General features: G+C 43.9%; 1 protein-coding gene across 1 annotated transcript; it reads right to left on the reverse strand.

Moving 5' to 3' along the window:
• Window positions 1-11,524: 11,524 nt before the first annotated feature.
• On the reverse strand, window positions 11,525-59,747 carry BACE2 (beta-secretase 2). The gene is made up of 9 exons (XM_064405941.1): window positions 59,324-59,747; window positions 36,071-36,159; window positions 28,987-29,203; window positions 27,155-27,283; window positions 25,791-25,925; window positions 22,940-23,041; window positions 19,421-19,570; window positions 17,982-18,150; window positions 11,525-12,263 (listed from the first exon to the last, which is right to left on the reverse strand). The coding sequence occupies exons 1-9, from the start codon at window positions 59,633-59,635 to the stop codon at window positions 12,010-12,012; spliced, it is 1,557 nt and encodes a 518-aa protein (XP_064262011.1). The 5' UTR covers window positions 59,636-59,747; the 3' UTR covers window positions 11,525-12,009.
• Window positions 59,748-71,800: the final 12,053 nt, after the last annotated feature.

Here is a 71,800-nt window from a genome sequence, read left to right on the forward strand (position 1 = left end):
TCTTTTCTTTTCTTTTCTTTTTCTTTTTCTTTTTCTTTTTCTTTTTTTTTCCTCCTCTCCTCTCCTCTCCTCTCCTCTCCTCTCCTCTCCTCTCCTCTCCTCTCCTCTCCTCTCCTCTCCTCTCCTCTCCTCTCCTCTCCTCTCCTCTCCTCTCCTCTCCTCTCCTCTCCTCTCCTCTCCTCTCCTCTCCTCTCCTCTCCTCTCCTCTCCTCTCCTCTCCTCTCCTCTCCTCTCCTCTCCTCTCCTCTCCTCCTCTCCTCTCCTCTCCTCTCCTCTCCTCTCCTCTCCTCTCCTCTCCTCTCCTCTCCTCTCCTCTCCTCTCCTCTCCTCTCCTCTCCTCTCCTCTCCTCTCCTCTCCTCTCCTCTCCTCTCCTCTCCTCTCCTCTCCTCTCCTCTCCTCTCCTCTCCTCTCCTCTCCTCTCCTCTCCTCTCCTCTCCTCTCCTCTCCTCTCCTCTCCTCTCCTCTCCTCTCCTCTCCTCTCCTCTCCTCTCCTCTCCTCTCCTCTCCTCCCTTTCTTTCTCTCTTTCCTTTCTTCCTTTTCCTTCTGTGGTGTGGGTCCTTACAGATGATCAGCTCCCAACTCCACTGCCATGGGCAGGGAATGTCCCCCTACATCAGGTTACTCAGGCTTTGGACACTTCCAGGGATGGGGCAGAGCCCCACCACCCTCGCAGGGAAGAATTTATTCCTAATATCCAATCTAAACCTGCTCTCCTTGAGTTTGGATCCATTCTCCAGGTGAACCAGTTATTTTTGAGTCTGTTGAACCCATTCCAGTGCTTTTTCCATTGGAGACCCCTCCTCCTTTTTCCACCCCTCGTCACAGCTCTGGGATGACACAATTTCCACCAAGAGCTCCAGCCCACCCTTGGCTCATCTTTTCTTGTGTACCAGGAGTCGTGCACCATCACCTGGGGGCTTCCTTCCTTCCTTCCTTCCTTCCTTCCTTCCTTCCTTCCTTCCTTCCTTCCTTCCTTCCTTCCTTCCTTCCTTCCTTCCTTCCTTCCTTCCTTCCTTCCTTCCTTCCTTCCTTCCTTCCTTCCTTCCTTCCTTCCTTCCTTCCTTCCTTCCTTCCTTCCTTCCTTCCTTCCTTCCTTCCTTCCTTCCTTCCTTCCTTCCTTCCTTCCTTCCTTCCTTCCTTCCTTCCTTCCTTCCTTCCTTCCTTCCTTCCTTCCTTCCTTCCTTCCTTCCTTCCTTCCTTCCTTCCTTCCTTCCTTCCTTCCTTCCTTCTCACTAATTATTTAGAAAACCACTCCAACTGCTCTGTGATTCTGCAGTTGCCCTCAAAACCTCTCAGATTTAGTTTCCACTAAGCTCTTTCATTCCCTCTGCCTCTAATGATGCCCAGGAATTATGTTTAGCTCAGCAAACAGATGAATAAATCCTGCAGGAGGGCTCATACAGAAACTGCAGTAGGAGTGGGCCTTTGCATTCCTCCCAGGACACTGCTGAAAGCTGGAAATGTTTCCAGTCCCTGGAGGAGAGGTGTTTCTTGTCCTTGTCTGTGAGTGGTACATTATAATACCCTGTAAATTGCAGGTAAAACCTAAGGGAGTAATTGCTGCAGGTTATTTTCAAATGTCCTGGAGCTTGCAAATGAAAAAGCATCCCACAAAACCTGGGCGTGTGAATAATTAAAGAGGTACCGTGGGACAAATAAACCTAAGCAATGAGAAGCATTGGACAGAAAATAAAAAGAGTTATGAGATGGCAAGAGGAAGTTAAGGACAACATTAATCTGACATACTTTTTAAAATATGCAATTATTTCTGCAGGAAGTGTTAACCTGCAAGCTGGCACATCAGAAAATGATGCCTCTGTTAATAAATGATTGAAACTGTTGAAGACTGCACTTCCAGCCCTTAAAGTAACAATAATCCACCTCTAAACCCAAAACACTGTGTGGTAACCAAATGAAAAAATTATCTATTTTTATTAAAGCAAGGAATATTAACTAGCAGCTGGGATAATTTAATTTTGAAATAAATTTTTTATGTGAGTAGTTTTGGGTCACAGATTTCATAGGGAATATTTTAAGCCCTTAGGAACTTTGTCAACACCTCAATACAGTGAAAAACCCACTTCACTGACCATCAGTGTCCATAGGAAAAAATGAAATTTTACCTGCTTTTACTCACAAGAAAAATATAGCAGGTTGCTTTTCTGCCTGAACTACATGGAACAACAGCCAGGCATTTGCTCCAAATCCTGGTTTTCTGGCCTGCCAAATCCCAGGGATCCAGTGGCTGAGGAGATTTTAAGTGCCTAAGGAAGGGGAAACTCTAAAATGTTTTACTTCAGGTATATCTTTTGTATCTGCAAAAAAACCCAAGTGACGCTTCTTTCTTTAGTGATTAATCAAAGATGTGGGATGCAGAACCCCTCTGAAGGATCACTTCTGATTTCATCCTGCAGACATTCATTCTGTAATTTGAAATCTTAGAGGAAAAGCTTACAAAATAATAATCTGCACTCTCAATTCCGGTGAGGCTGTAAGACCCTTTGGTGATACACAGGACAAGAGATCTACTCAGGACACAAATGACACTGAATGGAGCAGGTGAATGCATCTACAGGGCCTTACTCTTGTCTTATCATCACAAAACCCAGTCAGCAGAGGAAGTTTATGGTCTAACCCAGTTGAAACTACACCAGCAAGTTCCTGCTTGCCCCTTGAACCATGACACCAACAGAGATATTTTCTGCATCCACCTCACTTGACTAACAAATGAGCAGAAGTGTCATTACAGGCCTTGTAAGAATTTAATTTGTGTTTTCTGCTTGCCCACAAATGGCCAGCAGTGGATTTTCCTGCCAGGACAAGTTCAAAGAATTTAATGATTTAAAATGAAGGCAGAGTTAGCAAGGCAGGGAGAGAACGTTGGACTAAATCTTTGATTGTAGAGCTCACAAGAACTTAAGAAAATAGACCTCCTACATAAAGTGTGCAACTGGAGTCTAATTTTACCTGAGACTCGGGGCAGACAAGAACATGCACATGGACAACAGGGGCAGCAGTGTGGAAGAGCAGAGAATAATTTATCATGTGCCTGTGCCTTAATTTAACTCACCCATAATTCACCAGGTGCCTGTGCCGTAACTCAGCATCCTGTGTGGTGGTGACATGAAGGGGAACATAGAGAAAGAGAGATGGAAATGTCAATCGTAATAAAATCACTGTTGATTTTTTGTTAGTTGTTTTTTTTTCTGATTTTTGTTTGTTTGGGTTCCCACCCCCCCTTTTTTTTTTAGTGTATACTTTTGCTGTCTTTTTGAAACCCAGGAGAATATACTTAAGAACTTTTAGATACTTCTTTTGTGGATATAAAGGATTAAAGTCACCTTTCCCAAGATATGCCAAAATGGATCATTTAACAAAGGGCAAAAAGCAAGCATTGATTACTTTCAGCTGATAAGCTGGAAAGTTTGTAAAGTTTGTGAGTCTGGGGCATTTCTGGCCTGCTGAACAATACAAAGGTGGGGCTAATTTGTGTGTTTTTCTTCTGCTTTGTTAAGCCAGAGAAACATGTGGAGAATATATTTAACTGCACTTGATCCAGATAGAGGATGGATACATCAGCAGTCAAAAATAAATCAGCAGTTAAAAATCAGTATAAACCACCAACCTAGAGAATGTTCAAGTTGTCCAACAGTAAAAAGAATCTCATTCAATAAGAATACAGAAAGCTGAAAGTAATGTTAAATTTGCAATTAAAAAGCACTCAAGGGAAAAGTAAATAGTATTCCTACTCATAGTACTTCAGAACAATTCTGGGTGCATGAAAAGAAAGAATCTGAAGAAACATAATACCTTGTTTATTCATAGAAAGCAGTCTCATCTAGCTAACAGCTGTAAAAATCCAATACTCTAACATTTGTGTAGGCACTGGCAGCACAGATCCCTGTATTCTTCACAATAACCTGTATTTCTTGGGGAAAGTTATTGAATTCCCTAGCCAAACAGATGATGAGTCAAGGTGTAGGCAAGTGGTACTTGTCAGCCTCTACAAGGAAAAAAAAAAAGAAACCACAAGCCATTATTTTTAAAGAGTTTGTTTTGGTGGAGAAAGGGGAGAATAGTAAATGTTTACTGTTTAAGCGGCCATCAGAATTACACATTGTACTGGAAAATTACACAGAGCACTTGCATTGCCAACCTTCACGTATTTGTATACACTCCACTGTCATTATCAAAAAAAAAAAGATGCATTCTTGCAACAAATTCTTGCTTTTGTGTTTCACACACAAACGTAAAAGCTGTTTTGTCTAAACAGGCTGGTTTTCATGGGCAAGGATGAGAAGGAAGTGTGAATAAACAGTTTTACAGTTTTGGATTCAATGAGCCTGAAGTCTGGAAGGTGCTCTGAAGATGATGGTAATTTCAAGAGCATAAGAGAAGTTTAAGCACAAGAAAAAGAATGAAAAGTTGTGAGCAGAGCTGTGTAACAATGGGGTCATGGAATGGTTTGGAAGCGGATTTTAAAAATCATCCAGTTCTGACGTGGACAGGGACAATTTTCTCTAGAATGGGTTGCTCAGAGCCCCCTCCAACACCTGAACATTTACAGGGATGCAGCATCCACAATTTCTAGGGGACACTTGTGACAGGACAAAAATAAGCAAAACCTGCCAGCTTTGAAGGAAAAATAGTAAACAGTTGGTTTAATATTTTAACATTAGTCAAGTAACTCCATGTTACTTGACTAATGCCCTAAATTTACAACATACACAATAAATACACGGTGCTGCCTCTAAAAAGCTCGGGACTTAAAATAATGGACTTTGTAAAGAAGTGTTCACGTGGAGGGAAGAGGGAGGTGATAAACAATCAGAAGACCCTAAGCTAAGGACCTTTGAGGTCGGATATTCAAAAAAGAAAATGAAAGGAACTTTGAAGGGAATTCAGGCAAAAAACCAGAAGTGCTGAAAGGGCGTGATGCCTTGGGAAGGCTGCCCTAGAGCAGAGGCTGGACAGAGTTAAAGAATAAAGCAGGGATTTATTCAAAGGATCTCCTCCATGGATCCACCTTGGGCAGCACCAGAGCCCAGCCAGGGCTGCACCCAGGGTGAACCCAAATGGTCCCAAAATGCACCCAAGATGAACCCAAATGGTCCCAAAATGCACCCAAGATGAACCCAAATGGCCCCAAAATGCACCCAGGATGAACCCAAATGGTCCCAAAATGCACGAGTGCTGCCGGGGTCTCTCCCTGGGCTCAGCTCTGCTCCATGTGCACATTGCAGTTCAGTGTCCAATCCCAGCTGCAGCCCCTGCAGTCCCATCCTGCTTGTTTTTCTCTTTGCAGCCCACGGGGTTTGTGCTCCTGGGCTGAGATTTGGATCATTTGTCCTTGGTGCCCAGCTGGGGCAGGAATTGTTTTGTCTCCCTGCTCTGTGCAGAGCTCACCATCCCATAATGTGAAGCTCAGACCCCACACTAAAGCAGCACAGGATCTGAAACACATAAAAGCTCAAACCTGAGGCATCAGGTTTCCAAGAGTAGGAAAACGCCGCTTGGGCTCCATCTGGCGAGGAAAGAGCGCGGAGCAGGGACTGGGGACAGGGACAGGGATTTGTGTCCCTTCCCCATCCTCATCCCAGGGCAGGAACAGCGCTGAGTATGACCCGGAACCATCAGCAGCTCCACCTTGTCAGCTTCATGCTTTATCTGCTCGGTTCTGCCCCGTACTGAAATGAAAAGTTGAAGCAGGAACATCTGTAATTCGGGAATAAACAGGAAAAAATCACTTCGGAGCTAAACTTGGCTGCCTCCCCCTCCTGCCAGGGTCAGATGGGATCTACACAGCCAGAAGTTGGAACTGAGAGTCACAGGAGGAATTTGGACGGATATAATTGATCAGCTTGGAAGTTCTTCTTAACAGTATTTTAAAAGACACACAGAATAGGTTGAAAGAATTAATCATTTATTTTGCGCAGCATAAAATCTGATTTTTTTACATAGTGTTTATCTGAAAATGGCAAGACCTGAAAGTACAAAGTATCAGTTTTTGGAAAATTGAGTAATGAGGCTTGACAGTAAGTGGGACAGAGATCATAACATAACCTGAAGATTGAATTAGAAAGACTAATACCCCTTTGTTCCAAAGTTTGATCCCATTTTCTTTTCGGTCAATGTTAAAAACATTGTCTAATAAAAACAAAACAAAACAACAGGTGAAGAAATGCCTCTGGAAGTTGACCTTAAAGGTGAAACCCTTTCCACACTTCCTGAATAACATAACAGTTATTGTAGTGTTAAAAGCCTTAAAAGATCTCTGCATCTCCATATAAAATTTGCAATAAAAAAATGTGAACTACCTGTTTTCAGGTGTAATTCTTAAACACTGAACTTTGTATAGTTTATGCACACACAGAGTATTGGCTACCAAAGGAATTTTTTCCAGCACATATTGCAGTAATCCACACCTTTGTGCTATCTAGAAATGATTATTTGTCTTTTTATTACCTCTAAACATTCTCAGCTCTGTTTTTTTTTTTTTTTTTTACCACAGAATTTTCCAAAGGACAACCATGCTGCAAATACAGCCATTTAAACATTCAGCTCCATAATCCCTCTCTGAAAACACAGGAATAAACAAGCCCTTTGCAGGTTTGACTTGGCCCTGTGAAAATCCCCCTCATCAGAGGGGGACAGGATGAGAGGATTGTTACAATGTCCTTTATTCAAGTGTTTTGCCTAAATACACATTGCTGTAAAATCAGAGCAAACTCAGTTGCTCAGCTGGAGTTTTTAGGACAAAAAATGTCATGGATGGAGCTCTCACAGCTCCTCGTGGTTCCCCTCTCCACCTCTGTACTTCCTGAGGATGGAGAAAAAGGAGAACATACAGGAGCAGGGCATATTTCCAAGTGGGATGTGAAAGAAGTCCAGGGATCATAATCAAATGCACAAAGGAGCTCTTGGCACACAGCAAAATTCAGGGACCATTGGCACAGGTAAAGTTCTGGCTCCAGTTCTTCTCCTAATGGCACTGCGGATATTTTCAGCCTACAGTTAATTTTTAAAACATTAAGGAACTGCTTTAAAACAGGTCTGTGAATGGTAAACAAGAAAAACATATATTTTGTTAGAAAGCTAAAATTGGAAAACAGAGATTTTGATCTTTTAGCAATGTTTTTTGGGGGGGAATGAGAAGGGGTGAATGGCCTAGAAGACAAATCAGAAAAATCAGATTTACAACCAGCGAATTAGTAGGACAGCAACTATGCTAAAATATGTTTACTTTAAGTGATTGTTATCAATTAAAAAAAAAAAAAAGAAGGGGAAGAAAACACTTATTGAGGGTTACGTCTTTTTAAATTCCAAAAATTACCTTTTGTGTTTTACTTTTTGTCTAAAGTAAAATTCCAAATTCTGCTTGTGCCTTCATGGTCTAATCTAAAATTCCCAGCATTTCAAAGACTACCTGACCACAAAGATCCAGCCAGATACAAACCATTCTTATATTACTACTGCACAGTCACTGATATCAGCATGTTTTATAATTTCCTGTCCTTTCCATTTCAAATGCCACTGGGGGTGAGAAACAGCACTGAGTGACATGGAGAGGGGAATATTCAGCAGCTGGGCAAGGATCCTCCCTAAAGAGGATTGTGTCCTGTGTTTACCTGGGAGGGGATAATTCCCAGTAGCACCAAAAGGCACCTTGGAGTGCTGGTTTCCAAAATATCCAGGCAGGTGGAGCCTTGCCAAAGGAAATGGGGACTGTTGGATGTTGCACCTGCAGCAGCTGCTGACTCCCTGTGGCTTTTGTGTTTTGGATCCACCTCACCCAGGGGTTTGGCTGAAGGCAAGTATTTCTGCTAGCATTCCCAAAGAGCCATAACCAGCATGCTGGATTACTCCCAAGCCTGGATTAGCACCTAATTAAGCCTGAAAAGCCAGCAAATTTAACTGGCTCAGAAGATTGCTCCTATCCCATTACCAATCTGTCTTCACTTCCCTCAACAGCAGCAAGGACTTCAGCAGCCAGAAATGAACAATTTATCAATCACAGAGTCAAGTTTGACAGGAGCTAATGTCTTGGTAAAAAGTACTGCTTTTTCTGAAAAGGCTCAATCTCTTATGCTCTTGCAATTCTTAATAAAGCTGAAGGCATCCTATTTATTTTTCTTTCTGTAATTTCTTTTAATTGCACCTCCATAGGTCACTGTACCAACACCTTTCATTACATCACTGATATTGCTATTTCCATTTGTGTCTGAGATGAGGATATGACAACCAACACCAGCCCAGTTGCTGGAAACCCCTATGGAAATCAAAGAAACTTCCAGCAGCACGATCATTTTTTAATAGTGGAAAATTTAAGGATCTCTCTTTCTCTCTTTGGAAATGTGCAGTGCTATGCATCTCTCACAAGCCTTTTAATATTTAAAAGGAAAAGTCTGGTAGACAAATGGCTCATCCTTCAGTAAGACAAAGCCAGCCAATACACAGCAAGCAACAGGATCAACTCATTGGTTGATTTTTGCTGATGAATTTTACAGCTGTTGACAACAGGAGATACCAAACCCCCTTGATACATTGCATTTAGGTCGATTCAACACAAACACAAACCTTCACCTTAAAAACGGAACAATCCCCTCCACCTAACTTCATTTACAGCACCTGAACAAAAGCCTTATTAAAATGCTCCGTTTCCCTTAGCATTTAAATTGCTCCAAAAAAATAATATTTCTAAAACTTGTGAAGGCAGCGGGATAGAATTAACCTATTCCCAGGGCTGGGCTCAAATTTAACCACTGGAACTCCAACCACACCCCCTCCAATCCCTGGCGATGGCACCGATGGTTTCGAATTACCTGCGAGGCTGCAGCCAGGGGAACGCAGCTTTCTAACACTTTCCAGGGATGTGGTGTTACATTCCCATCAGGGGAGAGCTGGGTCAGCAAGAAATATTGATATTTCTTACAAGGGATGGTTTGGAGGGCTGTGATTTGAAGCATCCTGTCTTTCATAACAAATAAAGGATATTTTTCTGTATCATCTTTATTCAATGCTCTGTTTTTTTTCACTCCCCTTCCCTCCCTTTATTTATTTTTTTCCTTAAGGTGTGGTTTATTCTCATTCTAACCTGAAGCTGGTTAACAGGAACATAATACATCTCACAACATATGTATATTTTTGAAATATATCAGGGAAAGAGATCATTATGAGTTACCAAGTGACTACACTTGGTTATAGTGTAGTCTATCACTGTGTTTCATCTTCCATACGAAACTGCTCGAAAGCATTATTTTTCTTAATGTATTGTAGGCTAAAAATGAACCCTCAAGGGTTTCCATTGCTCTCCTTGTTGCCAGAGCAACAAAGCAATGCTCACCTGAATTTCTGCCACTGTAAGTATCAATTTACAAGCCCAGATGAAGTTTGTGCTGCTCACAGGTGCCACTCACAGCAATTTTACTACAAGACACATTTTTAGTGTGAAGGAATGCCAGGAAAACTCCAGAATATATCAGCATTTCTACTTGGTTATTGCTCCTCTTAATTCAAGTGTTTCCCTTAAAATATCTTGACCAAGGATATTCAAAGGGAAAGGGTAATACTTAAATCTTTTATATGAAATCCAGTGCACTAAGAAGACTGTTCACCAACTCAGAAGAAATCTCATAAAAAAGCCCACTCAGAACCTTTCCCAATAAATTCCTTCCTAAAACTCTTTGTGGTGAGGAGATAGGAGGTTCTGAGGTGAGGGGAGCAGTGATGAAACTTTTTAAGAGCACACAATTTGTTTTCACTTTCTGAATTGAAAGAGGGTTTATTGTTTAACACTACCCATCCAAAATCCAAACTTGTTTCTGTTTGAAACAAGTGACAGAAGCACAACTCCTATTGCCATACTGTAGAAAAAGGAGGAACACAACTCTGAAGTTATTTGTTATGTGGAAAACCACAGCCAGAAGGACGTGGAACTCTTAATTAGAAGATGTTAATAAAGAGATATGGAAAATAGAACACTGAGAAAACAGTTAAGCTCTATGGCTTATTTAATGTAATTCACAATTTTTCTCCTCTTAGAAACGAAGAGGCAGAGGAAGAAGGAGACAATCTCAAAATTCCTTCCTGTCTCCAACTTCAAATTCCACAAGAAATCATTTTCAGACGTTGGATCACAGCATCAATTATTTCACTCTACTGAGCCAAGCAATCTGAAAGTGCAAGAATTGAAAAGAAAACCACAGGCACTTCCAGTTATGACATGAAAGACATAAGTTAGTTAAAAAAAAACCCCACAGTGTTTTATTGTCACACACACGACGTGCACCTCTGTAAATGCACCATTCCTAAAAAAAAAATAAAAAAATCTTTCCTTATTCCATGCAGAGTCAGATGCAGAGGCAGTGTGAATCACAGAGCTATATGAAGGGATTTTGGGCAGAAAATTGTCTAGGCAAGGGATTGAGAAATTCAGAGCTAAGCTTTTTTTTTATTTCTTCATTTCCCATACAGATATGCAAACTGCTCTGCTATCAAAATGAAAAGGAATATTTTTTCCTTTTTTTTATGTATAAAAAAAATCCTCAGCCTTGCACTGTTTCTCTTTCCAATCCAAACTCTTAGGCCAGTGTTACAGAGAAGCCTGCAACTAGAGAAAAGAGAAATTGTCCTATCTGCAAAGAAAACACCTTGTTCTGACCTCAGCATGATGATCTGCTCTTGCAGAATGGCAGCCTGGTCAAATACATCCTCCCCTGCTCTCTCCACTATTGTTTCCAGTCCCACCACGGGTTTGTTTTCAGCCAGGCAGGACACACACACTTTTCATTTGATGATTGATGCCAAACTGAAAAACAAGCCAGCATAAAGACTTTCACTTCACAGCCTGTCCATAAAGACAGGTACTTCTCCTTTGAATTTCTAGGTTGCTGAGCTCAGCCAAATTAAAACAAACAAAAAAGTTGTTGTTTTTATATTGTTTTCTTTCTGTTACACTCTCTCTAGAAGTACAGCAGAACACAGACCTTGCTGTCTTGTCTGTCCATACATATGCAGATCAGCCTTTTCTAAATCTCAAACTCAGAAAAAAACAACAAAACCCCACACAAGGCGGGGGGAAACAAAAAGGTTTCTTTTTTTCTTTTTTTTCCTTTTTTTTTTTTATTGTACACCAAAGTGGAAAATCATGAAGTATTGATTTTTATAAAATCCCAAAAAATTCAAAGCCAAGTAGTTCCATTTGGTTGTATGGAGCATCTTTTGTGCTTCAAGACCAGTTCTAATCCACACACTCACCAGTGGTAGCATCCTTGTAAATTAAGAGAGGTAGTCTTGTTTTACTCTAAGGCTGAACAAGTTTGTTTCCCAGTTTTCACCACCTTGGACTATATTTTGTTACAGCTCTCAAGGAGGGCGACCCTCTCAAGTGGCAGCAGAGATCTTGAGGGAAAGAAACCACAAACCAACATTTCTTCTTGATCTCCCTGGCTTTTTCTCTGCTGCTTAAGTCTGACTTTTCTCCCTCCCCCACACCATAAGCACAGTTTCAAAATAAACTGATGTAAACAGAAAGCAGTATTCATTTAATGCAATTAATAAGAAAGATTATTATTTTTTCTCTTTTTCTACAGTCAGGGCTCGATTAGTTAGAAAATACTGACAGCTCCTTTTTTTTTTTTGTGAAAGAGAGATGGACAATTTTGTTCAGACAGTGGAAGAACATCACGGCGTGGTTTTTTATCTTTTTTTATAAACTTGTTTTCTTTTTTTTTTTTTTTAAAGAAGGTACTGTAGAGAGCATAAAGGCTCACTGTACTGCAGTAGCAAATCCAGTACCGTAGCACTTCAGAGGTGGTTAACAGTGCTTTGGTTCAGAACCGGTGTTAGAAAATAAAGCTATAAAAGTCACGATGCAGGGTATTTGGTGGGATTTTCAACAGCGTTTTGGAGGAACGTAGAAGGGACTGAGGAGGCATTGGCTTCTTCCCCTGGGCAGAGCTCTTTGTCCTTGGTCCCGTTTTTAAGTCTGTTTTTGGGATCCAGCCTCTCATTTCCAGCGGTGGCGCACGAGGGAGGACTCGTCGTTGACCACGTCGTTGTCCGTGTAGCGGTGCTGGCAGCGCGGCGGGATGAGCAGCAGCACCATCAGCACCAGCAGGATGATCCCACACAGGCTCATCAGGGCGTAGGAGGCGATCCAGAGCACGGGCTCGTGGAAGGAGACGCTGGAGACGCAGTTGCTGGCCACGTCTGCCGTGGTGAAAGGGCCCTCGATCTCAGAGACGGGCGAGCCGTCCGCTTCTGGGGGGGACAGAAAGGAAAGGATCAGGTCTGCAGACACCAGTTAAAAAGTGCTTGTGTATCCCTCTGCCATCACACACATCTCGGCACACTCGTGTTTTACCACATTTCTCATTGCAATTAAAATGTGTCCTAGGTTGGAAATGGGTGTGTGTGTTCTATTCCTGTCTGTGGGGCAGCTCTCTGCTGTTCATGGGGAAGTTTTTTCTTTCTCTCTCCCACAGCCAATCCTCCCTCCAGGAGATCTCTGCTGTCCATGGCCACTGAGTGTCCCTGCAGGGCTGATCAAATTCCAGCATCCCATGGGGAGATGCTCCGCCCAGGGCAGGAGCCAAGCATTCCTACCTGGATACAATCTGAGCCTGGAACAGCACAGCAGCCTTTGCCCACTGCATTCCCAGAGGAGCAGCTTTCTCCTGCCCTGCATTCCCAGAGGAAGAGCAGGCCCATCTCCAGCAGCCCTGGAGCTGCAGAGGAAAACTGCAGCCTTGTGCAGGATCCCTGCTCCAGCAGAAGCACAGCTGGCACTGCAGGAGGGCTGAGCCATCATGGGATGGGACTGTGCCACCACCCTGACCCACAGGGTAACAGCTCCTATTCTAATTCTGTCAGTGTTATTTTGTATTTTTATTTTTATTTTCCTCCCTAATAAAGAACTGTTATTCCTATTCCCATATCTTTGCCTGAGAGCCCCTTAATTTAAAATTTTTCAGAGGGAGGGGGTTTACATTTTCCATTTCAGGGAAGGCTCCTGCCTTCCTTAGCAGACTCCTGTCTGTTCAAACCAAGAAATAATGCAAGAACCCTGTGTTTATAGAAAGGGACTCTGAAGCATAAGGCAACTGTGACTCTCTCACATCTCCACAGGCTGTCTAGAAGAGGACAGACATTTCAATCAGTCAAAGCCCAAACCACTGGATCACTTTTTTACTCTGCACTGATCTTTCAAAAATATCAATTTAAATATCCTACAACATCCACCCTGGTGTAGGGCAGGGCCTGGGCAGTTTTTTGCTTGTTTCTGGCATTTCCAACAACTGGAAAAGCACCTCAGGTGATGCTTTGATCTTCTGTCCTTGCTGTCTTCTTAGGGAGCAGCAAGAAGGTTCATCAGCTTCACAGATACCTGAAAGGACTTTATCCTAAACACAAGGTGCAGTGAGGAAAGCAGCACAGACACTCTTGTGGATGAAAATCCAGGAGGAAGGGGAGGTGAGGCAGGAGAGCTGGGTGACAGATGTCCACAAAAAGGGAGTGGAGGAGAGGAAGGTCAGAGTCAGGAGTGAGGAACAGGGACATGAAGGAGCAACAGTGCTGGGCCAGGAGAACTAACCCAGCAACTCAAAAAATGATGACAAAGTTAAGGCAAGAAGCAGTCATAATTTGCTTCTCTAATCAGCCACTTTCACGACACATCTGAATATTTTTTCATGAAGGCCCCAGTTTTAACTGTCCTGTCTACTTCTCACACATTTTACATACAGGCACACTGCTGCCCGATTGGAAGTGATCCCATCTACTAAAAACTGTATCTCTTATTTTCACATGTCTTAGTCACAACTGCTGAAACCACATTTAAAGAGATTACCATAAACTACCCTCTTGCAATGGAGCAGGGAGCCTGGATTTTGCAAAGGTGACCTTTAAGGTTCTTCAGGTTTAAAATAAAATGCAGGACAGGTTGGTTGCTTTATCTGCATAGATTTTGGTCATTATTCAGTCTCTGGCCTCATAAGACATTGCATTATTTTGATATTTAGGTTCTGTTGGACTTAATTCAATTTAATTGTGGGCTGGTGTTGAAAGGGGCACCCTCACTCCTGTCCCTCACAGCCCCGTTCGTGTTGGTGGAGGGAATGGGAGGCTGCAACTCACAGATCAGATGGGTAACTAACCTTCACAACAAACAAAATGCCCAAACAAGGAATTTTCTGTGGAATCACTCATCTGAACCAACCCCTTCTCCCCTCCTGTGAGTGGGAAGACTCCTTTAGCAGGAATATGCAGTGAGAGCAGACTGGGGGCACCCGAGGCTGCACCCACGAGGACCCTGGCACTGGTGAATAACCAAACACCCACTCCCTAAACTCATTAGATGGTAAAATTCTGCCTAGAAGGTGTGTGGAAGAAATCCTTTTTGTCCAGAGCCCCAGGACTGCACTTTGCAATTATTTCTTATGCAGTTATTTCTTCTGGACATCTCACCCACTCACACCATTGGTTTGTCTCTATGAAGTTCTGCAGCAGCACCAAACTCAACCACATTTAACACCAATTTCAAATGCAAGGCCTAAATATCATTACTTAGCTGTATTTTGAAGAAGTGGGGGGGAAAAGAAAAAGCAGTACAGTTTTCCACCTTGGAAATAGCTTTGAAAATAAACAGTCTCTAATTACTCATTATTTGGCTCCAGAACAATAATTACTCCTATTAAAGAAGACAACACAAAACTGTTGCCATAGTGGCTGACATTTTAAATTGCATTTTGAGAATGCTTGATAGCAGCACAGCCTCTGCTTTCTTCCCTCCAAAAGAGAAAAAAGTTTTCCCTCACACTCTTCCACCCCCAGAGAAATTGAGAGGAAATTTACCTAAATTGTTCAAAGAAGCCCTGAACATAAACTAACAGTCACAGCATATCACACATTAACTGAATTAGAGGATTTTGATGTATTATTTTAGAATATCTGGTGATACCTAACTACAGAACTTGTATAACCTTGAAAAAATGAGATTTTCTTCATAGTTGATAATTACAGGACAAAAAGGATGCCTCTGGAAAAACGCTGTTTTCCAACATTTGTGTAGAACTCAACACGTGCTAACTCACCACTTGGGTGGTTACAAAAGCAGTACACCTGGAATTAGATAAAATTCATCATAGACTTGCAAAGTACATTTTTGAAAGGGGCCCCTGGAAGTCATCTACACCAGGATCCTACTCAGAGCAGGACTGTCAGCATCAACAGATCAGTTCTGCTGCAGATTTATCCAGCCAGGCCTTGTAAAACACCGAGGATGGGGACCCTGTTTCAGTGCTGTGCCACCCACCTGGTAAAGAAAGAACTCCTCATGTCCAACGTTCCTGAATGTCCCTGGTAGATGCTGCTCTTTGTTATGTAATGTCATTTTCACTTACCTTGGCTTGCATTCAGCTTAGGGCCCACCAAAACCCCAGTTTTTTTTCCCACTGGCCTATTTATTTTTTCCTGATTTTTTTTGGTTTTTTTTGCTTGGAAAGGGACCTTAAAGATTATCTAGTCTGAACACCCTGCCATGGGCAGGGAACTTTCCATTAGACCAGGTTGTTCAAAGCCCCATCCAACCTGGCCTTCAACATTTCCAGGTTGCTTCACTAAAACCAACTTGATCTGAACATTCTGTCTCAAGAAGGGACCTGACCCAAAAACCTGTCCTAGTCATCCTGTAAACACTAGGTTATCAACAGGCAACTCAAAATTATCTGTCTGAATAAGTCTAAAAGGGTTTCATGTAATGAGGAAAAGGCAAATATCTTGCTACAATGGAAGAGCTTCCTGCAGCTATCTAACTTTCCTCATGCTTGGTACATCCTGGAGAATGAAAATGGTCCAAGGAATAACGTGGGAAAAGCCAGTTCTCATCTCTAGCCAAGTCTGAAAAGTAACCTGGAAGTTCAATGAAATTAAGGTTTTTAGTCCTGTTCCCATAATGTTTGTATTCATCACGTACAGCTCTAACACCTTACAAAATCAATTTGCTTTAATTTAATGTTCACACTAAGAAAGCAAAAGTCATTGCAAAGCCACACTGAACGGTCTTTAACATTCCTCTGTTTCTGAAGATTGGAGACACCAGTAATTCAGTTTAATTTATGCCCACGAGCTGCCTAGAAGGCTCCAAATAAATGCCATTAACACAGTTGCTATGGAGGGCAGGGCTGGCCTCCACGGGAAGCTCCATCCCTCACGCTGCACTCACAGCGTGGCTCTCTCATCAAAGTGCTGTTAAATCTGGAAGCCACAAGCTGTGAAGGAGTGAAACTCAGCATAGCTGGCACAATGCAGCAAATGTCATCTGCCTCGTGTGAGTGGAATCTGGCAGCTCCGTGCGTCTCGTCTCAGCTGATTCCTCGGGAAGCCGAGCTCCCGTGATGCTGGGTGAGACACGTGCAGAAAACGTGGACAAGGAGACCAGGAGGAGATGGCTTGGGGCACCAGCTGGGTGCAATCACATGTCCAAGCTCATGGAAATTCCAGTGGCAGCTCTGCCCAGCAAGCTCAGTTCTTCCTCTCTGGCAGAACTACGCGAAGTGGTCAAACTGTGCTTGCAGGGAGCAATATGAACACCAAGGTGTTGCTATTATGGTTCCCAGGTTATTTTTCTCACCAAAGAAGGGCTGGCAAAGCAGTTCTAATGCACAGCAGCTGCCTGGTGTCCCCTGCTGACCATGCATGGTCCATGTGTTCTGTCTGATGCCCCTTCCTCCCTGCACTGATGGCTGCAGCCGGACAGGGGCAGGAGCTCCACACTTGCTCCAGCTGCAGGCAGAAGGCACCAGGAAAAATGAAAAGCAGGAAAACCTGGCCTGCAGTATTTGTCCAGTCACACTCTCCTGCCAGATGCATTCAAAATGTGTCTTTCATCACTGCCTGGCACCTCACAGAAGTGTCCATAAAGCAACTCATATCAATATCCAGATTTTCTCTGGGAGCGAGCTCAAAGCCAACAAGTCTGAGCTTGTTAATAATGGAGATATTAAAAAAAATTTAAAAAATTAAGCTTTAAAACTGTCCTCAGCTAGTATCTCTGTTTTTCCCCTCTATGATTGCATTAAGAACTCCAGTCCTAACTACCTTCTTAAAACCTTAAAGAAGCACTGCCAGTCCCAGTCCTTTTCTCAGGCAAACCTCAGGTGAGACAATATTTTTCAGGGCATAGACCATTTTCCTGTTTGGGACAGAGACCAGAATGTGGGTGTACATCCTTCCCCTCCTCTCCCACTTGGAGGTTCTTGTGATGTCAAAGCAATGTCTGAACAACAAGGGGAGGAAACCCCAAAACTTGGGTTTTAGCTACCCTTGGTGGGAGAAGAGAAATCATGAAAATTAACCAGCACAGTGAAATCAGCCAGAAATGATGAGCTTCCTCCCATCTCCTCAGCAGCTAGTTAATAAATTAATGGCTTTCAGCTTACAATGAGAAAAGTAGTTTGTTTAGAATTAACACAAACACTACGAGTCTTAATGTGAGTCCCATTTTCACCTCAGCTCTTTCTTTGCCAATTTCTGAGGGGCTGAACAGGCTCAATTTACATTAACAGAAAAGTGTGAGTAAGGCACTTCTCTGCACACTGCAAGAGCTGGTTGAAGAATCCATTTATGCACAGATCAGAGTAGGAACCAGCCCAAAATGAAGCTGCATTAAAAACAGAGACTCATCTGAGGTAACTGCTGGGGAAACTGCACACACAGATGTCCCAGAAAGATCATCTCTGTGAGAGGGAAAAACCCAGCACAGAGACCCAGAGTTGAGGCTGATTCACTTCATGCCAAAAGATTTTGCAATACAGTTTTGGTTTCCTTTTCTTGTTTTTTTAATTCCTTTGAAATGTGAATAGCTTGGAATTTCTTCAAAACACACTGCAGGAGTACCCACACTCTCTGCCAACAGATAAGTGGCAAAGGTGTTTCTCTGATTTTCCTCGCTCCCCAAATCCTGAGAATTTTTCCTCTTACCTGCACAGGGACTCACTGCAAAGCCCACTCTCCTCTGGGCTCTGTCAAAGATGACATAAAACCCTTCCATGACTGTAGCACCAATGACCAGAGCGTTTGTGGAGGAGGAGATGCCGAATCGGTAGCACTGCAAATTATCTCCTATCACAAGGATGGGCTGAATGTAAAGCTGTAAAAAAGAAAATAAAAAAAAAATAAATTAGAAAATTAAAAAAAAACAAAAAAACCCCCCAAAAAACTAGAAGCCAGAGTGTAAAAAGCAACACCTCACAGCAGGTAGGAGTTCAGACTTTTTCACTTTATAGTTCAGGCACGCAAATTCCACGGGGAATAGAGTATGGATAGGGGTAAACAGATTTTTGTACATGATTTAAAACTGGTCAAAGCTAACAGGCAGGTAAAGAGGTAAGGCTGGTGGATTCTAAAATGAGTTTGAACACAGTCAGTCACTACATGCAGGTCAACAGCAAATTCTCGAGATTCTCACTTTTTACCATATTTTCCATAAGGGAAGGATGGCTGAGGCAGAACCTGGGAGATGAACTCAAATTAGAGAATAATTAATTATTAAAAGAATTATTAGGATGGAGTTGATTCAGAGAGCATTCAGTGTCAGCTTCAACGTTCTAGATTTTATAAATTCAAGTCAGATTTCACCCCCTGTCTCCTCGGGGAAGATGAATGATTGCCAAGCTACATGATCAATACAGAAAAAGCTTATCATAAGGCTTTACTATATTTCAAGTTAAAATGTACTTAATAGGTTCATTCTTCCCTTTGCTCCTGCCTGTCCCTTGAGGTAAAAGAATGTATTAGTAATGTTAGACAATACCAGCCTGTACTGGAACTTACAGTGGGAGGAGAAGGCAGAGAAGAAAAACAAAAGTGGCACATTATATTCTAAATATAATGGTACGGATGGAATATTAATAAAAGATAAACCAGGCGAGTTACAGAAACTGGTGAAGAGCTCACAAAGGGTCATTGCCCAGATTTTCATATTCAGAAGAAGTGCTCCAACTCAAAATGCCACGAGAAACAAATCAATTCCCTTCCCCAAACGAGAAGATCAAAACGAGCAGAGACATTCTGTATTGACAATCTGATGTGGCCAAAGCTCATGAAAACAAAACAGAAACTTGCCTATTTTTCCTAACAAATTTAAAAAAAATAATTCCCAACTGGAATTGGGAGGACTGGATGGACTGCACTGGGAGGGAAACTGTGCTTTGTCCCTTTCTTTTTTGCTTTTAGGTTTGACAAGTTTGTTATTTTCCCTATTTAAAAACTGATTTTTAAAATTTGATTAAAAAAGGTTTTCCTTGCATGCAATAAGCCAGTTCCCTGTCACTGCTAAAAACAGCTCCTATTTTTAAAGAGTGCGTGCTTTATAATAGTAAAAATAAATGCAGAGATGAATAAACAAAGAAGGTTGAGACCTGTGGTAGGATAGAGATCCGAAACGACCTACTGGAGTTTTCATCCCTCAGGTAAATGGAGAGTTTGGGAAATAAGGACCAAGGTTTTTCAGTTCTATCCCAGCATGCAAGCTGTGTACCAGTCCAGAATTCAGAAGAGAATTCTTGTATCTGAAAAACAAACCAACCAAACAAAACTGTACTTAGAGATTACAGCCATTTTGATAAATTTTTGTGAATGATCACTGCTACTATTTGATACTTCTTTAATTTCCATGGGGAAATTCAAGAACACAAATCTGAGCTGCTTCTTTAAGGACAAAGGCAAAAACCCAAACCCCAACACCCACACCGAGGTGTGCCATGACCCATCATGACCTGGAGAAGGGGGAAGAGGCAAAAACAAGTTTAGCTCTCCCTTCCCTCCCCATTTTTGTCCCATTATTTCCTCTACTGCAGTGAACACGTGGCCTCCCTGAGCAATCACTTCCACAGTGGGATTTTACTGCCTCCCTCCCTCCCCTCAGACCAAACACCAATGGTTTTGCATTTTGCATTCTATAAAAAACACAAACCAAAACACAAACCACGTGAATATATCATGAGATAATGAGGTCACCTCCCTTCCTCATGCACCTACAGCTCCTTACTCAGCCTCAGAGTTTTGAAGCCAAGGGCTAAGCCAAAAATCTCCTGGCATCTGAGGAAGTCAAGGTTTGCTGTAATGGAAAGAAACACACCCTTTGTCTCTTTTGGAGCCCTGTCACTCCCTGCCAGGACAACCTGACAAGCTTTTGAAATAAAACTGATCAACAGTATTTTGTAACATATCCATGGAACTAACAAAACAAAAAGCCAACCCCTACAGAGTTTGTTTGGCTAAGACAAACATCTTGCTCAATGTTCCTGCTCCCTGAAGCTGACCTGCTGACAGATCTGAGCAAAACCCTTCCTCATTTTACCGCATTTCTTTGGCTGGTTCTTGTTCCCCCACAAAGCAGCAGAAGGGAGGAGCTTGGATGGGCTGAATGGTTCCCCTCTGGGTGAGGGAAAAAGAGGAAATCCAGTCTCTGCACTCTCCTCATTTCTATTTATCTGTGATGGATTATTCTGTAAGCATCAGCTCATTCATTAAAATATGGCATTTTACAGGTGACAGGCACTCACCCACTGCCACACCTGCCAATGAAGTGTTTGTTAGGGCTGCATTGAGACTCCTTCCCATTTCCAGGTGCTCTGCTCTGTTCTTGGGCCTCAACAAGCACAGACTCATGTGAACAAGGAGATTTCCCACCATGAACAGCCTTTCTACCCTCAGCTCTCAGCTCCTGCTGAAGTGCATCCCTTGGCACGGGGCAGAACACTCTTCCCTCACCGCTGGGTCCCAGGCCAAACCTGCTGAGAAATGCAGTCCTCCTCTCTTTCCTTTTTGTCTTGAAAAGCAGATGTGAGAAAAACTGCAAGGTACCACCCAGCCAGGTCAGGCCAAGCCTATGAAGTGCTCTGTTTGAAGTGCCTGCTTTAATTTCCCAGAATGACTGCTTAATGAAATGCATTTCTCTCCCTTCCTTCTGCACGCTGCAGCAACGCATGTGGGAGATTGGAGTGCATGATCCCCAAAAGGCTACTAAAATAAAGATTTTAGGATTATCTGAGCCTTCCTTCATTCAACTCTTTAACTGGCCATTGTATTCCTGCTGTCCTGACTTCAGCTCAGTGAGGTGTAGTAGGTGTTCCCCCCTCCCTGGCTCATCTCTGCCCATCTGCCAAAATCACCACCCTTCAACACCAAACTGCATCACAACAGCTGCTCCCTGAAAGCCTTCAGTCCAAATAATTTAAGTTAAAAAAAAACCATCTGCACCACTAAAGAGCACAGAGCTCACAGCCTTGTTTTTGAACTGAGCTGAAGAAAGAAATGTGTCACAGACAGTTATCCCAGTTTATCTGAGGGGGAAATAACATCTGGCTGGGCTGCTCATAACAAGCTAGGAGGAGCAGGAACTTGTTAACCTGGCTCACCTGTGGTCAGAAAAGTATGTCTGACTACAGCAGATGATTTTTTTTTCCAGTGGTACATCTCCTGCCAGAAGCACAGAGCCGCAGTACAATTGCTGAAAATACCCATTTTCCTGACATTGCTCCTACACAGCTGGAATCCCATCCCTGCACCCTGTAACTACTTTCTTATTTAGTAGACTATCTCCTTTGTTTAGAGCTGTCAAAGTAAATTCTGGGCTGTGTGGAGGGAAAGGGGTAGAGCAGAAAGGTCCTAGAGATTTAAAAGAACTAAAAAAAAAAGCTACTTTATGCATTTTTAATAGGAACACAGAAAAAAAAAATCAGAGTGAATGGTTCTCCTCTAATACCTTATTGATCTATCCACTGTTTCCTTCTGAAGTGGAAGGCCCCAGTTCAAATGTCCTGACCAGCATCAGAGGGGAGTGTGGATCACTGTGACCACTCCCCAGGAGGATTCCTTATCCACAGGGTGATACTACAAGAGCTCCTGGGCTGGCTTCTTTCAATTCTCCCCCCACAAGGACTGAAATTGTTCCAGTCATCACTTAAGTGCTGTGCAAAGAGGAGAACTCGTAACTGGTACATTTATTTCAGATGCTGGACATCTGCAGGCAGTGAAGGACACTTCATGCCAAATCTCTGCTCTCCATCAAGCAGGAGAAAGGATCTCAATCTTGAATTATCAGCACACTTTAGGCAAACTCTGTCTTTGGGGCAGCTGCTTTGCTGTGTTTCCTGTGATTTGCATCAACAACCACTGGCTGATTGTGAGTCCATGACAAAAATACTGAGTCTGTTCACACTGAAATAGCTGGTGTTTATTCTTCCTCTTTAACCTTCTTGGTGCTGTTCCTTGAGTTGAACAGAAATTTATGAATAGTTTTTATTAACCAGAAAATGCTGCTTCAGCCACTCTGCACACAGAGAACTCCACCATTCCCATGCCCTACTTCTAAAGCCCACTCTGTTTCCAAAGAAAGATGCTTTTGAACATAAATAATTCAATAATGAAGGTCAAAAGCAGCTTTATTGATATGAATAACCCTAATGAATGGCATTTATTCTAGACAGCACTAAGAATTATACTTGGAAAGGAACTGCTTGCAGCAGCAGGTTCTCGTACTTTATAAACACTCTGTTTTGAATGAAAAGACTGATTTTTGCACTCTTAATACTTTGAATCAGAGCAACAGGGATTATGTCTGTGTTTCTGAAATGCTTAGAATAAAATACACAATTTCTGCCCTATTTCTGATGCATTTCCATACTCACACTTCTTGTCTGCACTTGTGCCCCCCCCTTTTCCCTCCTCCCTTATTTTTTTCCACCTCTCCCTTTCCATCAAAGGCCATCAGTCATTCCTCCCTTATTAACAGGGCTGGACCAGGGAAGGCTCTGCTCCCCTCAGGTGAAAAACCCCTGACTTGCAAGGCAAGGCAGCAGAGCTGAGACCCCTTTCAAAGACCCTGTGATCCTTGAATTTCACATTTCTGAGCAGGTTTCATGGCATTTTCTTACCAGGGACGTGCGAGCTATTGCCTGCACCACAGCACTGAAGACTTTCTCTGGCAGTCGAAGGAGAGTGGTTCCACTGTCTACTATGGCTTTATCAGCATTGTACTGGGGAGGGGAGACAAAAAAAAGAGAGAGAGAAGTTGTACTCTGTAGTTACTGTAATGGAGATCCCACTGTCTCCTGAGCAGAACAAAGCTGCTCCTTTTTGGCAGCTGCCTCCCCAGAACTGCATGTCAGACTTGTCAGCAGCTCTCTCCAGCTGACAGCTTCAATTCCAGTGAAATCTGAGAGCAAAAAAAAAAGCAAGATACTATCAGGCTAGACACAAGAGTGGGTTTATCTGCGCTGGTCAGGAAATTACTGTGTCACCACAGCTGGTGCAAATGGTCACAGTGCTGTAAAAAAGTGAATTCTGGCCCCTCTCAGAGGGAGCAAAAGCATTTTAATATTCAGTAGGCAGGTGTTAAACACCCTGATGCAGCTCCCAAGCCCTGAACCAAGATCTCTGCTAGCATGAGGAGAGCTCTGGTTTAAACATAGCAGCCTGTTTTAATGGCTGGCATATCTAATCTAAGAATAAGCAGAAAAAATTAAGCCTTATTACATGTCTGCACTGGCTCAAGAGTACAAATGTCACACTTTTATCCCTTGACTGCTGAAAAACCCTAAAACACACAAAAAAACCCCAAGTACAAAGAAACTGAAGTTTGTCTTGGTGCCTTAAAATCTGCACAAAAAAACACCCATAGCAAACAGCTCTCTTATTACTAAAAGTCCAACCCTAAAATAAAGAGATTTCAGCAAACTTCAGGTACAGTCAATGAGGTATAAACTTTTAAAAGGGTGAATTTTTTTTCATGAACTCCTTAAAAACTATGATTAACTGAGGGGGGGAAGGCAAGTAGCAGTGGCAGCAATTTGCATTAACTACTTTTGCTGCCAGCTTAGGCAGCAGGATTAATATAACTGAGCTGTGACATGTTTATGGCATAAGCATAAGACACAGGATGATGTACAGCCTAAGCTACTTAGGAAGAGGTCAAACAGTAAGTGAATTTAAAATGCACTGGTTTGGATGTTATCAAGTCACGTGGAGTCCCTTTAGGGCAGTGACAAAAATAAAACCCACCGAAAAAGTTAGAAAAAGTAACTCTTGACAATTATTTCCACATTTTTTGAGAGAGCTGCTATGGGGCTGCCATACAGACCTGAAAGAAAAGCAAACAGGAAATCATTTATTACACACTTGGAAATACTTCTAAAGAGTGGAAAGAAATGCCAAGGCATTTTGGAGTCCATTTTAACAGATTTGTATCACAAAATACACAATCACTGGCATCCTGGAATGCCACCCTTGGAAAAAAGTAGTTAAAAAGGTTGACCATTGATATAAACCTGTGCAAAAATCTGGGATTTTTGTAGTGGGATTGCTCACATGGGGACTGAGCACCTGCTTTTGCCTTCTTGGCTTTCCTGGTTAATATTTACCAGTGCAAAGTGCACTTCTGGCAGCTCAGCATTCCCCCAGCCCAGGCTCAGGGCCACAGCTGTGCTGGAGCTCTGGACACATTCCCAGCATTGGAGCAAGGGGATGACTTTTCCCTGGCAAGGAAAGGAGCAGTCCCTGGTGAAGGCTGTGGAAAAATGTTCCATTTCCTAGCAAACAGCAGAGAGGAGAGAGGGCACACAGCTCCTCACCCTCCAGTGAATCACACATCCTCTGCGAGCTCCCAACCAGCCCAGCTTTAATTGTGCTGCTCCTGTTTTACTGCTCTTCCTCTGAATTTCTGTGGAATTTCTGTGGGAAGGTCTCCTTTGATCCAGGAAGGCTGGACACTCCTGCACCAGTGAAAGCAACCCCTGGCTCAGAAGAGAGCAACAATTACAGGAAACTTTCCTGACACACCACTGAATTTTTCAGTGAGTTGTTTTCTGGCAACAGCATGTATTAAACCACTGAAGGGCTCCCCTTCAAAAACATGTTGACTGTTTTTTAAGGCAAGAAAGAAAAGCAAACATTTGTTTTAAAGGACCAGCGGTTTTGCTTTCCTAACAGCACAACAGAGAGAGGCATTTAAATAGACCTTGTTCTGCTTATTGAGTTGAAAGATGCTGTGACTCATTTTAAATAATTGATATGGCAATATGATTTCAATATTTTGCATGGGAATATAATATTTATGCACATGTAATACTGGAATCATGAATTTCACTTAATTTATGTGAACTACAAAAACTTTAAACTTATCACATCCCATTGATCTCCAACTAAGAGCATCAGAGTAGAATGAAATTAGGATGTCTAAAGAAATTGGGGCATAAAAAATACAGAACTAAAATCAAAACATGAATACCAACAAGCAAGAGTAAAAAAGAGATAAAGCATGCACATACACATATATCTTCCACAAAACAAAAAGAAAAAAAAGAAATGCCTTTGGAATAAAAATTGCAACAGCACAGTCTCATTAGACTGATCTAGATACAGCAGAACATTATTCCTAATAGAAACAGAAAGCTTATCCATCAGGAATAATAACTGCCAACCACAAGAGAGCAAAACTTGATTGCAAGAACATAAAAGAAAAAAGGAAGCCTAGGATGAGAACTTCAGGAAGCAACCCAGGGTGACACCTGCCCACTGCCATCACGAGTGTGAGCTCAGACAGGGGTCAACCCAAAATCTCCCATTTCCTTTGTTTGACCAGAATTGCTTTAATTCATTTCTCAGGAGACCGCAGTGCACATCTGCTTGCCAAGACAAAACTGACCAGTCAGGGTTGTTTTTTTTTTTTTCTATTTTTCTCAGCCAAACTTGCATTTCACAGAGACAGGAACACAGCAGGGCCAATACCTCTCTGCAGTCCAGCTGGAGGTTCTGTCCCCCCACCTCCAGCTTGAGGATTTCCACCTGGTAGTACCACTCCTCCTTGATGGGTGTGTACCAGATATCCCCCGTGTACAGGCTCGGCTCAATCCCACCCAGCACCTGAGGGACAGGAGAAAAGATGTCACTTCCTTCAAAATCCCACGTGTTTAGTTCTGGGGCAAGTGCACACAAAAAAGGGGGATGTTTAATTGTGATACTCAGGGGCACCGAAGTTTTAATTTAGCATCATGTGTTAGGATTTTACTGTCAAGTTCTCTGTCAATAATAGAGCAGCATGAAACATTTAGACATGAAACAGATTGTGCTTCAAACAGAATTCCCATACTGGGCCAAATTATCAGCATTTTCACCTACAACCTCACACTGATTCTATTATGAAAATGCCACTATTTAAAATTAAAACAGTAGTAAACCAGCATTTTCAGTGGATAAATCTAGGCACTGCATAAAAATGGGATAGAATAATAAACTTACACGTGAATAATTTGCTTTATCAGATCAGAAAAGCTTTAATACTGTCCAAGAAGATTTCATTTTTTCTGACACACATCCAAAATGGAATCCCATCCTGGCACTGCTATCACTCCTACCTTCCATCAAAACCTACGCTGGGGATGGCTGGGAGCATTTGTGGGCTCTGACTCTGAACTAAACTTAAGAAAATTCTCTCTTGGTCTTCAGTTACACAAAAAACATTTACAATATGTGAATTCTCCTCAAAATAAGTGTTTGTGATCAGCTCCTGTGCTGAGATGTTTATTTCAGCATCATTTGGGAGCAGTCATTCCATCTCCCAGTTCCAGATACATAATGGGCCAATTCATGGTCCCACTAAGGTGATGGAAAGACTTCCCAGAGTAACAGCAAGCAGGAGATCTGATCTACAGATTTTTCCCTTTAATATGTCGTTTACAAAAAAAAAAAGAAAAGACCCTTGATTCCTCTCCCCCTTTTCACATCACATTTAAAAAAATACTGTAGCATTTTGATGAGATTGAACAAATTTATCAGCTGCATAAGGGACTACTCAGTTTGAGAAATACAGCAGAATCTGCCCTGAGGAAACATCACAACATTCACGTTTTTCTTTGTTAAAAGATGAAAAGTTTACTCAAACTTGAGAGAGAAAAAAAAAAGAATTGAGAATGAAAATAAATAACACTTAAATTTTGCCTAAGGGCTTAGCTTTTCTTTAAAAATATAGGAAACATATTTAAAATACAAAAATATATTTAAACACTAAATTTGGCAGAAGCAGGATAGTCAGAGAAAAGAGGGAGAGAGGTGAACAAAGATACATTTTCCCTCTCCTACTGACAGATACCCACAAGACTACCTCCGTTGGTACCACTTCCAGAAACAGGGAGTCCAGCACCACACATCTGCAGGGAGAAAATGTTGGGGATCTTTGCCTGCCTCACGAGGGAATCAAAGAATGTCTCCACAGAACTGGAAGGCTGGAAGGTGTTGAAAAGCAAAACAAACACACAAACAAAAACAACAACAACAAAAAGAATTGCAGGGTTCATTAGAAAGTTTCTTCACAGAAATCAGCAAATCATTCAAACAAAACCACTTTTCATTAGTAAATTGAATTTCTGACAAGCAGCTGATGAAAGTTCTAGACATAATAAGCCATTAAAACCCCAATATCTGTCATTTTTCTGTTTCTGTTGTTTTAAAAACATTTTTACTCTTGGCCACTGTCAGGACTGCTGCTGCCAAATCCCTAAAACACAGGAGTAATTTTCAATTTCAGTTTCCAAACTCAAACTCCAGTTTCAGGCAGAAACTCTCACGGATAATTTCTATTTGGAAAAGGCTTTGTGTTATTAGAACACTCAAAGGTAACTTGCTTTTCACCCTTTCCCATAGTTAAAAAGCAGAATTTTAAAGTCAAGATTGTCAGTTTTTCAGCAGTGTTGAATTCTAACAAACTTTGAATTGAGTGTCCCAAATTTCCTCTCTTTTCTCTTGAAGAACTTCATACCCAAGCACGCTGTCTCCAGCTGGGGACTGGCCAGGTTCTTCCTGACACTGCAGGTCCTGTTTTCCTTTGCAGCCACTGGAGTTCTGCAACTTCCCTGTAACTCAGATTTGTGTGCACGGAGGTCAGAGGGGCCAAGTGCTCTCACTACACAAAGCCCAGAGCAGCCTCAGAAGCCAACAGCCCTGAAGTCCTTGGAAGAAGGGAAGAAATGCCCTGAGTACTCTGTTTGCCCAAAGCAGAGTTTGAGAACAGAACAGCTTCTCTTCTTCTTCTTCTCCTTCTTCTTCCTCTTCTTCTTCTTCCTCTTCCTCTTCTTCTTCTCCTTCTTCTCCTTCATCTTCTCCTTCTTCTTCTTCTCCTTCTTCTCCTTCTCCTTCTCCTTCTCCTTCTCCTTCTCCTTCTCCTTCTCCTTCTCCTTCTCCTTCTCCTTCTCCTTCTCCTTCTTCTCCCTTCTCCCTCCTGCTGGCAGTCCATGAAGTCAATAAAAACAACTCTCACACACCTCCAGAGTAAAGCAGGCTCACCAGGCAGTGCTGAATCGTTTGTTCTGTCTGGGTAGAACTCACTTTGGGATGGGAAGGTTGAAAATGGTAACTTTGTAGTTTTCCGATCACGGTTTCAGTTTTAGTTTTAAGATTATACATTTTGGGTTATAAATTTCAGGTTTTAATTGAATCTTCTACCTGAATTTACTTCCTCCAGAGGAGCAGGATGTGCTTGGTTCTATGTTCCTGGAAATATTGTAGCCAATATTTGTTCTGAAATTATCCATCCACCTCAACGTTTACTCAACGAACAGAGAATGGCCTAGAATGAACTGCTGAGGGCTTTGCCTTGGACCAGTTTTGAGAAGCATCCTCAGAGCTCTAAAACCTCCCTCCACACACATCCCACAACCACACTCTGGTACTACAAGCTCTGTAAAAGCTTATTCATCCCAGAGGAGCTAAAATCAGCATTTCCATCACCAGAAAAGCTGAAATCCTCACGTGGCACTGTGGCACCACCACAACCCAGCTTATTCTTTCTGGAACAAAGACAGAAGATCTGTAGGAAGGAGTGGCTGGAAGGGTGGAGCCTAATGCTGGGAGATCATCTGCTGGCATTATTTTAGCGGATTTCTGTTTATTGTCCTTGTGAAAGGCAAACAGGGGGGAAGGGATGGTTTACCTTGGCTAAGGCATCGTAGGCAAGACCCAGGATCCCGTGCCACTTAACCCCTGGCAGGAAGAAGTTCTCTGACTCCAGGATGGTGGCAATGTTGATGGTGTAGCTGCCATAGAGTCCTTTGGGCATGGTGATGACATCTGTGCCCAGAACTCCAGTCCAGCTGCCTTGGCTGTACTTCACTGTCACCTCAATGCCTTGGGACCTGTATGTGCTTGACCTTTAAAAGGAGAGGACACACTGATGCACGGGCTGTTCATTTACAGTGCAAGACGACAGAATATATTCCAACTCAATTTTTCCCAGAGAGGGGAAAAAAAGGTAAATTAAATGCAAAATATGTATTCATACTGCTCGTAAAATCAGGTAAAAGCAGAAATTAAAAAAACCCCGAAAGTCAAAGCCCCATTTTTATCCAGAAGCCATCAATAACTCAGATCTTCAAATGTTTTTTTTTAAAAAAACCAAATAATCTAAGATATTATGCCACCTAGTGCAGTGTCCCTGACTCAGACTGGTCCATAGAAGCAACACTTTTTAACTGGAGAAGGAATGTGTTAAATGGCACTAGAAAATAGAAAGCTACTGAATTCAAATCTAAAATTGAAATGCTAAGCTAACTGAATAGCTGTAGACTAATACCTCATTAATATTTCTAAAAGATCCTTTTTGGTTAAATTGGAATATTATTGTGAGTACCAGCAGTGAGATAGAGGTTTCCCAAGTCTGCAGTTTGACCTGTCTATGAGGAAGTAAGTAGAATTTGATATTATTAACAAATGATTCACTGATTTGGAGAAGAAAAGGAACTAATTTATTCTAGACCAGGGAAGCAAAGGCAAAGGAGCCGTTAAGTATGGCAAGCAAAAGAAGGAACTGAATCCTGTTTAAAAGGCTTAAAAAAATTAGTAAAAGCGTCAATAGATTTTTCATTTTAAAGACCTGTAATCCATAAATATTTTTCTCATATCCCACACACATCTCTACTGAAGAATTTCAAGTTCTAGATCCCTCACAATTTACTCTGGATCCTCTCCTTGGCACACAGCTTCCTATTTTAGAGAGATAGATGACCACACTCAGTTCATCCCAAGAGACTTTTCACAGCTTTTTGGAAAGTAAATTAAGGGTGGGGGAAAGCATAAAATAAATTTATAACAGCATCTTTACATGTGTGTAGAAAAATAGAAAGGCAAGGGTTTATCAGGGGAAGATACTTTGATCAATCCAGCTTCAATCCAACAGCCACATAAAGTGGCTTCACAGGCCCTGTGCCTGAGCTCACCAGCATGAATTTGGGGTCATTTTCATTATCATGAGGAACAAGCTTCAGATGGCAGCATGGACAAGTCCCATAATTCAAACTTTGGCTATAGGGACCATGCAAATGACTCTCCCCAGGCAGGGAGGACAGGCTCTAACCCTATAAGCAGTTCTTGACACTCCCAAGACCTAACCCTTCAAGAGTTGACAACCAAGGCAGCAGAAATACAAGAGATAATATTTCAAGATGCAGGAGTTCCAGATACACTCTGATTACCTGCATCTGATCACCTCCACTGCTCCTGTGTAACTCTGCATTTGTGTGACACTTACACAAAGGAACATCTCAGCTCAGGCAGGGTCCTCAGAACACCTCTGTGACACTGGCAGGACATTTCATAAATCAAAATAGAGTCTGAATAATTAGCGGCATAAGGGAAACTGCAGGGGCAAGAAATGAAAGGGAGAATACTTTTCTTCATGTAGAAAAGTGTCTGGCTGAGCAGCAGAAGAGGAAACATCTGAAAACAGAGAAAATTGAGTGCTGGGAGAATAAAGTGAAGCAAATCTGCAGATACAAGCAGCGCATGACTAGAACAGCAGCAGCACACAGCTCTTCTTCCAGAAGCAGGAAGGGCTGTGGACCAGGACACAGAAAGACTGGATTCACTTTCCAGCACAGCTGCTGACCTTTCCTGCTTCCTCAGCACTTGTGCCTCAGCTTCCCCACCTGCAGAAATGGATATGAAGAAACTCATCTCATTTGTAAAGCTCACAAATGTCATATGGAAAAGGAGACTTTATTACTTCCTTCAAGGAGCAAAACTGGTAACATGGGAAGGGATCTTGCAGTAAATTAGATTCTGTTCTGCAAAACCACTTCCCCATCCTCTTGCAGGTAATCAGCCACAGGTTTTTTTCACCTTTCCGCCTCACTGATCCAAAGGAAGAAAACTTCAGAGGTCAAAACTAGAGACTAGTTGTAATTCATGGGCCGAGTGTTGTAAAACAAACACACAGCACAGAAAAGAAAATTACAAACAAGCTGCTTTGGCTGTGATGGGAAAAGAAGAAATTCACATCTTCCAGCAGGACAAAGTAGACACAAGCAAGGAATAAGGGCTCCTGGATCATGGTGCTGTAGGGATCCTACTCCCTTTTCCCTCACCTTCCCATTCCCATCTTCTCTCCAAAGCAGCCACCAGAAACCTGGTCCTCAAACCTCACATGAATCTCGAGCCCCAGCTGAGCAAACCAGCAATGGGGTCATTTTCTCTTGCAGGGTTAATCCTCATTACCAGCACACAGCACAGGACAAAACACCACCAGAATCTTATTTCTCATGTCACAATCCCTTTGCAACAAGCTCAACGTGGCAACAGCAAATCCACCATGTGCAGGAAGCCCTGCATAACACCGACCTCACCAAATAACTCAAACGTGAAAATACAACAGAAATTATTGATTTCTAACCAAGAAGTCCCATCTAATCTGCAGGGCTTCCACAAAGAGTTTATAATCAGCCCAAACCACAACCTGTACAGTGCACACACCCAACCTGGCAGGATCACACTGCAAAAGCAGCAAAACAAGCTGCTTTGTTTCTTTTGTTTGATGGTATATAACTTATCGTATTACCTCAATTTATTGCCTATATTTCCCTTACATCCCTATCTCTTGGAAAGATCAACTCTTGAGCAGCTTGCTTTTGAAGCTTCAGATGGTGAGGCAGTAGTAGTCTTTATTTATTTACTGAAATAAAACTGAACACTGTTCCTGAATACTGAAAGCCCTGAGCATGTCAGATTTACATACTGCTGCAGAGCCATCACTGATCACTTGGGTTCAAGTGTAAAATTCCCTTTATATGTCTGTTTAAGTAGCTCTTTTACCATAAGTAGAGTACTCAACAAAACTACTTGTTATTTTCAACAGCATGAGAAACAAACACCATGATTTCTTTTCAGATCAGGACAAATCAGGTAATTTTGCAAAACCTTATACATCATGGTGACTTATAGAGCATGATTATCACAGCAAACTCAGAACTTTTTACAGCAAAGGTTTGTCAGAGCCACTCAAAAGCCTGAGCTGTAAAAGAGTGCATGGTAACAGCTTTACTCGCTTTGTAAAGAAAGAGACAGATAATTAAACAGCAGGATTATATCACATAGATTATATGACACACAACATCATTTAACAAGTTAGTTCTGGAATTGCTCCAGGAGGGCTCTTCCTGAAAAACACACTCTCTGGGTCCTTTGAAACAAAGATAATGCCTCTCCCATGCACCCCCTCAATTTCAGTCAAAAAAGAATCATGCATTCAATTTCTGATTTTGATCATCTGAATAAAATTAAACTAAGAGTGTGGCACCAGGAAATTAAGCCCCATCACTCTCTCCAACACAACATGAATATTCTAATAAGCACACATCTATAACTCATAACCCATTAATTTAACAAATTACTAATCTTTCTTCCCCCTTGTCTTCAACTTGCAGTTTAAGACATCGGAAGCACTCCGTGACAATACAGGGGAAAACTGCAGGAGTGATTACCAGATGAGAGAAAACCCCTTTATCTAATCTTAAGTGTTCCTCCTAGGAAGGAAGAAAAGTGCCCACAGGTCGTTTTTCTCATTTACACGTGGGCAAAGGTTGCTCCTGGGTAATTTTGCAGATCCAGCCGATGTGATATCAATGCCCCTGTTTACCATCCCTGCAAAATCACAACAACCAAGCGTGCTGGTTTGGGCTGGGGATGGAGTTAATTTTCTTCACAGCAGCCAGCACAGGCTGTGTTTTGGATTTGTGCTGGAAACAGAGTTGAAATATAGAGATGTTTTGTTATTGCTGAGCAGATCTTGCACAGAGCCGAGGTCTTTTCTCCCTCTCAGCTCACCCCACCACTGCCAGGCTTGGTGTGCACGAGAATTTGGGAGGGGACAGATGACCCCAACTGACCCCAGGGATATCCCAAACCATGATGTCATGCTCAGCACACACAGCTGGGGGAAGAATGGAGAAATGTTTGGGGCTTTGGTGGGGAAGTGAGTGAGTGGGGCTGTGTGGGGCCGAGTTGCCATCAGGGTTTCAATCACAATGCCAGGAAGGTGTTCTGACTGCTGGGAAAAGCCTACCCTAAGGCCAGTCTCAAAAACAGACAAGCAGCAGCACCCAAGAAAGCAGAGGTGACTGGGCTTCCCCTGCAGTCAGGAGAAGTCTCAAATAAAACCTCCTGGAATCTGTTTCCAAGCACGTGAAGGACAGCCATGCAGTCACAGACACTCAGTGAGGAATTTCACAGGCACATCACACCTGACCCATCTTCTACATCAGGGAGGCACAGCTGAGGAGAACAGTGGCTGTAGCACATCTTGGCTTCTGTCAGGCTTTGGACACCACCTCCCTTGGCACTCCCATTTGGAAGCTGAGGATGTGGGGCTGAACAGACCAGCCACAGTGTGGGCTGAAGGTGGGCTGCACCCCTGGGTCCACAGGAGCCACTGACTTGTGACAAGCAGAGCCCCAGGGGTTGTTAGTGGAGCCAAAACTGTTCCACAGCCTGGAGAAAAGGAGGCTCAGGAGAGGCTTTCTCACACTCTACAAGTCCCTGGCAGGAGGGTGCAGCCAGCTGAGAGTCAGGCTCTTCTCCCATGCAACAGCAACAGGACAAGAGGACACACAAGCTATGGTAAGAGAGGCTCAGGCTGGACACCAGGAGGAATTTCATCATGGAAATGGTTGTTAAACACTGGAAGGGGCTGCCCAGCAAGGTGGTGGACTCATCCCCCCTGGAGGTGTCCAAGGAAGGCCTGGACATGGCACTCAGTGCTCTGGGCTGGGGACAAGGTGGGGAGGAGTCACAAATTGGACTGGATGGTCTTGGAGGTGTTTTCCAACCTGTGATTCTGTGGTTCTGTGAAGGTCTTCATCAAGAACCTCCACGAAGGACAGACTGCACACTCAGGTTTGCATGGGATCTACATCAAAGGCAGCAGCTGCCATGCTGTCTGCCACAGCCACCAGTTACATTTTTTGAGGTTCAGGCTGGACAACAGGAAATATTTCCTCCCCAGGAGACTGTGGCATGACACTCTGCCTGGACAGAGCATGGATTCTCCATCACAGAGGTTTACAGGACTTGGCTGGGCTCAGCCTGGCTCACCTGCTCTGGTGACAGCCCCAGATCATTTGGGATGTGTGCCAGGTGACCTACAGAGCGTTCTTGCAACCAACATTTTTAGAAGATCTACTTGATTTCATTGGATTCCTCCAATTTATTTATCTAAATGTAGTTAAAATATTTTAAATGGAAGAAGCATGGTAGTCTGCTAATGTTTCTGTTCTGAGCCCACTGCAGGACTCCATCAATGCAACCCAAACAAGAAACTCTTGCTGCAATTGCTCTGGACTTGATTGACTTTTAAGTAATGACTTAAAATCAAGTAATGACTTGATTTTGAGTAATTTTACAAAGCACCCTTAACTAACTCTTTAGGGCCTGGACCTCAAGGTTTCATTATTAACCTCATATTAAAGTTCTCAAAACACAGTGTCCACTGAGCACACCGGTCAGAGGCTGTAACCTTCACATGATTTCAGTCTGTCTTTCCCCACACACAAGCCCTGCTGCTGCTGTTTTTAATGGTTTATGCTTCTGATGAGAGAGGCCTTGTCCTTCCAGTCTCAATAACATCAATTAAGAGACAAGGCAGAAAGAATGCTTGTGCTTTGAATTCTTGCAGTTAATTTTTCTCTAGCCACTGCCTATGGAAGGGGACAGCTGGCTGGCATGGAAAACCTTGCAGTAGTGCAGGAATACCTATCAAGAGTATCAGAAATAGCTCTCCAAAACTCTGGATTTTCCAGACCTGTATCATATTAGCATGATGTGAAATATCTCCATTAACATCTAAATATGTGACAGGAGGTGAGGCTACTCCAGTAAGCAGCATGGAAATAATAAGATTTCCCTCCATTCCCAGTGCATTTTACTGGGAAAAAAGTGTAAAACCGCATGTTAAAACACATGTGAGGCAGTGAGAAGGGTGATACTCCCCAGTTTCCCAGCACTCTTGGTATTTTTATTCATATACTTCAGCTAAAGATAAACACTGCATTTTGGAGAAGTTTACCTGAAATAATTGAAACTAGAGAAAGGCAGAAAGGAAGGAAGAAGAAGTGTGATTCAGTCAGACAAAGCTTGGCTGTGATTAATGTCAGCTTATGCTAAACAGAGCAAATTTAGTGCATAACAAACACCAGAACCACCAAGTTGTATTTTATAAACAACCAGATTCATCAGGGTCTGCCCAGATCACTGACTGATTGAGGCCTGTGGCCAAACTGAACAACAAATTAGGTTTTGACTAAGTAATTTTGCTTCTGGATGAAATGTCAAGTAACACAATTACTGATACAATTACTGGCTTTTAATTTTTGTCTTCAAACAAAGGCAAAGCACATTGAAACTTTTAATTCCTTGCAAGTCTATTCAGGTAAGAAATTGGCTGAAATTGGTGTGATTTTGCAAATGATTTTTACCCTGTAATCATCTTCTCTTTTCTCCAGTTCTAATTAGTGCTGCTGATGCTCACTCAGAGCTCAGCTGTGCTGCCACCAGTGGGGCTGTCCACGGTGTCAGGCAGGGTTTTGCATCAGGCAAATCCAAAATTCCCACCAGGCAGCCAACATCCCACTCCCATGGGATGTCACAGGAGCCCCAGGAGCCCAGCTGCCTTATTATCCTGTCTTGCATGGAGGAGCCAGGATCCAAAAGACCCCCCTAATTTCCACCACAGGTGCACAACAGGTACTTACAGCTCAGGATTGAAGTAGGATGTGACATCAGGATCAGGCACACCTGCTACAGCAAAATTGCTGCTCCCAGTGTCAACCAGAATATTTAACTGCCAAAAAAAAAAAAAAAAGAAAAGAAAAAAAGAAAGGATAAGTGATTTGCATATCCAATTAAACAAATGAGCAACAAAAAAAATCATTGCGGTTTTTGTCTAAACTATCTTCAGCTTTAAAATCATGGTGGGCACTGCCCCGAGAAATAAATTTAGTGTCACATTTTGGGGAAGATGTGCTGCTGCAGCCCATCCAAACCAGCTGATCCTGCTGGAAAGCTTTAAAATAGTCCTGTTCCTGGAAGGGGGAAAACCCGCCAAGCCCACATTTGCACAGCAGATGAATTCCTGATCATCTCCAATTTCTTTTTGGCCCAAGCCCACATTTGCACAGCAGATGAATTCCTGATCATCTCAAATTTCTTTTTGGCCCAACCCATGAGTCTTGGCAACCTGTCCAGAGCACAGGCTGAATTATGGACTGCTTAAAGCTCTCTTTGTCTTAGAACTTGTGAGATTTCAAGGCAGGGGCAGAGTGCAGGTCTGGACAGAGATAAGCAGAAGCATGAAGCTGCTTTGTGGATTGGAAAACACAGGAGCAATGCCCAGTTCATCCTGAGCAGCAGCAGCAACCTTCCACAGGCTTTACCACCTTTAAACATGAGGACAGCAGATTTATTAACACCGTGATTGAAAGGGAGCCTAAGAGGGGTCCACTTGGTTTATTTAGGCTGAAAATGGAAATGTGGCACCTTCCTCTCCCCATCTAGCTCAGGCAACCAGGCTGGTCCATCACAGCTGCACGATGGCAGAGCAGGGTCACTTCTTTCAGTGAGACGTGGAAACCACACTATGTACAGAGCCATTAAATTGTAAGTTTAAGTCAGTCTAGACTCTACTGCTACCAAATCAACGGTCACACTTTTCCCCTGCCCTTGGCTGGATGGTTCCCAGGCCTCCCTGGCAAAGCCACACGGCTGTGATGCAAACCAGATCAGGTTCCTCACCTACAGATGCCAAGAAAAAATAGAAATTAGCCATATCAGACACCACCCAAATGGAATGGTAGGAGCAGATACCAGAAAAGGGTGATTCCCTTCTTGGTGACAACATGGTCTCAGATTGGCTTAAAACCCCTGCTCCCCAGAAAAATATTAAAGAATTAGGAATTTTCCTGTAGGAAAGAGTGAGACATGAAGATTTGGTTGCCCATGGCTTAAAGCCAGCTCAAGCCAGCCCCTCTGATCGCTCCTTAAGATGTGATGCAGCTTGGGATCTACCACAGGAGGGGATGTGGGAAGGACAAGAGAGAACCAGCAGGGAAACAAGTTTGGTGTTGACAAAGGAAGTGGAGAAAAAGGGCTGAGCTCAGAGCCGAGTGTAAACACAAAGGAGGATAAAGCATTTGAAATAGATGTGCTGAATCCTTCTCTAATAAGACTGAGTGTAGACAAAAAGTGTGAGTCAGTGTTTAAAAACATCTTTGGTTTGTTCATGGAGGAGAAGGGAGGTGATGGTTACCCTTGTTTCACCCTTTTAATATAGTATGGGACTGAGGAACTCTGAAATTTAAACAAGAACACAAAACCAAGCAGTAATTTCTGAGAATCTCTTCTGAACTGCAGGCACACTCTGTCATTGGTATTCCCAGCCCTAATCTTGCAGAAATTTTAAGACTAAAAAGAAACAAACCAACAACCTTAGCCAAGCTGCATCCCAGATTTTAGACTAAGCAAAGACAATACATTAAAATTTATTTTGCAACCACATGAGCTAGACAGAGTCATCTAAGAACAAAAGGACATCCACAAGTTCACTTAGCTCCAGGAGCTGAGGCTTTAAAAGAAAACGAGAACCTGTGAGGCTCTGCAATAAAATCCAAAGTTTGTTGCATACTTCATTTCAATGCTATCAAAAGCTTCACATTTTTTCAACTACCTAACAAAGTATGAACTATTCATTTCCCCCCCTTCTCTGGAATAGAAATCATATTAAAAATAAACAACAAAGAGCAGCTACAACGTGTGCCTGCATCTATCAGGACTGACAAAATTTGCCTCAAAGGGGTGCTGCAGGGCTTAAATTAATTAGCCTTTCCGAGGTAGTCTGTGATGCTTGAGTAATGGGCACTATACATCAGCTGCATAAATACATGTAGGTGTTGCCTTAGCTCACTGATATGCATGGCACCATAAACGGAGGAGGACTTGGGGGAGAAAAAAAACCAAAACAACCAAAACTAACAAAAATCACTAAATATGACACATAAGAAAGATATTTTACCCCCACACCTTAAATACAATGTTATCATCACGGAATTCACAAACCACCCAAGGAAAGGGCAGATTTACTACCCACAGGCCGGAGCACATCAAGATTTCCAGAATAAAACAGATATCCCCCACAAAGAAAGAGGGAAAGCACAAAGCTGGCTAAGCATGCAGGCTCCAGCCCACTCGGACACAGCAGAGCTCACATGACAGATGCCATTGAGGCTGACATTCTCCATCCACATGTTTGTGCATAATGAGATGCAGGCGGGCCGGGGCAGACACTGATTTATTGTAGTCCTCACAATAGCGCCAGTGATTAGCAGCTCATTTTGGGCTGGTTATAACTTACTGAGGTCCCTTTCTCTCCTGACTTTTCTTTAGAGCCTTCATGTCTCATTGAGAGGCACTTTCATGTTGTCTCCACTGGAGCCTCCTTCGTTCCTCATGGAGCTGCTGGGGCAGCTTCAGGCAAGCTCTGGAGAGGCACAGGGTGGCCACGGAAGGAGCCATGGTCCAGGGCTGTCATCCTGTCTTGTCCTAACCCAGAGAGCCCTGCTGAGAAGGACCTGGGGGTGCTGGTGGGTGAGAGGTTGGACACATCCTTGGAAGTGTCAACTTGCAGCCCAGAAAGCCAACAGTGTCCTTGGCTGCATCCAAGGATGAGTGGGCAGAGGTGAGGGGGGAATTGTGCCCCTGTGTCCCCTCAGGTGAGAGCCCACCTGAGAGCTGCCCCAGCCCTGTCCCAGCACAGGAGGAGCTGGAGCTGCTGCAGAGAGCCCAGAGGAGGCTCCAGGATGAGCAGAGGGATGGAGCAGCTCTGCTGGCAGGAAAGGCTGGCACAGCTGGCATTGTTCACCTGCACAGGAGAAGCTTTGGGCTGAGCTCAGGGTGGCCTTGCAGGGCCTGCAGGAGCCCCAGGAAAGCTGGAGAGAGACAATTTCCAGGGCATGCAGGGACAGCACACAGGGAATGGTTTCCAACTGCCAGAGTGAGTTTAGATTAGCTATTAGCATTAAAATCAATGAAAAACTACTTTCCTTTTGCTTTTGGAAGCGGCAAAGCTTTTTATGGAAAATTTCTGGCTTTTTTTTTTTTAATTTTTTGTTTTTTGTGGTCTCCAAGTTCAATTTCAGACTCACACAACAAACACTGAGAGCAAATGCACTAAATTGTTTCTTCCCCCCAAAGGTCACCTTAACCACAGCTGTGGGACATGAAATCTGCACCTAGTAAAGTACCTGAAGATTATTTTGCTATCTGCATTTCCTATATGCAAATAGAGCTGTTATTATTAACAGGAGGCTCATAAAGATCCCTATTTTACAGTAAGCAAGACAGGAACATCCACCTCTGCCATGACAAACTCACAGAGGGAGTCTGACACTATCTATATGCCATTAGTTTGTGGTTATAAAAAGAAGCAAATCCAAACTTGTTTACTGAAAGTCATGAACACTGAAAGCAGAAGCCTTGGAGGTCATGCATTTTATATTTTTTCTATTCTGAAGGGGTAGAGACATTAAAAATTCCCCAGTCCCAAGTGGAAGTCAAACACTTTGTCAATACTTCAAGGATCCCTTAAGCTTTCCAGTGCTTGATTCAGCAGCAGCATCAAATAGCACTTACTGCATGCTACACAGCTTCAATAATTTCACTTACCACTATGTCTTTAATATTTTTAAGCCTTCCATTGCTAAATATTGTTGTATTTTGCTACCAGAAAAAAAAACAAAAATTGCCTATTGATGTGTTATAATTTTTTCACTCAGCAAAGCTTTGGCTGGCTGTGGTTCAGGCACCTGCCCTGGTGCAGCAGGTGATGTCAATATGACACATCCACACTAGACTGGTTGTTATTCATGCCTCATTTAACTGCCTGGCATAAAACAATTTGCAGTTATCCACCATGCATTCAGAAAGTGACTTCCTTCACATTTTCAAGGGAAAGTGAGAGCAGCAATCATTCATTTTTTGTTGCATAGGGGTTGCTCCTATCCCTTAGCTAGGACAGAAGTTGCCTCTGTTCAAGTACACACCCTGATCAGACTTTGGAGAAGTTCCTCTTCCCTCTTTTAGTTTGAGGTTGGGAGGTTTTGGTAACTTCCAGAAAAATATACAAAAGAAATCCCACAGGCTGAAAGTGCAAAATGGATTTTTTTGAAGCAGCTGTCTTCCTGATTTAGCATCCACAGCCTTTTCCAGGTGTGGAATTCTGGGGCTTGCCTGCAAACCTGCTGCTTTGCATGTGATTCCCCAGGTCACCCACACTGAACCAGGGATGCTTTTCATCCCCACTGAAAGACTGGTCCATAGAAAAATCCACTGTATTTTTATTTTCCAAGTACATGGGTCTGATCAACCCTTTTAGATCAAGCAATGAAGTTCCACCACTGGACTGGCCAACTTTCTACAGCTACTTAAGAGCAGGTTGGAGTGAGCTGGTGTCAGTCTTTTCTCCCAGGTAACAAGTGACAGGATGAGGGGGAATGGCCTCAAGCTGCACCAGGGGAGGTTTGGCTTGGATATTCGGGAAAAATTTTCCTCAGAAATTGCTGTAAAGCAGTTGACCAAACTGGCCAGGGAAGTGGAAAAGTCATCATGCCTGGAATTGTTAAAAAACCATGTAGATATGGCACTTGAGAACATAGCTTATTGGTGAACATGGTGGTGGTGCTGGGTTGATGGTTGGACTTGACCTGAAGGGTTTTTCCCAACCTTAACTATTCCATGATTCTGTAAAGAAACCAGACTGCAAAAATGCATTTGGTTCTTCATTCCTGCTTCAGCTGAAGCACAGGGAGTTGGGGAGAAAAAGAAGAAACAGGGTTTGCACACATAGGGCCATAAATACAGTAAACAATCTCATTCAGCCTTACATTTACTCTGGGGCTCAGACAAAACTTTAATGATAATTAATAGCTTCTTTCACAAGGCAGCAGAGGAAAGAAGGGAGCTCTGTAAGAATTCACAGAATCCCAGAATGGTTTGGGCTGGAAAGGACCAAAAAGCCCATCCAGTGCCACCCCTGCCATGGCAGGGACACCTTCCACTGTGCCAGGCTGCTCCAGCCCCAGTGTCCAGCCTGGCCTTGGGCACTGCCAGGGATCCAGGGGCAGCCCCAGCTGCTCTGGCAATTCCATCCCAGCCCCTGCCCACCCTCCTGAAGAATTATTTCTAATATCTAATTTAAACCTACTCCCTTTTAGCAATGATATCTCTTTTCATGATGAAAACTACAAGCCATCATGCCTTCTCTGGGATTTTAACTCGACCCAAGGGCACTCCTTTCTTTTCCCTTTTCTCTTGTCCTCAGTAAAGAGCACAACCATTCCACACCAGTAACGTTCATGTGCCACTCAAAATCTTTTCCTACTTTCATGATTTCTCCCAAAGCACCCACTTAAAATAGGGTTTGTAATTCGATATGCTTGCTGGAGCATGTCACACAGTGAACTATGACAAAGTAAAAAAGTTTTTATCCCCATGCAGAGACCAGAAATAGGAATCATCCCATGACCTGCTCAGGAGCTGTTAGCACACATCACAGTGTAGATGGAGAAGTCCACCCCACCTCACTCCTGAGCTTTTACCATCTCTTAATTCTCTTTCTTATTTTGTCCCACACATAATAAACCCTCCAGAAAAAAATCTGCTAGACAGTGCTTCAAAAAAAAAAAAAAAAAGGTTCAAAGAAGTGCTGCTTCTTGTTAGGGATTAGCAGCTAGAAATCATTTGGGTAACAGCTCTTCTTTTTCAAGCTGGTTAATAGATAGGAAAATTAGTTGGCAATTTAAATGGTGCCTCATTTAACACAATGATTCCTAATTACATTATCAGCCCATCTGGCAAGAATTGCTTACAACCATCACACAGAAAAGAAAACACCAATAACTATATGCTGTGTTTGCCCACAGTTATTACATGTTATTATTGGCACTGACTGTCAGGTTATTTCAGCAATTTGTTTCTACAAATTAGCAATGTTACAATATGCAGTGGCTTTTTAAGCACAGACATACTCTATGGGTTTTTTCTCCCCTGTGTTACTTAGAGTTAGCATTTACAGCTACTTTCTAATAAAAAAAAAAAAACCATCAGAAGGCTAGGCTTTAATATAGATTCTTCATCTGTTCCTCTGAAGATGCAGAAATAAAAGCAATTTAAAAGATGAATTAAGAGAAATTTTTGGAAGCATTTCTGGATGTAGAAGACTGCAAAGTCAGACATAAACCTGAAAAGCCTCCACAATGACAGACTTCTGCTTGCAGAATAACGTGCACTTTGTTCAACAGGTAAGACTGAAAACAAAAAGAGGTAAATTTGCTGGACTGGCACACTGCCCATGAACACTGGGGCAGGGATGGATTCTCCCACTTTTCACGGCTCACAAGCAGTCCCTGCACTGGAGGAACACCTCACCCCAAAGCCAAATGATCCTCTGCAGCCTGGATGGAATCATACTGCACCTCAGAGGAGGAGGAAGAGGAGGAGAGGAGGAAGCCAGACCCACAATTTACACCAATCCAGCAGGGGTATTTCCAGTGCTGCCCTGAGTGAGGTCACCTCACCAGAGAAAACACACCTATCTGCTCCCACCTGCAAAAAACCCCCTCCCATGGCCACAAGAAGGGCTCACCCATGCAGCCAAGATAAGAGAGGCATTGTGAGGAAAGTAAAAAAAAAAAAAAGAATGAGATTAATTTTCTAATAATGTTTGTTCAGCAGGTGTTGCCCACATTTTGCTGCAGCCCTGGGGATGCAAAGGAAGGTGATTTATGGCTGCACGAAAACGTGGGCAAACCAGAAGGTCAGGTTTATCACCAAAGATAACTCCTGCTTTCACAGCAGCAGAAGTTTGTTGCAGAAACTGTGCTGTGTTTGCAGCCTGGGGAGTTAACAGGAGAGCCAGTGCCAGACCAAGCTCCCCAGAGAGGGTTTGGCCTTTGCTGCCTTTCCCCTCACTCCATTCCCAGGTGCGGCCAGGACCTGGGATTGACATTTACTACCTTTACATTTGCTATTTCCACATTCCCTCTCTTCCCCACCACTCAAACATCTATTCCCAAACACTCTCACACCCTCACTGGGCCCAGCGGAAGACCAGGAGTTTTCCCCCTGCATCTCTCCACGATCTGCACTGCTAGACTGGAAGGAATATTTCTTTTTTCCTGCCTGAAAAGCAATAATCTCTTTCTTTGCCAGAAGATTACAAAGTACTATCTGGATTAGCCAATCTATCCGTGTTTAAGAGCACTGCATGCTTCTGTAGTGGGGATTTGTATAAAAAACACAAATGCTAAAATGACAGATTGCTCTGAAGTATAAACTTGCTAAACTAAATTGTGAGTTGAAATATGAGCATCTGACTGTGGGACTGATGAATAGTCATTTTGAAGAAAAATATTACAGGAAGTGCTTTATATATATTATCATTTTGACAATAAGGGAAGGCTATTATGGTTTAAAGACAAAAAAAATAGTCAGCCAATCAATCCTGGTAACAAAACAAAATATCTATTCTTCATTTCTACGCTCTCCTTCCTGCCAATGCCCTCGGTTCCCTAAACATTAGCATTCTTTCTGCACATGCCATCTCATGTGCTATCTTATTTTTCAGGCTGAAATTTATTTGCTGTGTCTAGATTTATCATACAACACATCCATCCTATTCATGCTATATGAACATGCTTTGCTGTTGAACATGAGCCATTACTTGCTTATCTTAGAGCTGTGTGAATCGCAGCAATTTTGTCTCATTGCCTTTTCAGAAGAGATTAACCTTTTTTTCCCTCTTTTTTATTTTTTCCCCCTCCAGGTCTCTCTCCCACCTCACACCCTGCAGCAGACAAAACCAGGTGTGTGAAGCAATCCTGTTTATGTTCACATAAACCAGCTGCAGCTGAAGTCATGCTCTGCTCTAAGCACTGAGTTTTAATGGAAATCTGGACTAATTACAGAGTAACAACAATAACCTAGAGGTGTAGGAAAAGAAATCACCTGTAAATAAACATTGACAGGCTTTAAATGGATTGAGAAGATGAAGGAAAATTGTGACAGAGACCCCCAGGGAGCCAAACCTTTCAGAAGGAAGGGCTTGCATAGAAGCCAAGAGGTGCCTTCATCAGCCTTCCCCAGGGTAGCCACCAACCCTTAAGCACAAAGAGAGTTAGTGCTTACTGAGAGCAGCAGAAATCCTCCCAAATTTGTGAGGAAGATCTGTACATTTGCTGTACTTACACCATACACGTTCTTGAATGGAAAGATAATGAGTGCCTAGACAAATGGAGGATTAACAAAACCCCCCCAAACACTCTGAAATTCAAGAAGGCGTGCATGAGACATCAGCTATTTGTGCTTAAGCGCACACAAAGCTCTTGTTAAATGCAAAAGCCTGTTTCCACCTGTTAGTAGGTGTAAAGGAACTAAATTAATCAATTTCCTGGTAATTACAGCACAGCACTGACAAGACAGGGAGGCTGTAAGGCAAATGCCACTGGGAGCAACTCTCACATTTAACTGCAAGCCTCGAGAGGAATCCCAGTGCCCACGCAGCCTTGGTTTAGAGACAGGCTAAGTCTAAGCCCTGTGTCCTAAATTAGCAAGAGTCTCATCCAGAGCTCACCCCTCCCTCCCTCCCTGGAGAACAGGGTGACTTAAGGTGCTGGAGACACAGCTATTAATTCAATAATTCCATAGCTAAAAAGAGCTTAACTCTTGGAGATGTGCTTGTGAGTGGCATCACCCACTTCACAGGCTATTCTAAATCAAGGCACCCTTGAAGAACAGGAGAAAGGATGCATCTGACTCCATCTTACCAGAAGGCTAATTTATTACTTTATTATGCTATATTATATTAAAGAACACTACACTAAAGAATACAGAAAAGATACTTACTGAATGCTAAAAAGATAATAATGAAAACTCGTGACTCTCTCCAGAGTCCTGACACAGTTTGGCCCCAATTGGCCAAAGAGTGAAAACAACTCACACCAGAGTCCAATGAAACAATCACCTGTGGGCAAACAATCTCCAAACACATTCCACGTGAGCACAACACAGGAGAAGCAAATGAGATAAGAACTGTTTTCCTTTTTTCTGAGGCCTCTCGCTGCCTTTCAGCTTCCCAGGGAAAAACCTTGGGCAAAGGAGTCTAGAGAATGTGAGTGCCACACTCAGGCTCCTTCTCAGCATGAAACTTTCTCACCTGGAAACCAGAGGGTGACACCACCACAGGGCAGACCTGCTGGGCACTGTCCAGCAGGATTTTTGGGACATCAGATGGAGCTGAGGATGCTGTAGGAGGACCTGAGGAGGGGGAGAGCTTCCAGCTCCACAGAAAACAGGGCACTGAGGTTAAATGTCTGCCGTGGCTCTTCTGCTCACCAGCACTACTTGGGACATGATCTTTCTAAAAAGTATAATCATGTCAAAGAATTTTAGAGGTTGGGCTTTTTTAAAGGAGTCACAAAAAAAAAAAAAAAAGAGAAATCATGCTATTACATTACCTTTCAGAATACAATATGAAGGAGCACTTTTTGCCTTTTTTTTTTTTTTCCTTGGGTTAAGGAAATGAAATCAGTAAGCCTACATTAATGTATTATACCCAGTGAATGATTACAGTTAGAAGCTGCATTCAGTTCAGAATTTCAATTTTCTGAGGCTTTTGCTCTCCAAAATTAGCTTCCAATTTATTTTGTCAGGTCATTCTTTTCTTTTCCTCTATCGCTCATTAGACTCAGTGAAACTGCTGTCAAATAAAAAAAAAAAAAAAGGCATTTTTAACTCTTCTTCTCTACCTAGCTTCAGAAGTCCTACAGTAAAAAAAAAAAAAAAAGGCAAAAAAAAGCTTGTTTTGAAATTAAATCAACTAAATCCTCCAACTGCAGTAAGACCAAAACAGTTTTACACATATGTACAGAGCCAAGCCATGCTACTAGGCAAACTCAAGAAGGCTTGAAGTGACTAATTTTTAAACCTTTCTCACCCTGTAGGTGAGTCACTGCCCATGTTTACTGTGCCATCTGGAAATAACAAAATTCATCAGGGGAATGAAGCCCATTCCTAATGTTCTTGTGCTTAGGCTAGAAGGCATCCCTAGCCTCATGAGCACTGCTATTTTTGTGGTGATCTCCCTTCTGCTAAAGACAGCACAGTCCCCTTGTCCTTCAGCAGCAGACAGAAACCCTGCAGGAGAGGTCCAGTCCCCCTCCTGTATTCCCACCTTCTTTCAAAGGTCTCCCTCATACTGAAGATCTGAACTTCAAACTCAATTTTAAATAAGATTCTGGCTTTCAAATTGCATTGGAGATGTGAAACCAAGTGCCAAAGCTGCTCCTTCAACACTTAAAAGTTTTTTGTTTGGTTTTTTTACAGATGCTATTTAGAAGAACATGGGGAATGACTTCAAACTGAAGGAGAGTAGGGTTAGATGGGATATTAGGGAAAACTTTCCTGTGAGGAGGCCCTGGCACAGGTTGTCCAGAAAAGTTTTGGATGCCCCTGGATCCCTGGAAGTGTCCCAGGCCAGGCTGGATGGGGCTTGGAGCAGCCTGGGACAATGGAAGGTGTCCCTGCCCATGGCAGGGGGTTGGAACAAGATGATCTTGAAATTCTCTTCCAACCCAAGCCATTTAATAATTCTTTGATTTGAGGATATTGAGTAACACTGAAAAAAGGCTACATTTCAGAGGCAAACAGAAAGAAAATGAGATTTGCAGGACAGCAGTGAGAAAAATCTGATTTTTCAGAAGGCTGCACGCCAAGTCTGATCTCTTACCTCTCCTCCACCCTTCACCTTGCTCTTGTAGTGACACGATTCTTTCCAGGTTTTTGCCCCCCCTCCTCTGTCAAGATGTTAGCTTTGGAGAAGAGTGTTTGTCAGCAAAGGTTTTTCAGAGCCTGGAGAGCTGTGAGGAGGAGAGGTGAAAGCAGGACACCCCTGACTCATCAAGTCTACCCATTCTCCCTGGAATGAGCTCTTCCCAGCAGCACTTCCATGCCCACTCTGTGGGGCACCACTCATTAGAGCATCCTCCTAGCTGCACTTACTGCCTGCTCTCAGGAATTCCTCCTCATGGCTTTTTAGTGCTCCTCTTCAAGGACACTGAACGCTTAGAGACATTTTCCAGTCTGTTTTCAGTCCTAAAATGCTGCTACAAACCCAAAGTGCAGAAGTTTCCCCTGGGTTTTCTCTATCTGCTCACCACAACAGTGAAGCAACCAACCTTGCCAAAACGTGGAAGTCCATGGATATGATGCTGTGGGAACACCCAGCTTGCTGCTTAAGACAGGTTCAGGGCTCTGAAAGCAGCCTGTCCCTCCTGGAGGCCAGGAAAGTACAGACATTCCCATGGTCACCCAGTGAGATGTCTGGATTGGCTGGGATAGTTGGGTATGGAGAGGTAAATAAACAAGCACACGCCTTGGAAAGCCAGCTAGGAGCTCCCTGTGCCTCAAGGCATGACCTCTGCTATAAAAATGCCATGACTTGTTCTTCAGGCCTGGCTTGCAGCACTCCCAGACTTTATTTACCACGAGATCTGGGCTGTGTCAGCCTGAAAAAGCCAATCCCACCCTCTGGAACCACCTCTTCCTCACCTGTCATAGCAGCTCCCACCTCTTTCCTCCCTTCCTGCCCAGGAGCAGCCACCATCCCACACTTTCACACACCTGCTGGGCTGGTAGGATGGCAAGGGGTCATGACTGGATCTGCCAGTGCAGGTGAGGGAAGGGAAGGAGGGAAAGATCAGGAAAAAACCCACAAGTTCACCTTTGTCTGTGGTGGTTGTGAGGGTCCCAGGACGAGGGAAGAGATGAATTTGACTTCATATTCTTAGAAGGTTGATTTCTATTCTATTCTATTCTATTCTATTCTATTCTATTCTCAATCTATACTAAAAAAATAGAGAAAAGGATATATTAGAAGGTTAGTAAAGAATGAATAAAAAAACTCATATCTTCTCAGAGAGTTACTCACAGCTGGTTGTGATTGGTCATTAAGAAAACACAATTTACATGGAATTACTCAAACATGTATCTGTTGGTAAACAATGTTCAGACTACATTCTAAAGCAGCAAACACGGGAGAAGAGACTCAGATAATTATTGTTTTCATTCTTTTCTGAGGTTTCTCAGCTTCCCAGGAGAAGAAATCCTGGCGAAGGGATTTTTCAGAAAATATCACGGTGACATATGTCAGGCACAGAGACTGGAATTTGGTTATTTTGATCATGTTTCCTATTAGGAAAGTTGTGCCAAACCTCTGGGGAAAAGGTGTAGGGCCAGGCAGCTTCCCACTGCTCTGTGCCATCTTTGGTGGCCACAGGAATGTGCACGGGGATCCCAGGCCTCAGAGCACAAACAAGGTGATGCAACTCCAGTAGTTTTATTTCCCTGGCAATTAATAAAGGGAATACAACAGACGGAAGGCTTCTGCTCCCCATTGCACCTGACCTATTTAGGATATTGCCAAGCAGAGTCTGATTGTCATCATGGGTGTTCCTTGGAATTATACAAGGGAGTTCAAAGGCACAAACACAAATCAGCTTCATGCTCCCTATTAGCAGGAAGGGCTATTTGATTGGGAAAAAAAAAAAAAAGGAAAAAAAGCTGTTAACCAATGTCATAATGATGTGTTTGATTAATTAAAAATAAGAATAATGCTTTTTATTTATATTTGTTTTAATGTTTTTACTTAAAAATTTGGCAGGACAATTTAAAAGGCAGTTTTGATTCTCAAGTGAAATAAGATATGCTTTTAAAAAAAATTATCTTTTTTGAAAGCAGCACTGTTCCTGCTCTGCTATTGGAGTAGTTTATTTCTCTCTCTCCTTCTCAAACATTCATACTTTCCTCTTTCCCCTGGCTAATATTGGAGAGGCAGCAGCTCTGGGAAATGAACCAGCTTCGCCCGTGGCTCATACATCATTACAATTGTTAACCAAGTTCCACTATAAAAATCTTGATTACACAGGAGAACACAGAGGCATGCAGGAACACAGCTTCATTTCCACATACCAGATTGAGTTTGTAGGGCAGGAAGTTAAAAGACTTTGTTGTGCTCTCGGGTTGATAAAGTCTGCCAGGACACGCCATAACAGCAGCTCCCTACAACCCATTCCTCCACACAGCAACAATTCCAGGGCAGGAATCTGCTTCCTTCTAGTCAGGCCAGGGGTTACATCCCACTCTGTGATGATGGATGTGTGGTGGGAGCTGGGATTGGATGGTCTTGAAGATCCTTTTCAACCCAAACCATTCTATTCACACTATTCACACCACTGGAGCTGATGGTGCTCAGGGCACTGGAATTGTGGAATTTTGCCCAAATGCTGTTGTGCACAGCTGCCATGGAGAAAAGCTCCCAAACCCGGGCAAAAAGCTGCAGCAAGTACCACTGGCATCTGGTCACCTGCCAATGATCAAAGGTCATTCAAGGTAAACCTGAAGGCTCAGCAGAGTGCAAATGAAAGTTAATTTTTGCTGGAACATGTAGCAGTTCATAACCACAGCTCCTGAGAAATTCTGTGAACTCTCCCCATCCCCCAAACGGTTCATCTCATTGGTTCAAATGCAAAAATCTGGCACTTTGGATCATGTGAAATGTTTGTGTTATTCCCTGAAGGACTTTGCTTCTGGGAAGTAATGAGAAGATTATTCTCTGACAGTTAAGCTGAAGCACTGTGACTGCATCAGATGTTACATTGCTCCAGCAGCTCCCAGACTTTTGGGAAGTGTGACCACCTTTGAACTCCTCTGTCTTATTTGCAACCCAAGAGTCGCTGAGAAGAAACATGAATGAATTAAATAAAAATCTCTTTAGTCAGAGAAAAGGTAGGAATGATGAATCATTTTCTGACACACCTCACACTTCACTCTTTCCTGTAGCAGACATCTACCAGGCACGCAGCACATTGAACAAAAGCACAGCCTTTCCAAACCACACTTAAGCAGCACAGTAACACTGCCCTGAACAGCTCAACCTGCTGTAGTGTGCTCTGGCTTGAATCATGGAATGGTTTGGGTTGGGAGGAGCCTTAAAAATTATCTCATTCCAACCCCCTGCCATGGGCAGGGAACCTTCCACCAGACCAGGTTGCTAAAAGCCCTGTCCAACCCAGCCTTGAAAAGATGCCATAACTGTTCATTTGTTATACTGCAGGCACTGACAGTCAAGGTTTCTGTATCAACAGGTATCACAGTGGAATTCTGGAAGTAAAGTTGCCATTTACGTAGACAAAAAATGTGAGGAAAAAACCTCCCTCGAGATTTCACAAAGTCACAATTTTCAAAACGGATCCAAATCCTGCAGTCAAAACAAAACACCCCAGTATTTTATTTTTCTCTGCCAAAACTATTGCTGCCAATGGCATTCTTCAAATTCTTTTCTTCCCAGATGCCACAATAAAAATGTTCAAGTTGGCATATGTAGGACCCAAGCTTCCATATGATGACAAAGCAGGTAAGCCTTTTGTTCCTGTAGAAACCCCAAAGCCTGAACTTCTCTGGTGTGAAGCTACTTATGGAAGCAAAGTAGGAAGCAGAAAGTGCCTGGGTGGTGAAAAAATTCTCACATCTGGCCTTGACCTGAGCCTGAGCAGTAGGTGGGCTCCAAGGTGCTCTGCTGAGAGCCACTCTCACAGGCAGATCCACTCACAAATATCAAGGAATTATGTGAGAGATGGCTGACAAAAGCATCCAATTATTTTTCCCCTGTCAAATGGCAGGAGCTGGCCTTTAATCCCTCCCTCAAGTGGAAAGGTGACTCTCAGTTCTTGAGTTGTCATGTCTTTTTCTTTAAAGCAAAAATGCCAGTTTTGGATCCCTAAGGATGGATTCTTCTTTGTATTTAGGGAGGAGAAGCTTACCAAGTGTTGCTGCAACATTAATACCTTTCCTCTTTTAAAATAAGGCCAGACTAAGATGTGAGACCAGCATTTTCCCTGAACACATTGCAATCTAGCTTAATAGCAGTTTTTGCTAGTAAATAGGTACAAAAATAAGCCAACCATAAAGCTAAATAAAATCAACTAATTTTAGTACTCACAAGCTGAGCAAAGAGGACAAAATCTACAAGTAATTTGTTTTTCACAATATCAAATTATTAGTAAGCAGTGGTGAGAGGAAAAAAGGATTGCAGAGTGCAATTACTGTCTTAACACATTCCCTTCAAAAGGGCCTAATTATGACACATTAATTGTATTCAGTGAATTGTAATTTTCACTCAAATAAGATCTTGTTCCTCCATCTAGCTTGTTTTCCTCAAATTCCCTCCCCATGACACCCCACAGATTTCATCTGTTAGAGAAGGACTCTTAAAAAAAAAATCCCAAAATAAAAGTCTAGAACATTCGTTCCCAGCTGCCCTTCCTGTAAAATACTCTTAGACATAAAAAAGGCAGCGAGAGCAGTAGGAAAGGCAGGCAGAACAAAGAATGGGGGAAGAACTCTGAGGGAGGAGTGAGACCAGGGGGAAAAAGGTGCTATTTTATCAGCCTTTAGCAAAAGAGGGAGCAAACGTTGACGCTGGCCTGAAGCTTCCTGGAGGCTCCAGGGCTGACTTTGCTATGTGGCTGCTCTGGGATGTGCATGGCCAAAAGTCCATTGGAGAGCCACGCCTGGGGGAAGGCTGCTGAACTGGCTGGGCCTGTGGGCAGCAGCAGCTGCTCTCAGCCTGAGGAGAAGTTTTCGGAAGTTTTTTTGGTGAGGCTCTCTGGTGATGCCAGGCTCAATCCCTTGCTGTGCCAAGCAGGCAAACCAAAGCTGTGGGGTTGGTGCAGACTGGAGATGGATCGCGCGTCCGACCGCCGGCGATCTCTGACCTGGCTGGGTGTGGAATGGCCAGAGATGGGCTGGCAACAACACCCTGAGGGATCTGTGGGTGCACAGAGAAACCCTCTGGTCTCAGGAGCTCAACAATGGTGCGGTCGTGTGGCGCAGCAACGAGGAAGGGACGGGTACAACTGGAGGTATTTATTAAATAAATAAAAAGGGCCCAAACGAGGGTGCAAAACAAAACATAAAGAGGCTGCTTCAGAAGACCCCAAAGTGGGGCCGACACATAGATATATGTATAGTCTCTCACAGAATGTTCTAGAAGCCTTCTGGCCAATCACGGGCTGTTGATCTGCATGGCCACTCCCAGTTGGTCCCAGAGTCCTTTGTGAGTCCTTTGCTCCTCGCCATAAACTGCCTGGATGTCATTAGTTGTGGCTTCTTGTTTCTTGAGGCCTGATGTTTGTTGTCTGTGGCGTGGCTGTATGGCCAGTCTCCAGCCTGTCTCCTCCAGGGCAAGCTCCCTCACTGACCACCTTCAGGTGCTGCCCACAGTGGAGGAGCTCCCAGGACATGTGTGAGGATTCACAAGCCACAAGAGACTAAGTAGAATGACAGTGAATTTGTCACAGGGTGAAAAGGTAGAATTTTGGGGTTTTAGAATGGGGGTTCAAGAGGCAAGATGAAGGAATCTGGGTGTGTCCTGTCTTTCTCCTTCTTTCTTGTCCTCCATCTTCTGCTGTGATGGTGGCACTTTTGGACTGGTTTAGAGTAGAGACAGACTGTCTAACATAGGTGATAGGTATTGGAAAGTTATTGTAAATAAAGCACACGTAGTTCTTAGTATGAAAAACTAACACCACCCCAAGGGCGGGTCAGTGTGCCACAAACTCACCTGCCAGACAGACCTCAGCTCTGTCAGGGAAAGAATGTTATAGATAAGGAAAATAAACAACCTTGAGAACGAGAACAGAAGAGTTTTGGCTTCTTCGGCCTTGGGGCTGGGAGAAAAGGACTTTCTAACACCTTGGGGTCATCTCAAGCTCAGAGACCCCATCACTCCCTGAGCGTTTCCAGCCAAGGGAAAAGCACAGTGGGTTGCTCATGCTGAGGTTCTCCTCTCAGCCAGGCTGTTCCCAGCCCCCCTGAGCCGTGTCCTGCCAGCCCAGCTCCTTAACAGCGCGATCCAGTCGCGCAGAGAGCTGTGATGGAGGCATGAGCACAAAGATAAGTAAGATCTATCTAGTCCTGGGCTACTTTAAGTGCTTTGAAGGACACTGAGCTGATGGATGGAAATTCAGGTGTAAAAGTGACCTTAGAACATGTTCTGTGTTTGCTTCACTAGCTTGGATCTACAGAGCAAACCCAGGCTGGAAAGCAGCAAGATGTAGGACAGGCCTGTCAATAGCAGGAAAAAACACTTCCTTATTTAAGGCAGCTGAGAGCTGCCTCCTTTACTTTGAAGATTTGATCTCAAGCCCTAATCTATGCTGAAATAGAAGCAACAAGTTCCTTCACTTATTTACTCAAGTTGTTTGTACGATTAAATCTGTATTTTACAGCCAGTAGGAAAAGGGGGAGTGAGGTCTGTCCGACTCCCACTGGAGAGGCACATGTGAGAGCCATTGTGCCAGCTTCCTTTTTCAAACAGAGCTGTACTTGACAATGACCAGACAACACTTGGGGTCAGACTCATTTCACTTACACTGAGTGAGGACTTTTAAAAAATTATAATATGTGGAGGCAATGTAATAGCTAAGGTGTCCTCACATACTCGGAGTCATAAGTGCTCTTCAAGAAAATGAAGACCCCTGCAAGGTGTAGTAGCTTTTAAATCTGTCTTGCCAGATGTAATCCCTAGAGCTCACAGTCCTCTGGTTAGAGAGGGGGGAGAAAGGGGAAAAAAAAACACAAGAAAAACCCAAATAAGAAGAGAAAGATTTCTTCCTTAATAATCCAAATGAAACAAACACACGGAAATTCCACACGGGCTTTCTTTCGTCCACTGTTTCATTTTCATCTTATTTCTACTCCAAATCCCAACTAATTTACACTTTGTTCAGGGAAAACAGTTATTTGCTTGCCCTCTACTTTCCTCTTTCCAGATTTAACTGATGCTTTTTCCTTGATAAGAAATGAAATGCAAAGTGGTAAAAAATGTGAGCCTTGCACCTATTTCCACCATCCTTGCTCCTCACAGCAACTCTTCTGCCCTGGCCCACCAGGATCTGAATTCAGGATTGCCTCAACCAGAGCCCCTGGATAATAAAGCTTCCATCACTTCTTTGAAAAAAAAAGCTCCTTTAAAGGAGCAGTTAGTGGGGCTCTAATCCCTAACTCTGGGAGAGAAGAGGATCCTGAGGAATGACCACGGTGAGCCTCTTCCATCCAGTGTAATGTAATTTTGGGTTATTTCTATAGTACAGCCTCTTTTGCCAGGGCTAATTTAGGATGGAAGAAGGTGCTAGAATGCTAACTTGTAAAGGCAGGGACTTTTTGGTCAACCCAAACCTGGTATGATGGCTTGCTTGTCTTGGGTCAAAAACACATCACAGCCCACCAGGCCACAGCTGTTCACTGGATTAGTCCTGAATTACAACTGCCAGGTGCTCGTCCTTTTTATTTTGCAGGTATCCAACAACAACAACAACAATCAAAATCAACACAAATCACCATTTAAAAACAAGAATATTTTGCATTTCAATACTATTTCCACTAGACAGATCTGGAGGGATTTTGCCACTGACACTTCAAAACACTCCAGTGCACCATAGAAATTGTCTTTGCTTCTCAGCCTTTTGTTTTTTTTAGCTCTCATAAAGAACTCAAAAATAAATACAAAAGACCTTAGTAATTAGTTTAAAAAAAAAGACAAAAAGAGAGAATTGAGATGGAACCTACCTTCTGATATTTGAACAAAGAAAGATCACATTTTAAAACTCCTTGTATCTAGAAAGACAGTGAGACCCTTTTCAGCAAAATTAAGAAAGCAGAGCTGAACTTGTTTGGGAATAGTACAGCAACAAAAATCAGATTACAAGAGCAGTTGAATCTTTCCTCACATCTTCCTTCCTTTCAACACTCGGGGAATGAGAGCTACCACCAATTAAGGAATAATGGCTGCAAGTTCAGAACTTGTTAATGTGTGTGTACATCACCTTCAAAACACGAAGCCATAAATTCTGACTCCACGACACACTAGAGGTATTTAATACATATCCTTCTTTATCATTCCTCTCTTTAATAGCTGGAAGAAATGGAAGGGAAGATAACCTCCCACCAATTATGTGGGAACTGAAGTTTGTGTTTTGCAGCGGGGGCCGTTAGAACCAACATCCACACTGACCTTAAAACTTGGGAGCGAGTTTATAGAAGGGGATTTTGCTCACCCTGTGCACAGAACAAACTGTCATTAGGATAAACAGCAGATTTAAAAGCCTCTTCATGAACAGAATGAAAAACTGAGACTGAAAGAAAGGAGCTGTGGCATTCAGAGCACAAGCTGGATCCTTCTGGGGAATCAAACAGACCGGGGCTCTCAGGGGCTGTACGCCTGGCCTCTCCTTCACAGAGCAGTTGCAGGATTAACATTTACCTGTTCTCAATAAAAACACACCTTGGAAATGCAGTGGGACCAGCAGGATCCACCACCTCGTACAAGAGGCAAGATGAGGCAAGGGTAGTGTCCCTGCAAACATGTAATGCAGTCCAGATGGACTTCAAAGCTGTGAAAAACATGAGGTTTTTTTAAGAGTTTGACTATTCTTTTGGTCAAAAGCTTGTAGGAGAAACAAAATTAATATGAAGAGAACTGCACTGAAGATAGCAAAAAAACCTAAATGATCTTGGATTCAATTTCTCACAGTTCTTATAATCTCAGGGTAGGCAAAATAATAAAAGATAGAGCAAAGGAATTCCATCAGATTATTTAAAGAAATAGCTAAGAACACTGCACACGATTCATATTGGGCTCTTGCCACCTCTTACTTAAATCTGGAACTGCAAGAAGTGCACCTATGCAGACAGGTATAAAGCCCATAATCCATTGGGAGTAGGACACATAATACATCCATGAAATAAGGGACAAATACATTACACCCTTCAATACAACAGACTGTTTTCACCTTTCACATAATTCTTAAGTAGGTCTACATGTCAATGAATAAGAATTAGTGGGAGTAATAACACTTGACACCAACCTGGTAACTGGTCTGGAGATCTGATAGGATTAGGAAGGATACTGTATCATAAAACTGGAAATGATCAGAAACACTTTGGCTGCAAACACTTTGCAAAACTGGATTGACTGCATTGAAGTTTCCTGTCTTGGAAATAAAATAAATTTTGACTTCACACAGCTGCTCTATTTTTGTACCATCAGAACAAGTGTTTCAGAACTGCCATTGTGAATCGCAGTCTGTGCTGTGTTTATCTGCTATATGACAAATCAGAATTGGAACGAAAGCCAAAAAGTATGCCTTAAATGACCTGAAAAACGAAATTCTGTCATAGTAGCTTCCTTCCAAGAACAGGAATTAAAAAAGGAAAATTTCTAAAAATGCAGCTGAGCAGTAAAGCAAGCCCTGTAGTGCTGAAGCCTTTCACAAATGTTCATTCCCCATTCTGGCACAGCAGCCTCCAACACTTGACGCACACGCTCCCAAAGTCACTGGGCACCAACACTGCTGTAACCAGGACATCAAATCTGCTTTCTCTTCTCACAGCCTGCTACTTGCTCATGGTCCACCACTGCCCTGGGAGCATTTCCCCGTCCCCTCTCTGCTCCCTGTGCAGAGCAGCAGCTGTGCCAGGCACCTTTCTGCTGCGCCAGCCCGGAAGCGCAGCCGCGCTGCTCCGGCGCTCCTCGCTGCCAGCATCCTCCTTCCTCCTTGGCAAAATGTCAGGGCAGCGCTCCTGCTCCTTGGGCTGGCAGTCCTGGGACTGGCCTGGCTCAGGCAGGCAGCTGGGAACCCCAAGCTGGAGGGGTGCAAGAGCAAAGCAAGGTGTCCAAGCATCACTTTGCGGCGCAGCTGCTGACGTGAAGCGAAGTCAGGTTGGGAGGAGCATTTGAATCAGGAAAAGATTTTCCTTTTCTACAGCATCACGCACAGCCCACTCCCAACTCCAGCAACGACTTGCCCAAGGAGCTTAACACAATCCAACGCTTGGCACTATCCAGACACTTGCTTTTAGTAGCAGCATGTGAAGCATTCAAGCACCAACAGTAGCAGCTTTGTAGCTTTATACTACTCGTTGAAAAGAAGAAAAACAGCAAGTACATTTGTGATCTTTAAGTCTTCTGGTTTCAGGCAGGGAACGAGATAACAAATTCATCCTCATCAAAAGTACAGAAGAAATTCTAACTGCACTCCACTGAGTCATTACACACCAAGATCTGATTTGGGAAACAGAAGTGTTTATAATCTTACTTACAACCTCAGTGGGTCTACTTGTGAATAAAACCTCACATGTGCTAAACCAGTGGTAGTCTTTAAAATACTTAACTTTGCAAGAAGTCAGAACTAGTTCTAAATAGTAAAAGCTTTGCAATCAGATTCAAATGATGGGTTTTTTATGTGGAAAAAATAAAAATCAGAGGAAAGTCTAGCTGCAACCTTCCATCACCTGTAATACAAGTGATATGAGCTGTTAAGCATAAGTAAAGCCTGTGGGTGTACTGAGGGCAGCACATTTCTCCCTCTCAGACCTCCAGTCATATTATTAAAGGCCTGTCACATTTTTCCTTCTCCATTTCTTCCCATTTCAGAATCCCCCTAGACATGTAAGGAGATAATATGCTTGATAGTCACTTTTTCTACCTGAAGATATTTTTTTTCATCTAAGACATGCTGAATTGGGTGATTAGTCCAATCAAATCTGGTCCCTCGATTCTGGCAGAAGCCAGTATTGAATGTTTGAATGTTCCCTGGAGTTATGAAGCACACACCACACCACACTAGCAGAACTAGTCAAATATGCATCACTCAACACGGAGGAAAAATTATTTTATGGCCTCCATGGCCACTGGGCCACACCTTGATATGTCAGACCTAGTTACGGTTTGTTTTTTTTTAAATCTCTATTTATTGATCATAAAACAATACCTGCCTTTCTCAATGCCTATATTGATCCCAGTGTGATACCTTTTGATTAGAGAGATGATGTGACCAATCCTCTTACATTCGAGGGGCAAAAAAAGAAAGAGCTCAGACACGTCCAAAAATGCAATGACGGCTGAACACTCCCCATTGGCTGCACATTTTGGCATTCACTGACTTTGTATTACGTAGGGGAGTTAAGCAGAAGAATAAAGATTTTTTTTTTTTTCTGTCCACACTGGGAACCTCAGGACCTAAAGTCCTGAAGCAAACACAAAGTTCTGAAGGAAAGCCCCGAGGGCTCTCAGGAAATTAATCCCCACTCAGCTGACTGGTCATCCCACCAGCAGCACAGCACCGCTCCTCCTGGGATCTCATGACACAGATGAAAGAGCAACTACACGGCAAAAAAACACCAAAACCCAAAAAACAACCCGAAACAAACTTCAGACACACTGGTGGAGACAGAGAGGGAAGATTCAAGGCAACACGGTTTATCTGACAACAATATTCAGCGTTCTTTGCCCCGTTAATGAGCAGCACACGGATGGATTCCCGACAGAAGGGGCTGGTTGTGCCCAGCCATCACTTAGTTTAGCAGGAAGATGCCGAGTGATTCTCCCGGGAGCACCGGGAAGATCTACCAAAGCACCCAATCACGAAGCAGAGCAGCTTAAAAAAGCAAAGAATAACAAAAAAAGCACCCTCTGTCTCTAAAGCACGGTCAGTTCGACTGGCAGAGCGACTCGCTTCGGATCCAAACGCCGTGACACAGCCTAAAAGAAAATCCTGGGGACCTGACCCGCAGATTTCCCGAGCAGGGGCAGGACAGGGCAGCCGGGGGATGCTTCTCTCCTCTCTCCCCTCCCTGCGGGTCCGCGAAAAGTCGCGGAAAGACGGGCACCGGCCCCGTCTGCCGGGAAAGGAGGGGGAAAAAGGGGAAGGGAGGAGGCGCCAGCGCCGAGCACCGGGACAAAGTTGCGTTGGAGCCGGGGGGGCGGCCGAATCGCTCCCAGTCAAGTTTGGCCCCCTCCTCCCCATCCCTCCCCTCGCCCCCTCCCCTCGCCCCGCTCCTACCGCCTGCGGCGGGGTCCCGATCAGCATCTCCAGGTAGTAGCCGCGGCCGGAGTCTCCCTGGAGGTTCTCCACCATGGCTAAAAAGTTGAGCGTGCCGCCAGGATCCGAGGCCAGGGCCAAGCCGTCCGCAGCCCCGGGGGCATCCTGCTGCCGGCTGCCGCCCGCCGGCCGCAGCACCACCGGGGCGGCGGGGGCGGCGGGGCGGGACACGCGGAGCGGGAGGGAGAAGAGCGCCCGGCAGAGCCCCGCCGTGCCCGCCAGCAGCAGCAGCAGCAGCAGCAGCAATCCGGGAGCCGCCGGCAGCCTCCCCATCCCGGCGGCAGCGCCGGGGCCGGGAGTCGCTTCCCAAGTGCGGCGGCTCCGGCCGGAGGCAGCGGCCGCCTGGCTGCCAGACTGGAGCAGCCGAGGGGGGAGGAGGAGGAGGAGGAGGAGGAGGAGGAAGAAGAAGGGAGCGGCTTACCCACGCCCCGGCTCCATCTCCCCCTCCCCCGAAGCGAGCTCCTCCTCGCGTTCCTCCCGCCCGGCCCCCGGGCGGCCGGAGCGCTCGGAGCTCCGCGGGCCGTGCGGCCAAAGTTGCTCCGACCCAGCGCCCACGGGAGAAACTTCCCGGCTCGGCTCGGCCCTGCCCGCAGCCCCGCTATCGGCACAGCGGGGAGAAAAAGTTTCGGAAAGCCCTGAAGGGAGAGCGGGGAGCCGCGGCTCCGCTCGCTCCCGCAGCTCCGTGCGGAGCCGCTCCCATCGCCGCTGTGGAGGAGGCTGGGGTCGGGCAGGAGGGGGGGATGCGGGGTCACTCGGGGATGCGGGAGTGTCCCCGTGTGCCGGTTCACACGGTGTGAGGAGCGGGCGGGTGCGTGTGGAAATTCAGCTGCTGCACCGGCACGCAAGGCGTCTGCTGGAGAGAGCATGCGAGGCTTTAAATGTCTTCATCATGCACGGAATTGATAACGGCAGTCAAGTGCGGCCTTTTGAAGGATGGGAACGCTTAGGGTGGAATTAGTCTCGACGTCTCTGGAGTAATGACAGTGCCTGATGGATCGCTGGATGGAGCGGGTAGTCCGAAAACCTTGAAATGTAACACCGGGCGAGTCTAAGCAGAGTCACTCTGTGGTTGTTTCTGGCTCTTCCCCCAGTCCTCGGTTGTAGATAAAGTTGAAAAATATCCAGCTGAAGTCATGTGTGCTCTCGGTGTCCCCTGATCAATTTGCTGTCCTAGGCAGCCACCTGGTCCCTGCCTGTGTGTAAATCTGTGCAGAGCTCTGTGGACTGAGATCCCTTCTCTGCCAGAGTACACTGAAAGAGCTCCCCCCTTCCCTTCCTTGAGCTGGAGTAATCATCCACGAGGTTTCCAGGTGTTTCACAGGTATTAAATGAAGCTTTTCCTAAGAGGCAGACAGTGTTCATTCCTGGGAAGGCTGTTTGGGGGAAGGATACTTGGATAAGGCTGTTAACTGCAGGCATTTGTCAGAGTTGCTTGAACAGGAGGATAATCCTTAAAAAGAAAGTGGGAGCCCACCTTCCCTTGCTGAAGGAAAAGAGGTGTTTTCACATTTTTTCACTGATGTTTTTGTTACTCTGGCTCTGTCACCTCAGATCTGGAGCCCTTGTTCTCACTTTGTAGGGCTTTGTGGATGCTTTTCCTCCTGCATCCATGGCAGGAGGGGGATGCAGACCCTGCCCTGGCTGGTGGATCTCTCTGCAAGAAGGAGAATGCTGCAGGGGAAGCCTGCAAGGACCGTGGCCTGCCTGGGGGCTGGAGGACAGGTTATAAATGAAGCTTCCTCTCAGGAGGTTGTTGTGCCTGTGGGAAACCACACACCTTGGTAAGAGGTGAAATTGTGCGAAGTTCCCCTGCTGCACAAAAGCTTTCTATTTGCCTGACAAGCAGGAAGGTGAAATATTGCAGCCCTGGTCTGTCTAGTCTCACCTGCTCCAGACAGAGGGGAAATGCTGCTGCGGGCTGGTGGCAGCTGAGCACCTGAGGGAGTGGCAGCCAGGCTCGCACAAAGAGGTTATCTCCGGGGTGCTACACTAATGGCTTTTCCTAACGTGGCTGGGATAGTGACAGGTTGCATTGTAGGGCCTGTCTAGTCGCAGCTGAAGCCGGAGGGGAATTAAAATGCTTGGGGCTCTTCATGGGTGAGCTGAAAACTGGAGAAATGCCCCCGCCCCTTTGGAAAAGGGAATGGGAAAAGTAATCGGGAGTATAATTGAACACCCCCTCAGAGTGGTAGGGATGTATTTAGAACAGTCAGCAGCTATGTGCATTTTGTTTTAATTCTTTTACAGTACAGTAAGTCTTCCCCCTTGCTGCTGTTGCTAAGATACATTACCACACTCCTGGCTAAAGCAATTCCAGGCAAAAGAGTGCATAGTTTTCAGAGCATACAAGATATAGCATAGCCTTTAAGTATTTAAGAGAAAACTTGTCCTTTTTTTTCATGCTGTTTGGTAAAAGTTCTCGTCCTGGATCAGTCTCACAGTAAATGCTCATCATGCTGTGTGTGAGATGCTGGGTGTGAAACCTTCCTGCCCTCCCATGGCACCATCCCAGCAGGGCTGGTGTGCAGCCTGCCGTGGCGTTTCTGCCTTGCCTCCCCTGCTCCTTTGTTTATTTAAGTATCTGAGATGGATTAGGCTGTGCCAGGTACAGGTGAGAAGTTCTGGAGCATTTCTGAATGCTGGCAGGAATGGGCCTTGAAAGTGCAATGTTAACAGCTGCTTGGGAAAGGAGATGTAAAAAAAAGTCCTCCCAGAGAGCCAAATGTGACTGCATCCAACATGTTCCTCAGAGGGGAAGTCATCTGTATGCAATGAATGCCACAGTCAACATGCACGTTTGGGTTTTTTATGTATCACACACAGAAAATAAATGGAATGCCAGAAATAGACTCAAGTTTAAGTGTCTGTACACTTTGTAGACTACAATAGTTGGTGAATGTTGTTTTTCTCTATTTTTGTGATTCCAAATATGTGTTCTTTGAGTAAATAATAAAACAAATAATTGTAAGTATCAGTTTCTGTGAATAAGCCTTTTTTTTTCCTTGAAGCCTGAATATAATTTTTCAGGTAAATCTTTACTTTAATCCAACTCTGTTAATTTATTTTGATGGCGCTGTGGTGCTTTAAACCTTGAGCCACTTGACAGTGAATTAACGTTTGTCTCTATAACACAACCTTCCACCAGTATTTACAGAATACAGAGAGTCATAAAAATGCTCTGTGCTGTGGACAAGGCGTGTGAACCCGGTCAGAGGGGACAGTTGCTCTGTGGAGATGTTAAATCAGCCCTGTTGAGCAAACCAGCAGGAACAGAGAAAGCATCTGAAGATGCAGAGGAAGTGCTGGAGCTGATCTGAGCAGAAGGAGCTGTGTGTGGCTAAAAAGAGCTCCTCTCCCTCCCGAGGAGGAAGCTATTAGGGGACTGCTCAGATCGAAGTGTTTCTCTGCCCAGCTTCTGAAGGAGTCAGGCTGACCTGTGCTAGCCTTACACAATGATAAGGGCAGATGGCCACAAAGACTTCTGTCCTGAAACTGCTGTGTCTGCTGTCTGTGTTCTTGCTCTTAGCATAATCAATACTTTGGTTTTAAGAGGAGTGATTGTTCCTGACTGCATTTCCACAGTGCTCCTGAAGGAAACCCAGCTGGACCTGCAAAGGGTTAATTCACAGAATTCAGTAGCCCAAGGAGAGGAGGGGTTTTGTTCTTCCTGGAGGTGACTGGGAAAAGGTCTTCTCTGTCTGTGCCTGTCTTGCAATCAGCTTTTTCATATTTTGGGCCTAATGCAGTGAAGTATTGCTTGTACAAGATGAGGGTAAACAATCAAGGGGCAGCAGAGGTCTGGCTCTGCTTTATGTCTGCCAAGCTCTGCCTCTGTTTGTCCTCAAAGGCCACAAATAAAACAGCTGGCCCATGGGATGAGAAATGTGCCACCCAGGAGAGCTGTTCCAGTGGCATTCCCAGGGCTCTGAAATGTCTCCTGTTCCAAAGAGACACATGGACACCTCTGGGACTTCCTGAAGGATGGAGTTTCTGCTCTGTGTGTAGAGCTCGTGCAAAATGAATCTTGTGGCTGAAGACTCTGTGCTTGGGGATGTGTGTGCAAATCCTTATCACTGTCCATCTCTGTATTTTGGGTAGGTGGGGGTGTCCTCTTTGGTCACTGTGCAGTGAGTTTTCTGAATAATGGGATCTCTCTTTGGCTGCAGTTGGACATGTGAGGTGTTGCAGAGCCAAGATGGTCAGAGGGATGGAGCTTCTCTCCTGTGAGGAAAGGCTGAGGGAATTGGGATTGCTCAGCCTGGAGAAGAGAAGCTTCAGGGTGACCTAATTTTGGCCTTCCAAGAAAGATGGGGAGAGACATTTTACATTTTACAGGACAAAGGGGAATGGCTTCAAAGTGACAGAGAGCAGGTTTATATTGGATGCCAGGAAGAAATTCTTCCCTGTGAGGACAGTAAGGCACTGGAAAAGTTTACCTGGAGTAGCTGTGGCTGCCCCTGGATCCCTGGCAGTGTCCAAGGCCAGGATGGACACTGGGGCTGGAGCAGCCTGGGACACTGGGAGGTGTCCCTGCCCATGGCAGTGGGGATGGAACAGGATGAGTTTTAAATTTCCATCCAACCCAAACCACTCCATGATTTTATGATCCCTTTTTCTCTAACAAAGTGGTGTGTGACCAATCAAAGGGTAGAGATGCAAAATGCACCTTGTTCTGTGCTTGTCCCAGAGCTGGAGCAGAAGCCATGATCCCTCCTCTGTGGAAAGGAGCAGGAACCAAGGAAGGGGAGGCAGAAACAGCTGCAGGTCCAAGTAAGGCCTGCTCAGACCACATAGTCCCAAAGGGCAGCTCAGAGCTGAGGTTAAGGGAAGGCTCATGAACACCCTGGTGCTACAGCACCATCGATATATTCAGTATTATGTTTACTCTGACTGTTTACCACCTTCTGTTTGGGTATTTCTGGTGTAACTCCTTGCTGCCTGGGGAGCTCCTGCCCCACATCTGAGGCAACCTGCAGAGCTCCTGATAAATGCATTGACCCCTCTCACAGAAATGCTGTTTCTCCTCACAAAGTTCTGCAGGCTTCCTCAGCTCTATTCTGCAGCTGGCACCAGGGAAGAAATAATTTGTGGGTCAGACCTTCAAATGATCCAGTATCGACCTTCTGATTCCAGACCTTCCTACACCACAAAGAGCAATGGTTATAAATTCATAAACGATGAAAAATTAAACATGCAGTGAACTACAACAGTGCTTTAAAAACAACACAGGGAGAGCTGGCACTGCTGAGATTGCCCAGATATAAATGTGGGGCTGCAACTCACTTGCCCAGAAGTGGTGGACTATTCATTTATTAATAGTAAGAATAGCAAGAATAGTTACTGGGTGTTCAGGAAATCACTCAGCTTGGTTAAGACTTTTCAGAAAAGCTTGGACTCCACAGTATTTGCTTGGAAGTGGAGGACTTGGGATAGAGAACCCTCAAGGAATTCTAGGCAATAGCTGTTCAGCTGGAAAGTTCAAGAAATAAAGGAGCAAACATGGCAAAATTAGTTCCTGCAGCCTGTCTTTGTAATCTGCTGGTTTTTGTGGTCCATATTTCTTTATGACCCTGATGCTGACCCTGGCAGAGCCTCTGCAGACTGGTAAATTTTGCCATAATCTATGAAAATCTGCAGTTTCCTTAATTTGGGGTCCTCAACTCAGTGACTGCCAGCTGGGCATAGAAATTCCTTCCTTTCCTCTCTTCCTGGGCCAGTACATTTCTGGATTCCAGGTTAGATATGCTGCTGCAGTCAATTCAATCTGAAATGCTGAAGGCTGAGCCCAAACCAGGTTCCTGAGTGATTCTGGGATGACGGAGAATTCAGAGGGACAACCTAAGTACATGTAATTAATGGGATTAAAGATTTTTTAAACACCCTGGGTTTTTTTTTTTTCATAAAAGATTATTTGCAACCTGACAATGTGTTCTTGATTTTTCATTTTTGGCTTTTTGGTCTTGAAATTATACTTTGTTTGTGATTTTGTAGGTTTTTTTTTGTTTTGGTTTTTTTTTGTTTTGTTTTGTTTTGTTTGGGGTTTTTTTTGTATTTTAGGGGATTTTTTGTTAAGTTTGTTTTGGGTTTTTTTGGTTGTTGTTTTGGGGTTTTTTTTTGGTTGTTGGTTTTTTTTTAAATCTAAAACAGTAATAGAGAAATGCTGGAAAAAATTGTTACACTCTTCCCAGTGACCTTGATCAAAATAACTTATTCTGTATCCCATTTCTTTTAAATTAAAATAAACCCGACAAAAACCACAAAAAACTCCCCAAAAATCTAGCTCTGCTTTTCCAAAATTCTTAGAAAGGTTGAAGTTTCTCAGTTCATGCATGTAAAGACAAACATGTGCATGACAAATGAAAATGTCACTGGCAAAGCAGTCCACAGGCACGGAAACATTCTTGGCTTCTAAGCCATGGGGAAAACCCGATGTACCAAAGAGAGGTCTGCATCCATCAGCTCTGCAAAATGAGGTCTTGTTGTCATCCTCCTGGGCCTCTGGAGATCTCTGAGGTGCCAGGGAAAGGTGGAATGGAATTGTGTTTTGCAGAATGAACTTCTGGTTCAGGACGTACCAGGGTATATTTAGACTTCTGAGTGTTTGTGTTAATGATAAATCCAAAATGCTACTTAAAACTCTCACATACTCTAAAAAAAAAAAGTGGTAATGGACTGTTTTCTGCTGTTAATGTTGGACTTTCTGCAGGATAGAGCTGAAAAATGGTTTAGGTGCTTTAAGGTTAAGTAAGTCAATAAGAAAAAGGGCTGTTATCCTGCATTTACCTGGTAATGACAGTAGTGAAACAGTCCAGAAAATAAAAATGTCCTAAGGAAACACACTCTGATCCCTTTCTAAAAAAATGAGTAAAAAATTGTCAACTTGGAAAGTTGATTAAGTTATTAATGTGTAAAATGTTACATGACTTTGCACTTCAATTGCTCTGTCTTTCCAGCAGTTCATTATTCCTCATCAGACACAGAGGTCTTCTCATAATTTATGTCTCCTGCCATTTGTTTCCAGAACCCAACAATGAGAATAATTATGCTTGCCTCTTGGAATTCTTTGTTTTCAGGAAACAATACATCAGGGAGGCTGTTTCAGAGCTGCAGCCTCTGCCAGGCAGCCAGCCAAGAAGAGGCAGAAGGCTGAAAAAAAAAGCTTGAAAAACTTCAGGTGATTCTTCCCTCGTTTGTAATGGCAGGGCCCACTGAAGCAAACCAGATTGATCTGCTGCTTGTAAGGGCAAGATCTGGTAATTCCACTTCAATTTGTCTTTCCTTCTTTAATAGCTTGCACTATTTCTCATGTTGGGCATCAGAAATGTATTTCTTGGAGATGTTTGCATGATTCCTGATTGATAATGCACAGAACATCGAGTTAGAGGTGCTTGTAGCTGCTGAACTCAGAGGCTGAAGTCTTTTGGGCTGCAGGTCTGCCAGAGACTCATCCTATTTTCTGCAAGATTGTTCCTGGCTGTTCTGAGGAATGCACTGGAGAAAAGCATATTGTGCTGCAGCTAAAAAAAAAAAAAAAAAAATCAGTCAATTTGGAGTGTTCATGTGTGAGAAGCAAATCTGCAATGTCCAGGTGCTAGAAAACAAACAAAAAAATAAAAAAAAAGAAAAAAAAAAGAAAAAAAAGGCTCAAAGGAAATTAGCCTATGAGGTGTATATATAATAAAACCAAATGTGAGCATGGTTATTTTCCTACAAAAATCAGTTTACATGTGCTCAGTGGCAGCCCATCTGGCAGCTCCTTTCCTCCCATGGCCCCCTTTACACCACATTCCATCTCTTGGTTGCTCTGCACCCTCAGGCTGGAGGAAGTTCCTCACTCCTGGGTCAGACTTCCCTTGGAGCTGCTGCTCTTGGGCTCTGCAGTGCTGGACACGGGGACAGAAATCACAGAAGTGACAAGAGACTCTTGGGAGAGTGCAGGGAGGCAGCTCCCAGCTGAAGTGGCCTGGCGTGCTCGGGGGGACAGAAGGGCTGTGACAGCACAAAGAGAAAGGGACCTGCACCCTGACGTGACTTGGAGGAGAAAAAGGGCCCTGTTGGGGTGACAGGAGCAGGCAGTGGACACAGAGCACAGCAGCTCTGGGCACTTCTCACCAAATGAGGATGTGAGTGCAGGAATCCGACACGCCGCGGATGAAGTGGTTTGGTAACTAATTAAGATTTTTCCATGCAGGAATCTGTTCTGTCTTATTTTGAGAGCAACGAGACCTTCTGGATTCTCAGAGGACTTTTCCTTTCTTAGTCTCTGCTGGATGAGTTTATTGACTGCATTTTTACAGTTTCTGAAGTACCACAAAAAAAACCCCTTCAGGGTTTCACCTTCTACTCTGGTCCCCATGACAAAGGTTTGGGTGGTGTTGCTTTTGAATATGATTTTCAGGATTTAGTACTGGTAATCCTATTAGTCTATTTAGGAAATGAAAAAAAAAAAAAAGAAATAGAGGCTGACTCAGTGTTGGAGGTAATCTCCTTTATTAGACTTGTATGAAAGAATACACTTTTCAAAGAGGAAAAGCACTCAGGAATTTCTGCTTCATCTTTCCAGGGTCTTATGTAGGCTGAATCTAATATTTGTGTGAAAGGACTGAATAATTTTTTGGTTACCTCATATTAGCAATACCCTTATCCATCTCCTGTACTCTATTAACACTTTGGCAAATGTTACCCCTTTATAACAAGAGAGAGCTATAACACATAGTTTGGGTGCACTCCACCTTGTATAAGCAGGCTCAGCTTTAAATAGTTCATAATCAGCATTTGGATTTGAAGGGGAATTGGCAGGAATACCTTCTGCTAGGTGACCTTTGCAAATATGTCTGCTGCTGCTACATGTAGTACCTAAGGAGATGGTGTTTACTGCACTGGTTCTCTCCTGGGAGCTGGGAAAGAGGACAAAGCAGCTCTTTGAGGCTTGGCAGAAGATAATCAGAAATGTCACTCCCCACTCCATTCCTGCCAAATGCAATTAGGACTTTTGCCGGGGAGAAAATCATTTAGGGCTTGCACTTAAATCTTAGAAGGCACATGTGAAATGCTTCATTTTCAGCAGCTGATGCTGTAAACAGAATGTAGATACGAGTAATGGAGTAGAATTTGTTTTTTTTCTCACAATGAATGCAAGGTATAAAGTGTTTATTGACTTAAAAAGAGAAACTGAACAAACAGAATAAAGAAGAAAGCATTCACGGCTGCTTTGAAGGAAAGAATGTTTTTATTTCATACTTTGAAGAAATTGTTCAAGTAGTTCAGCCGTGTAAAAATGTGACCCCCTCTAATGCTGCCAAGGGCAGTGAGATCAGGGATAATCTGCTGAGGAAATGCAGCTCACGCAAGCCAAAGGCAGAGTTTTAAACTTAGAGCACCATTTTTTTTTTTCCAAGAGGGAAGCATGGGCAGAAGGGTTTTTTTTTGCTTCCTGAAGAATCCCATTACCTGTTTTGATGAATGTTCTCTCTTTGCTGTAGATGCATGTGGATGTGAGGCACAGTCTGACACATCTTCTCCCTCCATACCCCCTTTGTCTTCCCAGTTAAAAGCTCCACATAAGAGTAAAGGGGCTTTAGGAAAACTGTATAAAAGTTACCTTTCATCTTGCATTATTCTTCTAAAAGAATTGCAGGATAAGTGCCGGAAACAGCAGACCAAAGTGGTACCTTGCAGAACCTTTATTTTAAGCAGGGACACCTTCCACTATTCCAGGTTGCTCCAAGACCCATCCAACCCATCCTTGGACCCTTCCAGGGATGGGGCAGCCACAACTTTTATGTGCCAGGGCCTCACCACCTTCACAGGGAGGAATTCTTCCCAATACCCAATCTAAATCTGCTGTATTTCAGTTTAAAGCTATTTTTGTGGCCATAGAGAGAGATGAATGCTCTCATCATTGCTGTGGTGAGATGTGATGTGCACATGTCAGGCTCATCACAGTTCTGGGGATGTGAAAATTGCTCTTGATATTTGTGTGGTGCTGTAGTGCCCTTGGACACTGCTGCCTGCACCCTCTGCTTCCTAGCTTGTGCTGGGAAATTTTCCTCTCCAGAGGAAGAATAGATGAAGAATTTTTCCTCCTTTACCTGTCCCTTTGGTGTCAGTGCTGTGTCTCAGGCTGGAAATGGGGGTGTGTGTTCAATTTCCATCTGTCAGAGCTGGGGCAGTTCTCTGCTGTTCATGGGGCAGTTTTTCCTTTCTCTCTCCCACAGCCAATCCTCCCTCCAGGAGATCTCTGCTGTCCATGGCCACTGAGTGTCCCTGCAGGGCTGATCAAATTCCAGCATCCCATGGGGAGATGCTCCGCCCAGGGCAGGAGCCAAGCATTCCTACCTGGATACAATCTGAGCCTGGAACAGCACAGCAGCCTTTGCCCTCTGCATTCCCAGAGGAGCAGCTTTCTCCTGCCCTGCATTCCCAGAGGAAGAGCAGGCCCATCTCCAGCAGCCCTGGAGCTGCAGAGGAAAACTGCAGCCTTGTGCAGGATCCCTGCTCCAGCAGAAGCACAGCTGGCACTGCAGGAGGGCTGAGCCCCCATGGGATGGGACTGTGCCACCACCCTGACCCACAGGGGACAGGGCCTGCTCTGACTCTGGCAGTGGGTTTTTTTTTTGTTTGTACTGTTCCATTTGTTTTTTTTTTTTAGGTTTTCCTAATAAAGAACTGTTATTTCTACTCCCATACTTTTGCCTGAGATCCCCTTAATTTCAAAATTATAATAATTTGGAGGGAGGGGGATTTACATTTTCCATTTCAAGGGAGGCTCCTGCCTTCCTTAGCAGACACCTGTCTGTTCAAACCAAAACATGCTACCAGGTCTGTGTGGTGCTGTGAGTATTGAGAGGGTGTCTGAAAGATGAGTTCTGTGACATAGGTGGTCCTGCAGTCCTTGCATTGACACAAGAAATATCCTAGAGCAGGTCTTTAAAATTAGAGAGAGATACCACCTCCAACACTCTGCTTCTCCTAAAATGTCACTGACTTCTTGTTCCTGGAATATCATAATATCTCTCTTTGCTATTCCTGTTGTGAGAAAACTCCACTGCAATTGCTCAGTAGTCCCTCACAGTTCCAAATATAAAGTCCTATTTAAAACAGGCTGCTCCAGGGGGCCTGAACCCCCAAACAGTTTTCTGTGCAATGAAGAGTCACCTTCTGGCCATGCCCTGGATTGAGTTTTCAGGGTTGCTGAGTGGATGCACTGTGAGCCTGACCTTCAGGATGGTGTTTCCTAGGACAGTGTGGGTGGACATGTTAAGGGCATTGGTGAGGCCACACCTCAGGGGCTGTGTCCAGTTCTGCTCCTGCAGGAGAGACCTGGAGGGGCTGGAGCGTGTCCAGGGCAGGGGCTGGAGGATTGCTGAGGAGCTGGGAAGGGGCTGAGGCTGGAGCAAAGGAGGCTCAGGGGCCCTTGTGGCTCTGCACAAGTCCCTGGCAGGAGGGGACAGCCGGGGGGGTCGGGCTCTGCTCCAGGGAACAGGGACAGGAGCAGAGGGAACGGCCTCAGGCTGGGCCAGGGCAGGCTCAGCTGGGCCAGCAGCAGGAATTTGCCCATGGAAAGGGTGCTCAGGCCTTGGCAGGGGCTGTCCAGGGAGCTTGGCAGTGCCCATCCCTGCAGGTGTCACCTGGAGGTGGCACTGAGTGCTCTGGGCTGGGGACAAGGTGGGCATCAGTCAAACTTGGACTTGATGATCCTGGAGATCTTTTCCAACCTCAATGATTCTGTGAATTCTCTTTCTCTGTGCATTTCCTTGTAAGCTTAAAATGTTCCCCTACCATAAGAGCTGGCACCCACATTTGCCTTAAAGCAATGACATCTGAAGCGTCTTCCTGTCCTGTGGACAGCAGGCTGCTGCAGCTTCACATCTTCTTCTCATCCTTGCCCTGTAATTTGTTTTGGCTGTGGTCACTGAGCACTTCCATTCTCTGGTTTTCAGGGTCTTCTCTGGTGCTGTTTCTGTTGTAGCTGAAGTCTGTAAGGTCAAAATATTCATTTTCTTGGGTGAGCAGTGCTGTTGTAGCTGCTGCAACACAGGAAAATGGTGGTGTTAAGCTTCTCTGCACGTCAGACTTTGTTCCTTCACCCTCCTCTGTTTCTGCTTTTCCCCTTCTGGGAAGAGAACCCCAGACACAAGTCAGTAGAATTTACCAAGTTAGGAGTGCACCGAGCTAGAAAGAAATGCTGCAGGAAAGAAATGTACCCTTAATGATAATCCTCAAGCACCAAGGGATGAGCTGCTTTGTAGCACTTTGCCCTTCACTGTTCTTGTTCTGTGTCATCCTGCTACCAGGCATCCTTGCTCTGCCCAGGAATCACACCCCCAGTGCTGTGTTTGACCCAATAATTTGTTCCTTCTTCTTTTTCATGGTGCTTCTCCTCATTTCCAGCCTGACTTGCTCAAGTTCTTAGCAGTTTTGAGGTGCTGCTTTCAG

The sequence above is a fragment of the Passer domesticus genome, chromosome 2, assembly GCF_036417665.1.
Source record: "Passer domesticus isolate bPasDom1 chromosome 2, bPasDom1.hap1, whole genome shotgun sequence".
Classification (NCBI taxonomy): domain Eukaryota; kingdom Metazoa; phylum Chordata; class Aves; order Passeriformes; family Passeridae; genus Passer; species Passer domesticus.

What these genes read in the sequence shown, in the direction of transcription:
- BACE2 (XM_064405941.1), bottom strand. Translation starts at nt 59,635, where the DNA reads ATGGGGAGGCTGCCGGCGGCTCCCGGATTGCTGCTGCTGCTGCTGCTG. An exon ending in TCGGGACCCCGCCGCAGGCG is followed by an intron (nt 36,160 to 59,323) that starts GTAGGAGCGGGG and finishes TTTTTTTGGCAG; the next exon opens with TTAAATATTCTGGTTGACAC. An exon ending in TGCAGTGAGTCCCTGTGCAG is followed by an intron (nt 12,264 to 17,981) that starts GTAAGAGGAAAA and finishes TGTCCCCCCCAG; the next exon opens with AAGCGGACGGCTCGCCCGTC.